Below are 70167 nucleotides of genomic sequence, written 5' to 3'. Positions count from 1 at the left end.
TCCTGTATATTTGAGTAGTTAAGTTTCAGGCAGCAAAGAGCATTTCAGCTGGTCTTTCTGTGTGTACAAGGGGGAGAGCATGTACTCTTTCTGTCCAAGGTTGGAATCTGCTAACTGGAATGAAATTAGGAAGCCTGAAAGATTTCAGCTTTTATGAGGGTGGGGATCTTAGCCCTCCTGGTGATGGGGAAAGGTATTATAAAATTCTGGTTTTATCCATAGAACAAAGCTTGCGGTAGCTGGAATGCCCTGCATTGCTCTCCATCCCAACAACCTATTTTGCAACTTGTATCTAATCTTCATATACTTCTGTCTCTGCATTTCACCCTTTGCAATTCCAGTCCATGCCAACACACTCATTGTTCAAAAACTTCCAAGATGAAATTGAAAGATAAAATAACTTATTCATTGTAAACTAATATTTCAAATAATTAACAGAAGTAAATTAGCTGGTAATAGTTATTGGTCTTTTTTACTAGCCTATATGGCCACAAATACTGATAACTGTGAACCGTAAGGAGTGCCTTGCCAGATGAGACCAAATGTCTATCTAATCCAGCATTCTCTTCCCAAGAGCAATCTGGAAGCTTACAAACAAGGCTTGAAGGTGATGGTCTCCCCCTGTGTTAAGTGCCTGGCACCTGGGGCTCAGGACCGTATTGATTTGGGATGGACATTTTGTGGCTAAATCATAGCCCTGACAACCATCTATTATCCTGAATATATGGAACATCAGTTGCATGAAAGAAAAAAGTGAGTTGACCACTTCCACTTTACACAAGCTTTTCTTCTTGGCTACCTGGAAGTAGCTTATCACAGGTGACCAAACAAAAAGTTGTTCACAAGTGTGTAATAGACATCTACTTATTATGTAGATAAGCCATTTATCTACATACATAAATGGCTGGACAGCCATTTGTCAGGGATGCTCTGACTTGGGTTCCTGTATTGAGCAGGGGGTTGGACTCGATGGCCTTGTAGGCCCCTTCCAACCCTACTGTTCTATGATTCTATGTGTAACTTAATTGTTTTTCAGAATTTGGGGTACCTTTGTGAGGGTGTGAGAGAGCAAGCACGATCAAGGCTAAGTACATACAATTTGGGGGGGCAGGGCTTTTTGAAAACAGAAGTGCACCACAAATAACTATGTTTAACTGTAAGTTGCCTTGGGCTGAAAGGCGACTCATCAATTTACAAATAAAATAAATATATGTTCTTCCTTCCTAATATTATTGAGAAGTGACCTGTTGTAACTGTTCCCTTCATGTCTCACGTGTTTTTCTCTTTCAGGTGTGTTGGGCGTAGATCTTGGGAAACGCACATGATGATTTGAAGCACCATGCTGATCACTGCCTATGTCGCTTTTGCTTTCCTTCTGGTGATATGTATTGGCCTGGAGTTCTCTGCCTGCCGCTCCAAGCTCACTGGCAGGTCTTGCTCCAACCCAGCCTTCCTGCGTTTCCAGCTAGACTATTACCAGGTCTACTTCTTGGCTCTCGCAGCTGATTGGTTGCAAGGACCTTACCTTTACAAACTGTACCAGCACTATCACTTCTTGGAGGCCCAGATCACCATAATTTATGTCTGTGGCTTTGCGTCAAGTGTGCTGTTTGGGCTGGTCTCCACTTCCTTGGTTGACCTCTTGGGCCGTAAGAAATCCTGCATCCTCTTCTCCTTGACTTATTCTATCTGCTGCCTTACAAAGCTCTCTTGGGATTATTTTGTGCTAATTGTTGGAAGGATATTAGGGGGGCTGTCCACTGCCCTGCTGTTCTCCGCCTTTGAGGCATGGTACATCCATGAGCATGTGGAGCGCCATGACTTCCCAGCAGAGTGGATTCCTGCCACCTTCTCCAAGGCAGCCTTCTGGAACAGCATCATTGCTATTGGAGCTGGGGTGGTAGCCAATGTCTTTGCGGAATGGCTGGGCTTGGGCCCAGTGGCTCCCTTCATGGTCTCCATTCCCTTCCTCATGCTGGCTGGTGTCTTGGCTATGAAGAATTGGGACGAGAATTATGGCAAGAAGAGGGCGCTGTCCAGGACTTGCACCGATGGCTTGAAGTGTCTCCTCTCCGACCGCCGGGTTCTGCTTTTGGGTACCATCCAGGCCTTGTTTGAAAGTGTCATCTACATCTTCATCTTCCTCTGGACTCCTGTCCTGGATCCCTACAACCCACCCTTGGGCATTGTCTTCTCCAGTTTCATGGCTGCCAGCATGGTGGGTTCGTCGCTCTACCGCATTGCAACCTCCAAGAAATATCACCTCCAGCCCATGCACATCCTTTCCCTCTCAGTCCTGATGGTGTTCTTCTCCCTCTTCATGCTGACTTTCTCTACCAATCCTGGGCAGGAGAACCCTTCAGAATCCTTCTTGGCCTTCCTGCTCATTGAGCTCTCCTGTGGGCTTTACTTCCCTTCGATGGGCTTCCTCCGGCAGAAGGTGATCCCCGAGAAAGAACAGGCAGGTGTGATGCACTGGTTCCGCGTTCCGCTGAACCTGCTGGCCTGCCTCGGACTGCTCATCCTCCATGACAGTGACTATAAGACGGGCACCAGGAATATGTTCACCATCTGCTCCGTCATGATGGTGTTGGCCCTCCTGGCTGTTGTAAGCCTCTTCACTGTGGTCCGTAACAATGCAGAGCTTAGGTTGCCCAGTCCGCTGGGTCAGACTGAGGCCTCATCTCCTGAGCTCTGATCCCAGTGTGTTATGAATCCTTTCTGGGGGAAGATGCTCCAGGGCTATCCAGTTGTCCATAAAACATCATAGTGCTGGTACGGTATATAGGCAGGGACTTTCCAAACAGAACACTGAGCCTCTGGCTAGGCGTGTGTGTCTCCTTTCCACATAGGAGTGGGGGGAAACCTTCCTTTGCCCTTTCAAGCAAAGAGGGCCCACATCAGACAGCTTGATTGAAGCTAGCTTTCTTTTCTGCACCTTGGAGTTCTTGGTTGCTGAAGCATCTTGACTTCTGCTAGCGAACCATGGGGTGGGGTGGAGGGCTGCTTTCTACCACTTCATCCTGGATAGATGGTGGCAGGTAATGGGTTAAAAGGACATGGCTCTCTTTTTAGAAAGTGAGCAGTGAGGCTGATCAGCTGAATCATCCATTGTCAGTATTGAACGTGATCACAATGTCAACCAAATTCTATCTTGTTGACCCTCCTGCTTCTTTAAATAAAATAAAAAAGCTGCTCTCATGACTCAGTTTATTTTAGGGGTAATAGTGCCAGGTCTAGACAACTGTTTCATAGATTAGGATTTGGAGTATTTTGAATTTCTTGATGCAGGCGTATGTCTTGTACACTTTGCAATTATACTGGGCATCTGTTTTACTACATAGCAAGGAATAAGAACTTTTCTTATTTCTGGGTTCCGGCTTTCAGTTCTTTCTTTTTTTTCTTTTAAGATTCTGTTCCCATTTACTGAGACATGTAAAAATATTATGTGTTCAATTTTGGGTCATAAACCACATTAACACCTGGGAAAGGCAGGATAAAAATCTTCCAAGCGAAGGCTCTGAGACTAAAAAAAAGTTGGGGGTGGAAGAAGTTTTTAGTAAAGGAGCATGAGACGCTTTACTCCAGCCTTCTGCAACCGAGTGCCCTCTGGATATTTGGACTACAACTCCCAGCATTCCTCACCATAGGCTGTGCTGGCTTGTGCTGATGGAAGTGGAAGTCCAAATCATATGGAAGGGGAAAGGTACTTTATTCTGTTATAGCACATCTGTATTTGTATGATTGTCTATCCACTTGCAGAAGTCAGAAGGGTTGGAAAGGGACCACAAAGCACATCCAGTTAAATCCCCTGCTGATGCAGGAAATCCACTACTACAACATCCTTATAGAATCAGGCAAGGTTTTTTATGCACAATGTTTCTGGATAAGAGCAAAGGCTCATCTAGCCCAGTTTTCTGTTTCCATCAGTGGTCAAACAGATATTGCTGCAAAACTCACATGCAGACCATTTATCTCTTCCTGTTTTGCCCCAGCATTGGGTACTCAGAGGTAATATCTTAAAAGAGGCATTCCCCCTTTTTTCACACATGGGAGGGAATGCCTTTTCCAAAATGACATCTGCTATGATACGGTCATGCTTCTAAAAGCCAACTAAGCATGCTTGCTTTTATCAGGACTATTTTTATTCAAACATGAGTGTGTGCAGATGTGCATAATTAATTGACTAAGATTTCTTTAATTTCCTGACAGCCTTTAATCTAGTTAATGCTGAGCCTGTTCTTTTACTAACTTGCTGTTACAGGATGCTTCCGTTCTGAAGTTATAAGCCTTGATTTTTCCCCCTTCCTGTGCATGTGCACAATTAACAGCACATACCACTGGAGAAGAGCAGAAGCAGTTGAGATAAAAAGGGATGTTCTAACCATGAACTCGTCTGTCCTTCTAGACCCTAGTTCCTCACGTACTGCCTGCCAGTATCTTGTATATCTTTCATCTCTTGCTGTCCTGCCTGTATCTTTTCTTTCCAACCCCTGTGAAGTTGTTAAAACATACAATATCATTGCTACAGGAGACTGACTTCAAACTTACCTTTTTTCCTGGCTAGGAGGCAACTTAAATCAGTCTCCTGTTAGTAAAAAGGAATAGTGTTTTGTTTTTTCCATGAAGTCTTGCACGGTCACTAGGTGGATGTTAATCATTAAGACTCCATATTTTATTTGTTGTGGCATGAAAAGTTCTGCCACATTTAATGTGGATGTGGTGTTGCCACATGCTAACTTTTTCAGTAGCCCAGTGTCACCTGGAGTTATGAGCATATCCTAGACTACAAGGGACCTGTTGGAAGGCTTCATTTCTCCTGCCAGGACCTGTTTGCAGGGCTCCAGGAAGTCTTGATGAGCAGGCTGCATCCTAAACTCATTCTATCTTCTTTGGGCCATTCACTTATGTTCAATCTGCTGCTTGGTGTGACGATTTGTGGACAAGGTAGCCTTATAAATAAACCTCCAAAAGTTACTAGCCCACAAAATAATTTTATGAGCTCATCTTATACCTTTTACTCATTTGTGGCACATTGGTGGCCTGTAAAGGGAAATGCCAACAATGACAACCCAGCTCCTTTCAGATTCCTGAAGGCTTCCTACCTGGTTGCCTGGAGCTGATGCGTATCGTAGGCACACAGACAAGTAGCAGTTCGTAAGCCTGAGACAGGGTTATTATGCTGATAGTGACATGAGAAAAGTAACGGAACAGTTACAGTTGCTACCCAATACCTTCCTAAACCAACATATAAGCAAGCAGCATCTTCTGTGGAGATGATTAAGTGAACTCCAGCTACCACAGAACACTTTGTCTTCCTGGAAATTGCTGTCCCATCCCAGTCATAGCTTGAGAAACTAGAACGTACAGGGTTATGTCTCTATGGAAGCTGGCTGCTGCCCGTTTTTGTAGCATGCTTATCTAATTAGCATCATTGTCGTATGGAGAAGATTGTAAGAGCAGTGATGCATGACAAACCAGCTGGCTGGCCTTTACCATGAAGCAATGGGAAGCAATTGTTGCAGGCAGCAGATTCTAAAAGGCCTGTCCTTTTCCTGCTACAATCTCCAGTTGCGTGCAATTTTTTGTTGATGCTAAAGGGAAGGTGTCAGTTTGACCTTTTTGCTTCAGCTGAAAAAATGCCTAAAGGCATTCATCATTCCCCACCCCAACCTTCTTGCCAAGATGCTCACCCCTATGCTCTTCTTTACATGCTACAAGTTTTGCAGAAGCCTTGGTTTTCTACCTGTCTATACTGAAAGCTGGGAAGCTGACTTGTACTACTAAAACTTCAGTACAGACAGTAACTTAATGCAACATGACGAAGCTGCTTTGGTCCCAAACAAACCATTGATCCATCTCATTCAGTATTGTCCACACTGACTGGCAATGCCTCCCCAGGGTTTCAGACAAGGGACGTTCCCAGCCCTACTTGGAGATGCCAAGGGCTAAAGCTTGGATTGAACTTTTTTGTATGCAAAGCATGGGCTTGACCACTGAGGTATGGCCCTTCCCATAGGGCAGTTCTACATATTAGGATTGCTAAAAGAAATGCTGTTTTTAGTAACTGGGTAATATGTGGATATCATACAAACCTGAATGGGTGGCTTAAAACCATGGCACAAATTAATTTCCAAAATGTGTGTACATGGGTGTCCATCTGTGACACTACTCTCCCCTGTAATAATCATATTTGTGTAGCCCTGCTCTTATGCAATAGACAGTCAAGATTAAAAAGGGGATGTTCTAGTCAAGAATGTCTGTCCTGGCTGGGTTAGCAGCTTGTTCCCTTACTGTCTCCACTTCAAAATATTTGTCTAATCTTTCTTTACAATTGAAAACCAGCCCATGCCAACAGAAGTGCCAGTATAAAGATCCCTGGATGGAATATAGATCTCTGTATATAACCGGCACCACAACAGTACCCAAATCTAAAACAACCTTAGAACATTTCATAAAAAAACCCATCCACACCCACAAAGAACCTTAGGACATATGTATATATGCATACATGCTAGGATAAACAAAAACAATATGGTGATGTTTGATTACTTGTTATCTATTTATATTTAATAAAACCTTCATATAAAAAACTAACCTTTTCTTTAAGAGTGGAGTTAAGGTGCTGAAACATTTACCTATGCACTAAAAGCATAACACTTGTAAATTAAGGCTCCTGTCTAAATTGTGTGCTACATAAGCAGTAAGCATATTGCCTAGTCTTGCATATTGCCTAGTCTTGCATATTGTGCTGGCTTTCAGCTTAGAGACTATGCATTCACATTTTCCCTTAGCCTTTCAGCCCTAATATTCTGCAGATTGGAGATGAGCCTGAAGTTCAAGATGCTATGGGGGTAGTGACCACCTGGCTCCACATTGATCCCTGTTTGCTTTAATTTGGGTTAGAGAGTATGGCATACATATCGTATACTGGAGTGGGCAGGAAGTAAACAACAAGATTTATAAATGCAGGATGTAGGGAGGGATACAGGGCTGGGGCAGACAGGCACTGGAGTGAGTGTGTGTGCGTGTCACATGGTGGCACACAAGTCGGCAACAGGAGGAGGAAAGTCCTGTATTTATGAGTAAACATGCATAGTATTGGCCTTGTCTGGCTCTGTTTAAAATTGTTTTAATTTATAAGTTGAGCAGAGTATGTCGTTTTTACTTTTGGTTAAACATGCACAAGATTGTACGTTGTAGCTTAATATACACTTTTCAGAAGACTAAATGTCAGAATTAGAATGTAAACGTCTGTGTCTTATTTTAGTTTAACTTCTTGCTGACCACAACTTCAGTGTTTCCTTCAACCTGCAGAGGAAGAGGATGAGGAATAAAAGATGGAAAGGAAAGCAATGATGCTGAAGTTGGTTGCTAGTTCCAATTCCTTATTTGCATGAGCTCAATCATAACTCAATTAGGAGACTTAAATTTAATGTCGAATACATTTATATGTCTCTTTACCATGCAAATAAGCTTTGGCTTAGCCCATATCATATCTCCATGACTAGAAGACTGTCCCTTTGGAAATCCACAATAATTATCTCCAATCAAAATGGTTAGTTTTGCGCAATGCTCATTAATACATGATGACCCCAGAAGGCAAATAAGGAACCTAAGTTGTAATGGAGCACACTATATGAGAGTTAATGACGTGCCTTGCTTCCATGGTGCAGACACCACGCCTTCAATTCTCAATTGCCATGCTTTTTGGTGCATGAGTGAATTTTTAAGAGCCTCTTCTTTTAAACGTGAGGTTTCCAATGTGGTGCTCAGGGGGGCCTGCGAGGTCCCCTATCCCACCTGACCTTTCTTAAGATGTTATCAACATAACTAATTTTTAACTGGGAAGCTGACATGCTGCAAAGTGAAGTACTGGCCTCCAGCACCATCTTGATTTCCAGGAATGGCTCTGAGCACTAGAGGCATTCTTGGAAAAGAAAAAATGGTGAGTGGCTCTAGCCCAGCATGCTCGTCTACCCAGAAAAAAAGGAAAAGGTAAGCTGGGGGAGTGATAGGGAGCATCCTGAGGGGCTAGTGGGGTGAGGAGCAAGGGGGTGTTTTGCCTGTGCATGCACGTGTGTGTGTGAGAGAGGGAGTGCATGAGCGAGAGAGCTGGATTTTGTCTGGTGTGTGTGTTGTGCCTGTTTTTTTGGGGGGGGCAATTGCCTTTGTGTGTTTCTCTGAGCACAGTCTGTCTTCTGTGAAATGGGTATTTTGTTGTGCTTTGTGGAGGCAAATTTGGCACTTGTGGCTCAGACCCCACCTCTGCCTTGCACTCCGTTTCTTGGCCAAGTTACTTCTCTCTGAGCCTCGGCAGTTTGCCTTCTGAAAAATGAGCATTGGAGCAGAAACCCATGGGTTCAAAAGAATGGTTTTGTGTTCTGGAGGTCAGACCCACTTCTGCCTTGTACTTAGGTTGCTGGGCAAATTACTTTTCCTTTAGCTTCACCAGCTTGCTTTCTGAGGAATGGGTGTTTTGTGACTGGCCATGTCCACATGACAGCCATTTTGTGAATAGACAAGCCCTCCCACTCCATGGCAGCCATGTTATGAGAGCACCATGGCACTCTCCAAATTCCAATGTGCCCACCAATTCAAAAAGACTGGGAACCCCTGTTTTAAACCAAAGCTTTTTTCACCCTAGACTTTCCGGGTTTTTTTTAAAGGAAATTTACTAAATTACTTGAGTTATCTGTGTGTGGGGGGAATGTAATGTTCTTGTGACTTTACAATAAGTAACATTTATACTGCATTTAATAGTTTGAAAGCACTTCACATATATTAGTAATCTTTACATGAACTCTGCAACTTAGGGCATTTTGATTATCCCTGTTTTTACCTTTGAAGTTTGCCCAATTCTCAAGAACTGTATGAGGCCCAATCCAACTCTATGCTTCTATGAAACCCTGGAAAGCCTCTGCCAGTCAGACAATACTGAGCTAGGACTAATGTTCTTACTCAAGACAGTTTCTCTTTCCACTGGACTGCTGCTTTTGAAATACTTCTTTCCACACAGGGCTATCCCAAGACATTTTACTGCCTGAGGTGAAGCAGCAAAAGACACACCACCCCCACAAGTCAAGTTCCATAGTACCTAAGGCCAGTCACATTATTTTGGCATCCGAGGCAGAAAACTCCTCAAGTATCTCTCCTTTTCCCTGGCAGTAAAACCCCCCATTATAATCATAATGTAGATAACCTTTAACCATTTGCTGCCCTTTAATGACAACCAAAATCAGCTGCCTGAGGTAGCCTCCTTAATGTACCTAAAAGAACTCACTGCTCCCAGTTCCCCATGAGGAAAGAAACTCTGCAGATGTTCAGAGGCACACTGCCCTAAGTGCCTATATTTCTGTAAAAAGAAAAAAAAAGGTAACCTGCCCCTTAGCCTAGCTACACAGTGTGCAGTAAGGTGTCATCTGAAGATGAGTTTGCATCTTGTCTGTCTTTGGGGGTGGGGGCAGCAAAACAAAAAACCCCATCATTATAATTGGCAGGCACAATTTATGTACTAATAAAATGCTCATGACTGTGATGGGTGCAGTGTGTATGTGGAGAGAGAAAGACTTGTATATTACCTGAGGCTGCAGTGTATGTTTCAGTACCCACAAGGAGCCATTTTACCTCCCTGCAGGATTACCTTTTCCAACTCGGTGCCTTCCAGATATTTTGGACTTCAACTCCCAGCAGCCCTAGCTAGAATGACCAAGGTCGAGAATGCTGGGAGTCATAGTCCAAAATATTTAGAGGGTGCCAGGTTGGATAAGGCTGCGGTAGCAGGTGCAGTCCAGGCAGAGCATCTTTCCATCTAGCTCCCATATGGGTTTGAATAAAAGGGCGTTGGTTATCCAGTAAACTTTAAGTACGCAATTGAAAGAAGTAATTACCAGAGGGGTTATGAGCCCTTTGAATAAAAAAACAACTCTACTCTTTCATCCAGTGCGGAAGACTAAATTAAGTTGGTGAATATGAAACCGGTCTCAACCAAATTTGGGTAAGCCAAACATTTCTGGCTTGAAGTCATTCATCGACTGGAGCGTCAGGGTTGCTTCTGCAGTAAATTCCTTCTTCAGGTTTTCGTCGGGCACCATGACCACTTGCATCCCCGCCCCTAGGGCCGCTGTGACGCCGTGGGGCGCATCTTCAAACACGAGGCACTTCCCTGGGGGCGTCGGAGGCTCGAACCTCTTCGCGCAGACGAGATAAATATCCGGGGCCGGCTTGCCGTGCTTCACTTCGGGGTCATCTCCCGTGACAATGTGATGAAACAGACCAAAGACGGGTTCGAGGTGTCCCGTCTTCATCTCGTACCACTCCCGCACCGAGCTGGTGGCGATCGCGATGGGGATCTTGCACTGATGGAGATGACGGACGAGTCTTTCGACGCCTGGCAGTAGCGAGGCGGTTGGAAACAATTCCCTTTTCTTCGCTGTAGTTTCACGCATGATTTCTGCGGGGGTTAGGGGGATGTCGAGGACCTTCCGGACGATCTCGACCGCCTCCGCCTCTCTCCTGCCCATAATTAAAGTCTTCTCTTCCCAAGTGAATTTCTTCCCATAGCGGCCGCACAGCTCTTGGAACACGATGGTATATAAGGTTTCGGTATTCAGGAGGGTGCCGTCCAGGTCAAAAATGACGTGAGTGACGGGCTGCAGCGGCTTGCCGCTGGCAGGGGTGGCCATCGCGCTGCTGCAGCAAGGAGCAGCAAAGCCACCGTCGAACAAAGTTGCTGAGCCTGGCAGGCAGGCAGGCAGGCTGGCTGGCTGGCGCGCTGCCGTTGCCCCGACGGCTTCTATGATTTCACCTCGCTCCTTTAATGCCACGTTCGCATTCTGCTTGCCTGCCTGCCTGCCTGCTCGACTTAAGGGTGCCACCAACCACCAGCCCAAAGGTGCCTCCTCCGGCTAGTAGTGGCGCTGGTTGCTGCCACGGACTAACGCGGCTCCCCCTCTGGATTTGAGGGGAAGCCGCGTTAGTTCCGTTGCAGCAGTAACAACCCAAGAGTCCGGTTGGTGGTAGTTTAAAAGACGACGCCATTCATCTCTTCAGGATCGTTGCCGCAACTTGCAAGGCTCTTTCGCTCAGCCTTCTCCAACCCTGGTGGGCTCCAGCTCCCATGGTCAATATACTGGCTGGAAATGATGGGAGTTGAAGTCCAACACATCTGGAGGACACTAGATTACGGAAGGCTGTGTTGGATCCTGTACATGTTTATCCTGAATGCAGGCCCCACTTTAAGCCGACGGACTTCCACTTTGATAGTACAATGCTATATATGTCTACTCAGAAGTAAGCCCCACTGAATTCACTGGGACTCACTCCTAGGCAAATGTATACAGGAGTGCAGCCTATGTGTGTGCACTGCAGGATTGCAGTTTTTGGATTTCCTCCTGCACTGTAGACCGGCTTTTTTGTTTTTACGGACACATTTGCTAGGGAGTAAGTAATACTGAAGTCAGTGGGGCTTACTCTTGAATAAATGTGTAAAGCCTCGGGCTGCAATGAGCACATCCGCGAGGAATGAAGCCGGTTTACCAAACAGCCTGTGCAGTCCTTTCCCCTATAAAAGGTCTCCCCCTGCTCCCGCATCAGTGCATTCAAACGAATGAAAATCTACAGGACCAACAAGGAAGTGTCTTGTGGTAACTGGAAGATTAGCAGATTTATCGTGGCTTTCGTGGACCAGAGACCACTTCAGCAGACGCGAGGAGGGTAGGTTGAGATGTTGACATTATTTTATACTTCAGAGGAAAATGGGTTGTTCCACGATAGCTCGGGCCACAATAACAGCGCGATCCTGTGGCGTGTCTGCTCAAAGGTAAATCCCAACGCATTCAGTGGGGCTTAAAAAAAAATGTGTTTTTAAAAAACAACCAGAAGTTAATGGACAAATATAAGAAAAACAGCAAGAGATAAAATATTTTAAATTTTTTTAACATTTGCACTGAATGTTTTTTTTTTTTTTTAACGTATTGTGCACCGCCCAGAAAACCAGTCATTGGGCGGTTGAAACGTACAGTAAATAGATATATAATTATATATAGGAGGGCTGCCCTCCCCACCCCCAAATCAATACAAAGCTTGGCAGAATTTTTTTTTAGAAAGTATTTTAGGACCACTTAATGGCCGCAACAGACGGAGGCCTGGCGGAGCTGCAGCCGAAATCTGCCAGGCTTCAGGCTGCCACGAGGCCCTCGTGCGTTCGGCAGGAAAAGGATGGACCCGGGCGGCTACTTTTGCCGTTCCCGGCAAGCAACAGGCAGAAAGAAAGGTGGAGCTACAAGGCGGCGCTGGTGATTGGCCGGGGGCGCTGATTTGAACGGAGCGCGGGGCTCGGTTCTGCCGGAGACATTGCTTCCGGGAGTGGCTGTGTTAGAGAGCGTGGAGCCGGTTGGTGCAAAAGACCCGCTGCCGGCGGGTAGGCTGAGTTGTGGGGTAGAAAATAGGGATGGCTTTCTGGGGTGGGCGCCAGGAGATTGTGGGTAAGATCCTAGGAGTTATGGTTGGTGATGCTGTTATACGTGCATCGACACGACAAGTCTGGATTTTGATATAAACCGGATTAAGGGTTCGTTACTCCCCTCCTTCCCTCCCCTCCCCTCTTCGAAACTTACACCAGTAATTCTGAACTTGCTCTTTTTTTTATAGGCATGAGGTTCCGGGGTTTCGTTATTGAGGGAGGATCCACAAACCGGTTTTAAATGATATGTAAAAGTGATGCATTTCTGAGCCCAGCCTGGTAGGGTGTGTTGAGGGGGTGGCAGTGGATGCTCTTAGTAGGAGGAAGCTTGGTGTCAGAAGAGTAGGGGTTGCGTTAAGAAGAAGCGTCTGAGTTTACATCCACACAAGCGGGTACCTTGAAGGCTGTGTATTTAACTTTTTTTTTAGTTGTTTACTTCAGTTCCAAGTGCAGTGTGAACAAAAGTGAGAGGTTAATTCATTTACTGCTTGCGTCACGCTGTCCATATATATGGTGCTTCTCAAAGAATGAGAGAGAAGCTCCCCTGCCCCGAGGGGCTTGCAGTCTAGAAAACAACCCAAGGGTGACAGTGGAGGAAGGCGTGAATGGTGAAAAGAAATGAGTTGTGTGCTTGCTTTCTGTGAGAGAGAGACAGAGAGAGGGAGGGAGGGAGGGAGGGAGGAGTAGAGGAATGAGGCTGTACTGAATGACCTGCATTTTACTGAATGCAGCTGCAGTATTATGTATGGTAGGGGGTTGTGGCTGAGTAGCATTAGGCTGAGTGGAAAGTGTGAGGAGTGTGGGCTTAGCTGAAGTGCTGTTAGGTTTGTAGATGTCTGGGATGGCATGGCAATTGGGGGGGGGGGAATTGGTTACCACTGCCCCATATTTTAAAGATTTGGCCCTGTGCTTGAGCCTTGTAGTTGCATAAAGCAGAGCAACTCTTATTTCTGGCTTGCGTTCTAAAACATCCCTCATGCTGGGCAACCTTTGGGAGCCTTGGGAGGCGGAACTGTTGCTATACGTGGTGAGGAAGTGGTGTGCAAGCAGTACAACAGACTTATGGGACAGCAGTCCAGATAGGGGAATCTATGTGATTTCATCCCTTCGTTTAGCATAAATTGATGTAGGGTGCAATCCTATGCATGTTTAGACAGAGGAAAAGGCCTACAACTCCCAGCATGCCCCAGCCAGACATGCTGGCTGGGGAATGCTGGGAGTTGTAGGCCTTTTCTCTGTCTAAACATGCATAGGATTGTGCTCCTAGTTGGCTTTTCTGCTTCATAGCTTCCCAGCTTTTGCTAGTGCGCTGTTGCCCCTTTTAGAACTGAGTCCATTGCTTGGGTGTAAATAAATATTTCTCCTGGAGGGCTAATAGGGGAGAGATGTGACCCAAAGAGATGGTAATGATTCTGTACTGTGATAAGGTAGGGGTGGGGTGGGGGTATAAGTTTGCATTTGGACCAAGTTCGGCTCAACTCTTTCATATGGGCTAATAATGCATGCATATATTCTCCCTTCCTGCAGGATACAAGATGAAGTTCCTCAAAGGCGTGGATTTTGTGGCTCAGACCAGCACTCCTGAAGAAACTCTGGCTTTGTTGTCGGAGTTGAAGGCAAGGCTGCAAGATGTCTTGATAGCCAATGGCTTGGATGGCTTTAAAACAAATTCATGGAGGATGGGCTTATGATGGCTGTTATTTAGTTTAGATAAATAGAATCCCCAGGTTGAGGAGCAGTACAAATATGGCAGTTTTTAGGGGACAAATGGCTTGACAGCTTCCTGGAAACATCTGGCTGAACTCTGCTGGCACTGGGATGCTTGAGTTAATCCAGTAGGGCATTTGAGTTTCTGACTCTGGGGGCTAGCATGGAGTGGTTTACAGTCTTCCTGTGGCCATTGTAGAGATGTGCTGGGAGAATAAACGTCACTGCTCCAGGGCCCAACCGGGAGGCTGGGCTTGCATATGATATTGCTTCTTCTCTTCTTTGATGTCATTTTTCCACACTTCTTCACCCAGCTGTAAAACAGGAAAGTTCAGCTGGTTCAGAATGCTGTGTCCAGACTGTTGACGCATGTGACTCCTTTGTTACATTTCATTTTATTCATGTTATTTATTACCTTTCTATACCACCCAATAGCCTAAGCTCTCTGGGTGGTTTACAAAGGTTGTTGTTGTTGTTGTTCAGTTGTTAAGTTGTGTCCGACTCTTTGTGACCCCGTGGTCCACAAAAAACATTAAAATACATTATACATAGTTTAAAACCCATTTACATATAAACAGACAATACACACACACACACACACACACACACACACAGAGGCACACAGATCTAAACCATTTTTGTTTACAAGAGCTTCACTGGCTATTGGTCTGTTTCTGGATGCAAGTCAAAAGTCCTGGTTATGACCTATAAAGCCCTTATACAACTTGTATAAGGGTTTAAAATTCCTGACTTTAAAACCTGCGCAGATTTTAAGATATTTGGGGGAGGTCCTTTCCGCCATCAGAGGCGTGTCTGCGGGGGGGACCCAAGCAAGGGCCTTCTCAAAATGGCTGCTCCCAGGTTCTAGAACTCCTTGCTGAGGGAGGTTAAGTTGGCCCTTTCTTTGTCTTGCTGCCAGGAGGCAAATATATTTTTATTCAGGCAGATCTTTGGTATATAACCTGGTTTGTTCCTGAATAAGTTTTTCATTGGTGCTGTTTATTTCTTTTATTGTGTTTTACTTGTGTGTTTAAGTTTGTTTTTATGCTATGTTTTAATTACATTTTGTTCATCTTGATTTTATTGTTAGTTGCCTTGACTGCAATTCGTTCGGTGGAAAGGTGGGATAGAAATTAATTAAGGGGTTTTGTAAAGCTTAAAATATGGAACTGTTGTGGAGTGCTCTTGACAGTCTTTTTTTTTTTTTTATGAAGCCCACACACTGACACTTAAGGCCTCCTCTTAATTTCAGGAATGTCTCATTTGTGGAGCAAAAAATGCAGACTGTACAAGCCAAGCCTCCAAACAGATGACAGCATGCGACAGAATCCTACGGGCTTGCATCCACAGGTTTGGAGAAGGCTTGGACTGCCGTGCTCACTTCAAAAACCTCCAGGCCTTGGCTGAGATGGCCTATCGTGGCTACGTTGCAGCTAGGCTCCAGTATGTTCCCCTCTATTTAGAAAGATTGCTGTACCACTTGCTGAGGGGTGTTGCTGCTCGGGGCCCATCTGATACCTGCCTGAGATTTGCTCAGCTTCTTTATGCCGATCTATTGAAGTACCAGCCTCCCCAGGTGCCTCCTTATGACTATGCCTCTATTACCAAAAGCACCTTTAGCATGCTGTGGAAGAGTACAGATGCCATGGGTAAAACAGGCAAGGCTCCTGCAGAGTTCAGGGCTGTGCTCTCCACCCAGCTGCAGGCAGTACGCTTCTTGGTGCTTCTGGAGCACGATGCCCCTACTGCCTTGCTTCAGGAGCCCCCGTTCTTTACCTCCACTGTGGCCTGGCACGCATCTGCTGCGGCTGTTACGTTTGAGGCCCAGCGGAGCCCACTGAGCAGGGAAGAGGCCCGTTTTCTCAGTGAGCAGGTCTCCTGCCACTTGGTTGCTGCCCTTTTGGAAAGGAAGGGGGCGAAGCAGCCTTTGGCCTTCCAGGACTGCCTCTGTGTCTTTGAGCTCATGGTCATCAGGTCCCGTTACCTCTGCAAAAGTGGTTGCTTCAGCGAGAGCAAGGAAATTCTCCAGCAGTCCGCTGACTACTTGAGAAGGTCCAACGGCAAGAGGCATTGCTTTAATGCCACATTAGGCGTTCTCTCTGCTGGAGTTGAACTGAACCGAGTACTGGCTCTTCCTGAGGGCTCAGCAGGACCTTTCTTCACCCAAGCAGCTGAAGCTCTGAACTCAGTGGATGCTCAAGAACCTCTGCTTAGACTGCTGGCTGAAAGTTGCCAGTTGCTCATCACCCCTTTGTACGGACATGGAAGGAAGGGTAAATGGAGACTCTTTAATCTGCAAGACATTCTAGGGATCTCTGCCTTCACAGAAGGTTACTTCAGGCTGCTCAGCAAGCTGCTGGATGTGGTAAGAGAAGTGTTTTTCTACCCTTTTGTATTCAACCCTGGATGACATACCGAGGGCAGTGGTGAAAGGCTGGGACTTGAAGGTCATTCTTTCACAGCTCTCCAAATAAATACAAACTGCTGAGGAAAGCAAATGTGGTTTAGTGAAGAACACTTGTGGCCTTCTAAACTAGTTTGGCTCATGGAAGGAGGGTTGATATGGAAAACAAGTAGGCTATGTGGATAAGTGGGTGGCGAAGGTACTTCAGTATCCTTGCTGTGCTATCATGAGGTCAAGAAAGTTGGTTTTAAATGCAGCCTTTGCAGTTAGTGCATGTGCGTGTGTGCGCGCGCATGTGTGATTTGAGCTACATCCTAGGAATGCTCATTTTTCATCTGTTTTCCCAGTTCTCTTCTTTTGTATTTCACACTGGAGATGATCTGAAACGGCCTTTTCCAATATGGTGCCCTCTGGATATTTTGGATTTCAACTCCCACCAGTTCCAGCCAGCATGGCCAATGGCCAAGAATGCTGGGAATTGTAGTCCAAAACATCTAGAGGGCACCAGGTTGAGGAAGTCTGGTGGAAAAGCTTTGTAAAGGCAACCAAGAGTGGTAGGTCAATCAAGTTGTACAAATAATCAAAATTGGTCAGGAAGCACAGTTCCTCTGCCAACACTAATATTTCAGTGTAACATTTTCAGTAGGGTTTTCAACCAATTAAACACTGAATAACCTTGTGAAGGCTTGTAATGGGATTGTTCAAGACTTTCGTGTCTCATTTTTCTTCCACAGGTCCCACCAGACAATGTGAAACAGAAGCAAGCTCTGAAGAAGCTGCTGTATCATTACTTCCAGTTGTACACGAATGTGGTCTATGACTCTCTTCAGACTCTGCAGGTATGGGAAACTGAAGGGCTGCATTGGCCCTGTGGAATCTTGGGTAGATAAGAGGAGGCTCCAGTGTGTGTGGAAGTAAGAATGAGGTTTTCATCTTTGGACTGAATGAGGGCCTGGGTCCCTTAAGTCTCTGCTGGCTCAGTGGCTGAGTATGTGCTTTGCATCCGTAAAGTCCAAGGCTCAGTCTCTAGCATCTGCTGTCAAAGGATCTGGTGGTAAGGCTGTGAAAGATCCTTGCCTGGAGAGGTATTAGATTGCTGCTGCCAGTCAGAGTAGACAATTCTAAGCTAAATGGAACCTTGATCTGACAGGGGATGGCAGCATGTTTATCCTCTACCTGGTTCCTCTAGACCAGCCTTCCCAATGTAGGTCCTGCCAGACATTTTGACTGTCATCTCCCATCAGCCCCAGCCAGAATGGCCAATGGTTGGGCATGATGGAGCTGTAGCCCAGAACATTTGGAGGGAGCCAGATGTTGGAGCTTTTGTGTAGATGCCATGTGAAGCCCTGTCTTGGTAGAAGGCTTGATAATACAGATCTGGCTCTACCTACTTGCCAGGGTTTGGGTAGCCATCCCTCTTTCATCAACAGAATGCGCATGGTTCAGTAAATGAGAGGAAGTGGTGATTTGGGTTTGAACGTGGAATCTGACATCTGAAGACACACTGGGTTCCTTCACATATGGTTTTGTACACATGGTGTTTATATTATAAAAACAAGTGTGTGCTCTACTGTCCATTTTTAAAAAAAAAAGTTAGTTGTTTTTTTTTAAATAAGTTTTAATTGTAAGTCACCTTGGGGACTCTGCATCAAAAAGTAACCCATCAATTTATATATTTAAAGTGTGGCAAGAGCCATTTTTTCCTACCAAGAACGTACACAAAATGAACACATCTTAATAAAAGAAATACAGTGGGATGTGGTGCCCAGCCTTGCGCCTTGAATGAGTAACTTTTGATTCTGTAAAGACCTCTAGATCAAAGTAGAATTGATAAACAAATTGATAGATGACAGAAAATTCCTAGTATGTCATAATCATAGCAACAAGTGTGTGTGTGTGTGTGTGTGTGTGTGTGTGTCTGGCTGCGACAATTCTATGCTAGTTGTATGCATGCTGTGGATTAGAGCTGATGTACCTTAATATTTCTAAATTTGGCACATAGGATAACACTGATCGCATGTTGGAACAAATGAGAGTTGTAGGTACTGCTACCATTGGTCCGTTTCTTTAGCAATGTGGCTTTCTTCTGTCCATCTGTTTTCCAATGCTTAGCATTATACTCCCTGTTGGAATAGGGTACAAAATAGGATACCATTCGAGTGTGCCCTCCCCAACTCTTTGTAAACAGCAAAAATCACATCAAGATTCTGAAAAAAGCAGTTTATACACCTTCTTAGTTCTCTATCAAAAGTAGATTCTGCTTGACAAGAAGTTAGCACTTCTAGTCATCGACAGCCAAAGTTACGTCTAACTCATAACCTTGTTGAGGCAGACTTGAGAACATCTGGTGTGAGAATGAATGGGCTACAAATAGGGCCAGCCTAGTCATTGAGGTAGAGTAGCAACTGATCTCTCTCTCTCTCTCTCTCTCTCTCTCTCTCTCTCTCTCTCTCACACACACACACACACACACACACACACACACACCCCACACACCCACACACACCCCTGCTCCTCAATAGAAGGGATTATTAAGAATCTTCTGATCTCTTATCAGCTGCCTGAGACATCATCACAGTTGTAAAGGGGAAGAGTAAAGAAGTGGCAGGCATTAAAGGATCAAGAGCAGATGAGAATATTTCCTCTTGTAATGTGCTGTTGTTGTGCTGTTTAGTCTAATATAAGATAGGGGTCAGGGGAGGATGTCTGTCCACCTAAGGCAACAAAAAAATCCATGGGCCATCCTGGACTTTGTGATGTAGTAGAAGACATTCGCAATAGATGTACCTGAAGTTACCTGGAATACAATTAAAGCAGCATTTTTACAAATTACAGTATAATGAAGGAGTGTCAATGGGGCAAAAGCAGAGGGTTGGATCCAGGATCTGACAAGAGGAAGAGCTCCACTTGGAGAAGGTCCCTCCACCTGAATTTTGGGATCCCCCTCCCAAATCACAGCTCACCTCATTCATCAGGGCCTCCTGACTCTGTAGCATTTTTAGGGGGCTGAAGGGGCTGCCTCGGGAAGGAGGGGTGAGGAAGTCCACTTCTGCTAGTGCAGTTGATCCAGAATAAATCTGCATCTAACACAGTGTCCCCGTTACTTGCCGAAAGATGGCGGTCTGTATTCCAGGCCTACATCTTTAAGTGTATTTGAGAGACTTCATAAAAATATATATATATTCTAGCCAAATGTGTTTGCTGGTAGCCTTTCACTTTTATTCCTTAGTTATTGAAGAAGTCCTGCATACTTCATTTGGCTTTGCACCCCTTCCTTCCTCGGGATTCCTCTCCCTTTCATTTTTCAGAGCTAACTTCATTTTAGCGTGCAGTGGTGCAGATATAATGCTGCACCAGGGGTCTAGAAAAGCACTTGCCATGTTGTGAATGGTGACTGTAATCTTGACTCTGGCCAACACGCCACCAAAGAAGGTCGCAAGGGCTTGTTGCCAGAGTCATGCTGGGCAGAGGCTCTCAGAAAGTAGTGAGACTTCTTGCTCCTTCTGAAGCAACATTGGGGCCAAGAGGCACATTCCCCCAATGACCTGGTGACCACAAGGCAGGCAAAAATTATGGGCCTCTGTGCAGTGCAATGATTTATTTTTGAGAAGGAAGGGTTGGAATCTGCCTAAGGAGAACGCTCAGGATTCCCTAATCCAGGGGTGGGAACCTCTTTCAGCCTGAGGGCCAAATTCCATTTCAGAGAAGCTTGTGGTGGTGGTGGGGTCACACATTTCAGTGGTGGGCTGGGCCAAAGGCAAGTGGGCCAAGGCCAAAAAACGCAACTAAGCCTTAGAAGAGGCATGTCAACTTTTTAGAAAGGGGGGAAAAACTGCAAAATCTTGGAAACCACCAAGCCAGGGGAAGGGGGCTAGAGGTGGGCTGAACTTGGTCCGTAGGTCTGAGGTTCCCCACTCCTGCCCTAATCAAAGGATATGAAGTGGAAAGGTGCAGTGCAGCTTTCTTGACATGTGCAGGAAGGCATATTTGAGTGTGAGTATTCAAACATGCAACTTTTCCTTCTCCCCATCCCCAGCCTAAGATGGTGCAGTCTAGTAAAATCTCACTTAGATTCTGCATAATCTGACCCTGGATGCTCTTGAGCATTGAGGTCAAAGATAGACCAAGGTGGTGGTCTGCTGTCTGTTGCAGATGCTCTGTGCTGAAATGTTAGTTGACTCTTGACTTTCTCACTCCTATTTCAATTCCTAAAACTTGTGTTTTTCCTCACAGGGGCCTGAGTCTGCTGGTCTGCTACAGTTGGTGGTGTCCCTTCAGAGGGCTGTTACTTGGATGCTGGATATGCTAGAAGATCTTCCTGACAGAGAGCAGGCCGAATGCCTGGATCTCTCAGGTTGGTATCCAAGGCAGACAGCTGTCCGAGTTGGTAGGAGGGCCCGCAGAGTGGTGTCTTGATCAGTCAGAGGCCATTGTTCTTCCTAAAGAGGAAGAACTAAGAATGCATTCTTCATCATTAGATCTCTCTATCTGAGATCTTGAGCGTTCCCTCTTCAATCAGGGGATTGCATTGATCAGTTGAATTGTTGTGGAACTTGGAGACAACACATGCTGCTGCTGGTATTCTGATAGCCAGGATCAGGCATGAATAACTGGAGGCCCTGAGTATACCAAGGCCCCCTTTCCTTAGGAATCTCAGTGACTGTATCTTGAGATTAGGGATGTCAGAGAAATCCTCAACAGAACCCAAATGAGTTCAGATTTTCATGAATCCGACGGGCAGATTCTGCTGACTTGCAGACCGATCTTCTAACTTCCCTGAATTTGTGCAAATTTAATCATAGAAAAATATGTACTTCACCCATAGGCAAAATCACGGAAACGTGCATTTTGGGGGAATTTGCGCATTTTTGCATGTTCGAAATTGTGCAAATGTGACCCCCCCTCCCGATTCCGGTGATGGATGGACAACGGAATGAAAGGCACCTGACAATCCACAAATCACAGATGTAACAGATTTTACACAATCCATACATCCCTACTTGAGACTAGTATTTTAGTGGAACCAGGGCTCACAGGGTGGAAGCACTGCAATGTTTCGATTAGCAGGGATGCCGATATCATCTCCCCACCCCCCAGCTTCCCTGTTCCCTCTGAGTTTAGCTGCAGTCCTGCCAGTAGCTGGAGGGGAATGGTGGCTTGGTCTTGAATGGGCAATTGAGACCTGTTAGTTCTACAAAAGCCCTGCTCCTGGTGGAGATGAAAAATGGTTAGAACTGGCTTGTTGACATGGATCAACAGAGCTTGTGCCTTTTGGAGACTCCTTGGGGATGTGTCTGTCGGCATTGTCATGATAAGTGCCTGCACTTCAAGCTTTAGCACTACTCCACTGCCTGAGATGCAAGCAATGGTGTCCTGAACCCCTCCCAGTGTTGTGAACAACAACTAAGGTTCTGCTGGGCTTCTCACTTGGCACCTCGGCTATTTAGACATGTGTGCAAACTTGATCCAGGCAAATAGGAATGAGCAGTGAAGTGCATGAGGGGAGAACTCTGCACAAGTCACTGTTGCTGTTAACTCTGAAAAAGGTTTAAAAGGAGACCTCTGCTGGTGTCTTTGATTTTTGTGTGGATTTTTGTCACTTGATAAAAGCAAATGTTGCTGCCCTTTCTGCCCTTGATTAATTCAAAAGATCTCTCTGGTTCAGACTTCGTTAGCAACCAGAGGTATTGATGGCCTACAATTACGGCTGATTGAGGCTTGCCTTCCTTCCTAGTACAAAGGTGGAATGGGCAGATCTTGTGCAAAGAAACTTTCTGGTGGAAGCTTACTAGACTATTTGAAGATCAATCAGCTCTCTTCTTCAAGAGTAATCAATTCCGTAGTTCTCTGAATAACCGTGATAGGTTTCTTAAGCCTAATTTTGTTCTCCTAACAGCATACTGTGTGTCCCGGCTGGCCTATAGCTTCTACTCTCATAAGATGTATGTGGAGTCAAACTCTATAGTGGAGCTTTTCTGCAGATGGCTGGGCAAGAAGGAGCTCTTCAAATATCCAAGCTTGCTGACAGAAAAGGTAATGAAAAGTTTTCCTTACGGCATGAATAGCTGGCATGAAGGCAGCACAGGTGAAGCTTCATAGACTACAGGAGTTGTGTCAGCTAGCAAGAGTGCCATATTACCTGAGCTTCAGACAGGCTCTCGCTTTGTGTGAAGAAGGTCCCAAATCCAATTTAGTGTAGTGTAATGACTGAACAACAACAATGGGTAGAACATTGAGCTTGGACCTGGGTTCAGTTCCCTGTGATTAGGGGCTCTGGCAAATCGCTCTTACTTTCTGAGTAATAGAATCAGACTATAAGGCCCTCCACATTCAAATGGGAATAGGATTGCTGCCTTACCCTAAGCTATCTCATGGGTGTTAAGATAAAAACAATCACTAGGAGGCCTGTAAATAAATATTTGGCTAGCTGATGGAAACTAAGATGTTAATTGCAGTTCTTTTTGCCTACCCTCTTTCAAGCTGTTTCCTGTGGTAATCTCTTCTTGACCTCATTCCTCTGGACCATGCAGTGTTACACCCTGTCTTCCATGGGGCTATTCCTGCCTGCCTGCTCCTTCCGTAGGCTCTTTTTTGCTCTTCTCCCCATCCCCCACCCTCCAGTCCCAGTGACATCTAGTGATGGCATCTAGAAGCCCATTGTCAGGACAGGCAGTCTATGATAATAGGGCAGGATGGCCAATTGCTGGAAGCTTAATCACTACAGATAACCTCCATAGGTGCTGCCTAGAGCTCTGTGATAAGAAAAAAACGTAGAATGAGAGTGTAGTAACCTTTATCTGGAGTAGCCAGAGACTCTTGGGAACTGGGCTAGGAAACAAGGCCTCTGCCTGGCATCTGGAGAGTTACTGTCAGTCAGAAGTCATTGAGGTAGTAGGCCTAGTGATTTGGCAGTTTAAGGCAAGGTGGGCAACTTGTGGCCCTCTAGATGTTTTGGCCTACAATTCCCATCCGCCCTAGCTAGCATAGCTAATGGTGAGGAATGACAGAAGTTGCAGGCTAAAACATCTGGAGTGCCACAAGTTCTCCATCCGTGGTTTAAGGCATAGTTGTTGAGAGTAGTTTTGACAGTTCTTGCTTTAGTTTGAGAATTGGGAGGACTTTACTTATCATTCAGGCTGTCCATTGCTGGAGGTGGACGAGTCTCTACTCTGCCTCTTGAATGCATTTCTTTCTCTTCATAGCTACACAATTGCTTTAAGTTGCAAGTGGAAAACTACAAGAAGCTTGGCCTGTTAGACGAGGCTCTCCAGGCTGTGGTACTCTGGCTGGCTTCTTATCGCAGCACGATCACAGAACAGATGGCAGAGCCAATCTCCTCCTGGGTGAAAGTCAAAATGGATGCCAACAAAAATGGGGCCGATGATCTGAGATTGAAGTAAGAAGGGTATCAAGAGATGGGCGTAGAACTCTTAAAACGGGTGGGGGTGGTTGCTGTTCGCCAGTTTCAAGCTGTAACGGACAATTTGGGAGTAACTCCTGGATTTGTCCTTGACCATTTGTTATGTATGTCTTTTAGAAAAATTATATCCTGCCCTTTCACTGTAAAAACAGTGCTCAAGGTGGCTTGTATCACTTTAAAAAACAAAATATGCAAGCTCTGTTTTACTAATGTTTAGTGTTAAGATAAATCACAGCAGATAAAATCACTAAAAGCAAAATAAAGTACAACTTGTGCTAGCTGTGGCACACCTCTTCCTCCCTTAGATGTTCCAACTAAATGCTCTGTCCTTATTGGGATAAATGAAACATAGTTCTGAAGAAACTGGAGCACTTTACCTCAGCTCACATACTAGTAGTAAGGAAAACAGGAAATAAGGCTGGTGTATCCTTTCTTGCCATTTAAAGTTCTCTGCCTACAGATTCTATTGCTTTACTTCAGTGATAAAACTCATTTGTGTTTATGTAACCCCTACAATTGAAACTCTCTGCTACAGAACAAAATGAGCCTTTCTTAATTACCATCTGTAATAAAGTGGGAACACTTGTCTGCTGTTTTTATTCTTAGTGGGATTTCGAACTAACTTATTCCACTAAGTATTTAATGGAATCCACTAAACCTGTTATCCTGTTTGCACAAATCTCCAACTGTGACGTGTCCTATTGGTGGCAGGATTATCACTTGCGCTTCCGCACTTTCAGGCATTGCTTCTTGTGGATGGCAATGATAAAGTCCAACGTATGGACATTACCTCTCAAAATCAGTGTGTAATAATTACTAGTTCTGTATATGGGACACATTTGAACATTGGGTTCTTAAGCGTTCCAATATGAGGTGGAGCAGATACAGCCAGGGGACTAGGCACAACCCACTTTACACTGCCTACAGGCTACCTCCTAGAGGCTTGTGTGAACAAGGCCTTGGCGCCATCCAGCACCCTCCAGGTGAACTGAATCAGCGTTAGGGGCTTTGGCACACAGTGCCTGGATTGTTTAACCATCCAGAGAATGCATTAGCAATGGGGAGAAATGCCAGCCTGTGGGCATATATTCTGGAAATCTTATGATGTGGCCCCATTGGGAATCACAAGGGCATGCATGTGTGTGTAGTTCTGGTTCCCTGTCTCAAAAAGGCTATTGTGGAGAAGGCGGGGGGGAGCGAACAGAAGCTGCAATGATAAAGGGGTTGGAGTACCTTGTGAAGAAAAAGGCTCAGGTGTTTAGGGCAGGGGTGTACAACTCGTGGCGTACAACTCGTGGCCCTATGGATGTTTAGGCCTACAACTCCCAGCATGCCTCACCTTTGGCTATGCTGCCTGGGGCTGATGGGCATTGTGGCCCTCCAAAAGGTTTGCCCTATAGGTTGTCCACCCCTGGCTTAGTGTACTTCAGCTTAGAAATGCAGATGGGGGCACATCAAATAAGGCCTTTAAAAAAAAATGATGAATGGTGTAGGGAGGAAGGAGGATCCTTTAGCCATACTTGAACTTGGCAGATCACATGATGAGCTTGAGGCAGGAGGGTTAGTCAGGCACATGTCATGCAATTAATTTAAGGAAATGGCGCTGTCACTGGCTATGGGAACGGCCACTAACTTTAAAACAAAACTGGGGGAACCCCTCTAGGGTAGGGCTAACAACTACTACTCACAGAATTTCTGTGAACAGAGGCTGTTTACCTATGGATACTAGAATTGGGGCCAAGAATGAGGATGGCCAATGCTTTTATATCTGCTTGCGAACTTCAGGAGGTATCTGGCAAGGCCCTTTGAAAACAGAATGCTGTTCTGTTCCAGCTCTTTTTTTAACATTTATATGCCACCTTATCTACTAGGGAAAAAAAGCCATCATGGTGGTGAACAGCCAAGCGTGTCTCATTAACAGTGCATTCTCCTTCAGTGGTAGAGGTTATCTAGGAGAAGGTTACTCCAGAGGCAGGGCTAAGAGCGAGTTTGTGCTTGGTCCCATTCAGAGGGAGGATATTCCCCGCCACCCTCTGCCCTAGTTCCTGGCTTGTCCACTTGGTAGTCTTTCCACGTTGGCTCTGTTCTAACCGTTGCTTCTAACTGGCGTGTATGTTCATCACAGGACTCTGAAAGAGGGCCTGGAAGGCTACAGCTTAGATGCCGAGGTCCTCATGAAAGTGCTGTGGGAGGAACTGAAGGCCTATAAGGCTGTGCGGGTAGACACTGGCCAAGAGCGCTTCAACGTGATCTGTGACCTGCTGGACATCTGTTCAGAAGGCAGCTGTTGGGTTCATGAGCGGGCTGCGATCCTGGTGGAACTTGCACAGGTGCTGTGTTATCATGACTACAGTGAGCAGACAGAATGGTGAGTGACTGGGTTTGACCCCTTTTTCCCTTGCTACAGAGCACTTGAAAATTGCTGGGGATCTCGGCAGGCCAATTACATTTTTTTCTTCTGTAAATCAAAGCGCATGCATAACTTATATTTTAATAAGCTCATTTTCTTCAAACCCAGCTCCATATTATGAAAGTCACAGCCCTAGTCCAGAGTCTTATTAGCCTATTCATTAATCTGGCTGTGATCAAAATGGTCTCGGCCTCTGTCAGAAACCCCGCCAAGTGCAGGGCCAAATACAGGTATTTTCAGCTATTAACCTTTTCAGGACTACTTGTGCTCTGTGGAACACAACTTGAGAACTTCTGTTCTAGGTTATGTTTATGAGATGCTAATCTTGGAAATTTTACTCAAAAAACCATAAGCCACTAGGTTAATTTTTTTTTTTTAAAGGTGTTATTAAAAGGCTGGAGAACAGCAAGGGCATGATTCACCAATACTGTTCTGCAAAAACTCAAATTGTGTACTGTTCATGAGTATATTTAGTATAAGCTTTCTTCATTTGTGTATCTTGATTTCGAAGCTCATTCTTGAACTGTGGCAGAAGCCTGACGCTTTTTAGCAAGGAGTGGTGATGTGGCTAGAGTCAAAGATTTTAGTACAGGGAGAGCAGTGTGGAGTGAGTGAACAGAAATATTTGGCTGGGGTAATTAAAGAGCACCGTTCTGTTTTCTGAACATGGAAGCTTCTGCAGACAGCACATGCATATGTTCAAACATATCTTTATAACCATATGGCCTAGAAACTCTTTCATTCAACCCTCCCCCACCACCACCCCCGAACACCCAGTGGTTCTTGGGAATCTCCCCCAGGCATCTAGTTTAGTGCTGGGTACTATCAGCTATATGGATCCCTGTCTGTTAAACTAGTCTTTAAAATTCAAGAACTCTTTCTTGAGCTGGAAATCCAAGAAACAAAAGGTGCTAGCCCAGTTTATCCCAAGTCTTCCAACTGTTGAGTCAATATGGTGGGGTAAGACCTGAACAGACACAGATTAACAGGGCATGAGTTTCTTCTGTTACAGACAAGCTTTTTAATATGCTCCCTTTGAATCTGTTTTTTAAAAAGCCTGCTCCATTTGCAACTTTGTTCCGAGAGGCCTTTGTAGCATTTAAAACCTCTGCATTATGGCATGTTAACCAAATTATGAGTCTGTTCCAATTTTATCCTTAGGACTGAAAAAGAAAAGGCATGTGGATCTGGGATAAGCTGTGTAAACATCGTGCATGGTACACATTTGTCTTGTTCTTAAGCATTTCAAGCCCTGTGCAAATCAATAAGTTTGCATCCTGCATTACAGTCTTGCAAGACTCCAGAAAGTCTGCATAGTATGCAGTTCCCTTGCCTTGATTCCAGATTCATCGTAGCTCACTAAGAGGATTGTGTGGTTCTTTAAAGATGCTACACTAATAGGTGAGGTGCTAAAGGCCTTGTTCCATCTCTGCTGTCTCCGTGCTTTCGCTGGCCAAGTTGCTTGTTTCTCATCTGCAAAAGAAGACCCTCAATTTGCCCAGAAGGGCCTTGTGGTTGGTGTATGCAAGGCACTGTTAGCTAACCTTCGGCCTCCTCTTCTGTAGCTCTGCCCTGGACTCCATACATGAAGCCCTGCGGCTGTTAGACTCTGTGCCACAGACCCCCCAGAACGAGGTGCAGCTCCAGGATGACAAGGCCCAGGCCTTACTCTGGCTCTATATCTGCACAATTGAGGCCAAAATGCATGAGGTATGTGGTGATGAGCTAAGCAGCACAGAACTCTCCTGGCCAATAATCAGGGCCATGTACACTCTGTGCTCAAGAGAAGTTAAGTGCTGCAAGCTGTGTAAACTTATGCAGAGGCTCTCTACTGGCATAATTCTTCAACTGTGTATTGCAGGAAGTTTATTCTGTTTCCTGCTGGTCATGGGGAGGCACTGAAGCCTCACCCCTGACCACTATAAATCTTATCCAGCCACCCTTCTAGGTGCTGAAACCTCATCAGGCATTGCCCACTTGTTTTTACACAGGCCTTTGTAAACATAAGGTCTAGAAACTTTTCTCCATCTTTAAAAAATCTTAGGTGAGATTATTAGAAAGCTGAATAGTGTTTGCTTCCAGATTTGCACTGTTACTGCTTTTGCTCCATCATAGTTTATAGCCTTTTCTAAAGTGCATGTGACCATGCAAACATCCAGCATATACTAATGCCTTCTAGGAGCCATAGGGTAGACCACTGATGGTGATAAAATGGTGGCTCCATGTTGAGGGGGATTTGAGTTGGAAGGACCTGTTGCTATGCTGCCAAACATGACTGCTGCTATTCTGTGGGATTCTGGCCCATGAGCAGGTAGCGTCTCATATTCAAAACTGGGATGTATACCAAAGCAAGGTTGCAAATAACCATGGGCACATGCAGCTGAAGAATATGTTGTCTTTGTCAGTGTTTGCTGCACTTTGTTTACTTGAATGGACAAACCATATTCCTGCTTCTGCAGGCTCTGCCTTCAGTACTGTTTATACAGGCCCGGTCTCACAACCCAACATAGTGGGGCATTTGTCAGGGACCACCGAAGCTGACACCTTGCCTGACCTCCCCCCAACCCACCCCAAGCACCTGCAGCCACTTGGGCCCTCTGACAGCACTGCTGCAGATGCCACCCTTGCCTAACGGGCTTACCTGATGGCGGTGGTGGCTGGCCATGACAGACTATGACTAAGCCTGGAGGAGGAGGCTGGTGGCTCCCCAACACCTTGTGCTTGTTTTCTGCTTGTGCAGTAGTTAGCACAGCTTGTATTGCGTGGGCTGGGCTCAGTGGAATCTCCTCTGTGGTGGCTGGAGGATCTCTTGTCCTAGGTTGCTCTGTGAGGGTTGAAGAGCGTATACCAGCAGGGCAGAGATGGCCCGAGTGCACTCTTCCTTCCTCACTGAGCGCCCCACGCAGGTTTTACGGAAGCTCTGCTTTTTCCAACACAGAGCATCAAGCAAGACCAGAGGACCAGAAATGCCCGGGGGCAAAAGGATATGCAAGTTCACGAGGGCTTTGAGACCAATGATCTTGGCTACGAGGATAAGTCCCATGATGACAACTTCCTGTATCTCGGCATCACATTTAACCTGTCTGCAGATTCTGGTGAGAAACTTTGTTGCTGGACTTTGGTAGCTGTGGTTTTAAAGGACTAATAATACAATGCAAACAGAAAGTTTGGTAGGGACCTTCTAATCCTGCTCCCTGTAATGAATCCGTATATCCTTTCATGCTTAGGCAGATCAAAGGTGGTCATCCTCTAAGAAGTATCTTGCCTAATCTTGCTTGGCAGCTTTCAGCTCTTAACAATCAGGTAGAAGACAGCAAGAATAAAACTTGGATGCTTTATAGCCAAGCTCTGTCCACCCGATGCTGCAGATATTTATTTTAATCTCTGCTCTGTGTAAGTATACTTAGGGCTGCTCCAAATTTCAGAAGTATTACTTACAATTGTAAGTATTGTATTACATAAAATTTCTTTTGAAATTTGGAAGAGCCCTTACTTGCTTATGCAAGGCAGAAATTAAAGTAATTAATTTTACTTACGGGGATGGGAAGGGAAGAGGAAACAATTATGTAGTTTTTCAGCAGGGCTGGTAGAATGGACTTACTTCCCTTTTCATCTCCTGTACCGCTGGCTGGAATGGCTGCTGGTGGTGACCACTGAGGGAGGAGGAAGCTTCCTGGGGGCTTGATATGCTGGCTTTCCACATGTAGGACTGTGTGTGTGTTGTGGGGGAGCATCCATTACGTAAGTCCTTGCCTGCGGTCTGACATACCATTCAGACATAGGCTTATCATCTCATCCATTTCCTGTTCTTTGAAAACTAGGCCTGGCCTAGCACGGCCTAAGTTTGCTGCTGCAGTCCTTGCTCAGTCTGTAGATTTCTAAACAAATTACAAAAAGGCACCATAAATCTGCCTTTGAAGAGTCAGAACTTTTTCACTGCTCAAAAGGGAGACATGAAACAGTACTGTTGCTTATTAACCCTAGCTGTGTAGCAGCAGCTCCTGGTGGCAAGCTAGGCCCTGGATATGTGAGACGCTGCACCTACTGCGTAAAGAATTAGGTTTTGACTGCCTCAGGCTGAAGAGGAGATGAACAGATCCATGCACTTGCTTGTCCAACACTGTGTTTCCCTTTCAGTACAATCAAAGTGTTTGGATGATGCTCTTGCCTTGTGGAAGCAGCTCCTCTCCAAGTGTAGGATCCCAGCCCTGCGTAGCGTTGAGCAGACAACAGCATCCCTGCACATCATGGCAGCTTTGTACAGAATGATGGGAAAGGTAGTAAGAGCTAGGCACTCTGCTGGGGTAGCCAAGTCTATGTAACTTGTTTTGGTTTGCCTTCCTGGAAGTTCATTCTTTTTTTCTCCTCCACCTCTATTCTCTCATCTATGGAATATCTCTTGTTTCCCCTCCTTGGAGGATAGTTGCTGTCTTTATGAAAAGCCTTGGGGGAAGCAGAATGAAGGCTCCATATGGGAACTGCAATCCCCCTATAGAATCATAGAATAGTAGGGTTGGAAGGGGCCTATAAGACCATCGAGTCCAACCCCCTGCTCAGTGCAGGAATCCAATTCAGAGCTTCCCTGACAGATGGCTGCCCAGCCTCGTCTTGAACACCTCCAGTGTGGGAGAGCACCCCCCCCCGGTAATTGGTTCCATTGTCGTATTGCTCTAACAGGAAGTTTCTCCTGATGTTCAGCTGGAATCTGGCTTCCTGTAACTTGAGCCCATTATTCCGTGTCCTGCACTCTGGGATGATGGAGAAGAGATCCTGGCCTTCCTCTCTGTGACAACCTTTCAAGTACTTGAAGAGTGCTATCCTATCTCCCCTCAGTCTTCTCTTCTCAAGGCTAAACACGCCCAGTTCTTTCAGTCTGTCCTCATAGGGCTTTGTTTCCACTCCCCTGATCATTCTTGTTGCCCTCCTCTCCCGTTTGTCTGCATCCTTCTTAAAGTGTGGTGCCCAGAACTGGACACAGTACTCCAGATGAGGCCTAACCAGTGCTGAGTAGAGGGAAACTAGTATTTCATGTAATTTGGAAACTATACTTATATTAATGCAGCTCAAAATAGCATTTGCCTTTTTCGCAGCCACATCACATTGTTGGCCCTCCCCCTTCTAGGGGTCCCATACATCGCTCCTTCTCCCCCTCAACCTCCAATCTGAGATTTTTCTCTTCCCAATTTGAGAACTGGGGGAGATAAGAGTTCAGGATTAACAGCGGTCCACAATTTTTATGATGAACTTGTTTCTGCTTGTAGTTTTTAGTTCTCAGTGATGGTATTATACCCCCACAGGCATGCAATCTAATTCTAGCATTGCAGAGCGGTAGCAAAGCCGAGGTCTTTTCTGTATGTATGTTTGAGGGGTGGGGGAGGGTGGGAAATGGACTGTGAGATGCAAGTTGCAGCAGCTCCTCCAAAATGTATACAGGGGTATAGGTTGGCCAGAGAGCAAGCTGGGGTAGTTGCATTTCTGTGGCACCAACCCATTCTTTCTTCCCGCTGGCCTATGTAGTAGGAGGAAGGCCAAAAAAATCTGGAGCTAGGGAAGTACAGGCTGTGGAGGTGCATGCTCAGAACTTCCTCTCTACAGCTCAGTGGTGGCAAAGGTAGCTTGGGAAACGAGTCTCCCCACATATTGCATGAGCTTGACTGCGTTATGCCCTCATGCCACATCCTGGAAAGGCCAACTAGCAATTGGGGGAAGCAGAATGAAGGCTCCATATGGGACCTGCAACCCCCCTATAGAATCATAGAATAGTAGGGTTGGAAGGGGCCTATAAGACCATCGAGTCCAACCCCCTACTCAGTGCAGGAATCCAAGTCAAAGAGGAGAGGGTAGATGGCTCAGAAGCAGACCAGTTCCTTGGCCCCTCAATTGATGACTGTGTAACATATGCGCATATAAGCTCTGGATCCAGGAAGGCCTTCCTGTCGGGTGACGGCAACTTTATTATAGAGCCTGAGATCTCCACGAGCAGGTCTGGGGCACCTAGCTCTCCAGAACGCCATTATCGTCTTCCCCCACCCCTAGCTATGTCTTTAAATACTTTACTCCCCTTCTGTTCTGCAGCCACTGCAAGCCATGGAGAGCTACTTCCTGATCACAGCTCTCTCCAGTGCGCTTCGAGACTCCGTCGGGAAGACCAGTGCCTTGTGCCAAATTGCCAAGCTGCTTCTCCAGCTGGAGTGTCCCAGCTATGCCGAGGTGAGCATGAAGAGTAGCTCGCTAATAGCAGAAGAATCCCATTTATACACATACTTTTCTACTCATAGCCAACTTACCATTTTTTTATTTATAGCATTTTTATCCTGCCCTTTAGCCAAGAAGGCTCCCAAAGTGGCTTACAAAGATAAGAAATAAGAAAAGACACAACATCTAAAAGACACAACACAAAAGGAAAGGGGATTGGGAGGGTGGAGGAATAAAAGCCAATTCGGGCACTAGATTCTCAGTTGCAAACTTCAGCAGGTCATGGGCACAGTGGAAGGGCTGCTGCTTCCTCTCCCTCTGGCGGCCTCAGCAGTGACACTTGGTACCAGGACAGGGGGACTCTTGGCAGGAGCTGTGTCCAGGCATGATGGAGGTTATTGGTCCTTCTGGCCCAGCACAGTTCGACAAGCAGCAGCTGTCAGAGGGCTGTTTTTCTTTCCTGCAGCTGTGATACCTGAAACCTTCTAACTCAGGAGTGGGCAACTTGTAGCCCTCCAGATATTTTGGCCTGCAACTCCCATTATCCCTCACCATTGGCTATACTGGCTTGGCCTGATGGGAGCTGTAGGCCAAAGCATCTGGAAGGCCACAAGTTACCTACCCCTGCTCTAGCTGGATATGTCTGAGATTGGATTTGGGGCATTATGTGCTCCACCCCTGAGAAGGGGCCTCATAGGTTCCAGGTCCAAGGCTGGCTCCCAACCTGGGAAAAGTGGGATTTGAACAGACTTCCCCCAAGAATGATTGATATAGGCACATTCTGCCTTTCCATCTTAGATTCCTAAGGGGGCGAACTGTCCACTTGATAAACAATGAAAACACCAGCATATAAATAAGGGAAAACGAAGCACAACAGATCACCCGAAATCAGAGCTATTGGAATTGTGGGCAAGCAGGTCTTTTCTCCAACACTCTGCTAAAGAGCCATGAGCTACGTTCGTGCGTAACAGTAAGCCAGATTGCCTGGCTTATCCTGGTTTAGTGTGGATGAGAAGGATAATGGGGCACCCAGCCTCTTCACTTCCACCTTGCTCCTCCCTTCATGCAAGCAGACAAAACAAACAAGGAATTATTAGCTTAACGTGACATCAGAACCTGGGCCCCTGGTTTGTTGATCCCAAAGAAACCAGAATTCATAACCACTCTGGTTTGTTGCTAGCTTAATGAATCTGGCTTGTTAGGGAATAACAAACCAGGAGCCTGGGTCTGGTTGTCACAATAAGCAAATGCTGAGCTGTAAAGGCAAGAATCTGAAGATTGTAGGGCAAGCTACTTCATATCGAACTGATTTCTTGACAACTGTCTCATGGTTTATGAACTTGCAGCTGCTGAGGCCAGCTGCTGGTGAATAGGACAAATGCTGGCTGAACTCTGTTACAACCCTGATGGATTACCTGTTCCTCTGGTAACTTTGCTCTGTGTGTTTTTTCCCCTTTTAGACCACCTTAAAGGGGGCTGAATCCTGCCTGCAACATGTGGACCGAAATAATGACTGCTACCTGCTGACCAATCAAACCCTAGCTGTTCTCCATAGCAAGCTGTGCTTAGCAAACCGCAAGGTATCTTGTGTGGCATGCTCCCGTGTGCACACTGAATAGCACAGAGACTGACAAACCAGGGTATTGAAGTACTTGCTTCAGTAAAAGAGCTGTCTTCCGTGCTGGGAAGGGGAGGCTACAAAGTGACATGTGCATGGTGTTCTGGACTCTGTAGGGCAGCCTTCTCCAATCTGGCACCCTCCAGATGTGCTGGACCACAGCCTCCATTGGCCTTGCTTGCTTGGGCTGATGGAAATCTACTCCCAAACATTTGGAGGTTGGCACAGAAATGAGCTGAGGAGTGCCTCCACCCCTAAGTAAACCTAGAGAATTGCTATTTTGGAGGACCTAAAGGAAACCTAACATTTTGTAGTGTAGCAGAGTTTTTGGAATTAGACTGAAGAGACCAGAGTTAAGATTCCCATGGTGCCATGAAGTCCATAGGGTGATCTTAGGCCAGTCACTATCTGTCAGCCTAATCTATTCCTTAGGCCATGGGTGGGCAACTTGTGGCCCTACAGGTGTTTTGGACTACAACTCCCATTGGCCCTTGCCAGCATAGCCAGTGATGAGGGCTCATGAGAGTTGTAGGCCAAAACATCTGGGAGGCCACAAATTGCCCACCCCTGTCTTAGGAAATTGGCAGGTTAAATGGAAAAATAAAACCCATATATGCTACCATTGGATGAAGGGTGGAGTGCAAAGGTTGAGGTGGGCAGGGGGAATAGTGAACTTTTGACAATTGGGTCCTTGCATAGACCCTGAAAAGAGTATAATCTCTGGAATCACAAGGTAATTATCATATTAGCAAGTACTAGTGAACTTTACCCATTGCACCTCCTGGTAACTTTGTTAGGAGTTCCCCTGCCCCCTCCATTTTTATTTGACTCTTGTGTAAAGCTGTTATTAAGAACATAAGAGCCAGGCTGGATCAACCAAGGGTCCATCTAATCCAGCATTCTGTTCACACAGTGGCCAACAGGTGTTGACCGGGAACCCACAAGCAGGACATGAGTGCATCAGCTCCCTCCCGCCCATGTTTCCCAGCAACTGGTGCACATAGGCATACTGCCCCTGATTCTGGAAGTAGCGTATAACCATCAGGACTAGTAGCATTGATAGCCTTTTCCTCCACGAATTTGTCTAACTTCCTCTCCTCCATGAATTTCTTGTTGGTATGCAGTTTTGAGAAACCTATTTCAGGTGCTTTCAAAATGATCGCATCAAGTGTACATGGTTAGGAAATAAATGATGCTTAAAACCTTCCATAAGAGTAACCAAGACCAACTGAGGTGAACTGGCTGGTAGAGCTAGCTAATTGGGGTTTCAGGTGGATCAGTAGAAAAGGAAATTGTCTTACTGGCCCTATCCTAACTCTTATCAACCAACTCACGCAAAGAATTGGGCTAGCGGTAGGCTGCCTCCCAGCTCAGTCAAGGTTAGGATTTTTATGTGAGGAAGACCTCAGCTTTTCCCCTAGCAACTGTTTAAGGACTCCATGCAGTAGTTCATTTTGCATTCTGTCTTGACTGTAACAAGATGTCTATACCAGATGATCTGACACACTGGCTGCAAGTAAGCAGGGTTTTTTAAAAATCCCATTGTCTGCAGTATTGCTGGGCCCAGCATGCAGGGGCTTTGAACTGCAGCCACTTCCCGACTTTTCAGGAAACTTCACTTAGGTTGGGAAAAATCTGCAGTCCAGTCCAGGAGTTGTTGCAGCATAAGCCAAACATTGGCTGAGTAACGGAGTAATGAAGAGTGGCCTTCTTGCCAAGTGATGTTTCTCCCCTCATGGACAGATTGAAGATGGCCTCGTCCTACTAGTAGAAACCCTACAAAATCCAGCATTGCAAAGGTCCTCGAAGGTCTGGTACCTGCTCCGAGCCAGCGCTCTCCAGTTAACAGCCACTTACCTTGGTCTACCTCCTTCCACTCTCCCACTGGTGCTCAGGCAAAAACTCCATGCTCAAGGTGAGCGAGGAAAACATCCATCCCTCTCCTCCTTGATATTAGTCTCTAACCCTCTTGATAGCATCTGCAAGTAAAAATGTATGTATTTATTTATTTAAAACATGTATATCCCCCTGTATATCATTAGGATCTCAGGGCGGTGTACAGATAAAATTAATGTAGACAGCATAAATCAATAATAATTTAAACAGCTAAAACATATTTAACCATTAAGCAAGCTAATACCAATTTAAAATCTAAAACAATAAAACAGTTAAAACAATGTGCTACTTTAGGGAATTCATATAGCCCTCAAAGGTTTTGATAAAAAGCCATGTTTTCACTTGGCGCTGAAATGAAACCAATATGTGTGCCAATCGGGCCTCCAAGGGGAGGGCATTCCACAACCGGGGTGCCACAGCAGAAAAAGACCATTGTGAATGAATGGAAAATTTGGATCCTTCTGTGAGCCAAAGAGGGTAGCCGGCATTTGTGTGCAATAGCAAGGCAATCCCCACCAGAGGCTTGATGGGATATGCAGCCTTAAAGGTACCCAACCGCTGATAATACAGGTCTTGGGGTTGGCGTCTACCTCCACGGTGGTGAACAGCCATTCCAAGCTGGAGGAGAAATGGCCAGTTTAAACTAGGGCAGGACTACTAGTGCTGGCTGGCAGTCTGCAGATTTCAGGTGTTGTGAATTCCACCCATCTAGCAGAGATGATGGGGCCTTTAAGCAGTTCCAGCGGCATGCCAAACATTGTGGAAACTTTTATGCATCGTCACCTTGGGTGTAGAAGGGGCCATGGTGCATTTGTGCAGTAAAGAGTATTGGCAGAAGTATACCTGCTCCCCTCTTTTCCATTGGGATGACGCGGTGATGTACAAACTGTGTCCTGTGGAGTCCTTGAATTCCTTGGTAGCTCATCAAGAGTTCCTTAACAAGGCAGTCGGTACTGGTGGGCTAGCTTCTCTGAAAACCGGCATGCCCCCAACATGTGCAGCCTTAGGAAAGCAGTGAGCGTTCCCTTGGGTGCACTCCAACGATAAGGCCCAGTGGGCTTGGCCAGTCCCTATGTTCCCACTGCAAGTGTGACCTACAACCCTGTAATGCTTCCCTCATATGTCTGCAACACATAGAGGCCCCTTTGCATGGGTTTTATTTATCAATTTGTATTTATAGCCTGTCCTTCCCCACAAAGAGCTCAGCGCGGGTAGGTTCCTTGTGGCAAGAGTTCCCCAAAGATTGAAAAATGCGCTGCTAATATACAGTGTTCTTTTTCTCCTGCTGTGCAGGATGGAAGACCCCTGAAATGGCTCTGAGTGACGCTCACAGACTCTACCGCAGCATCCTCTTGAACTTCTCGCTGATTAGCAGCGACGCGCCTGCGAAAGATGTTCCTGAGCATCAGTTTGTCGATCACGGTAAAAGAGGGCTGCTTTCCGCTGAAGTGTGCAATAACTCTTGCTGTGTCTAAAATCCTGTATTCTTGATGCTTTCCCTAAACCTGGGGCAAAGAGGTCCAGATGGAAATTTTGCTTTCATTTACTAGTTCTTATAAACCTCCTTTTCAACCAGGGCTCTGTAAAATAAAGCTATATACCACATCTACCCTGCTTTTAAACTGATAGTAGTAATGGTAGTGAGTGGTGGTTATTAGTATTCATACAGTGCCATTGCTGTGCATGGTGCTTTACAGACGTATACCAGGTCAGGCTTATTTGTCCATCTAGCCCAATACGGTGACCAACAGTAGCGCCCCTTAGTCTCAGGCAGAGAGGAATATTTCATCTGACCAGCTCTCTGATTCTCTCTTAACTGGGAATACCAGGGGTTGAGCCCAGTAGCTTCTGCATGCAACGCGTGTGCTCTATAGCTGAGCTACAGCTGCCTTTCCCTCAGCTACACTTGCGTCAGTGATGATGACGGGCAAGCTTGATAAATGGCTACCAAAGTAGTTGTGTGGCTTCTTGTTAGAGAGAGTTTTTAGTCACTTGCCTTGTCTGGAGAGCAGGCTAATTCTGTGCACTACCTGAAGCACGCACTCCTGTGTTTGATGAGTATAGCTGCTTCAAAAGTGAAGGCATCAGTCCCTGTAATTCAGGGATGGCCTGCTGGTGGTCCATAATATGGACTGGGAACCAAATCCATATTACTGGCTCCTGATTTTTAATCCTAGCACAGTCAAATGTATAAGACACATTCACTTGCAAGGAAAAGAGCTGGGTTATCTGTATAGCACATGAATGTGATGTCTCATGTATGTTCTGAAAAGGCAAAGGACACTGCTCTCGAGAGGCAGATCAGCGTCTCCTGGGAAGCACACTTATTTCTTGGCCACTCCCAGTAGATGAGCCCAGGGTCTGGTCTGAAGGCCCAGGATGCAGCCGCCTTGCTCAAGCTAAGCAGGTCAGGGGTCTGCTCAATGGTTAGAGGGCAATTGAGCCTCAGAGCTCCATCTGTGCCCCCTTGAGTTCCAGCATGGGAGAAAGGCAGAATATCAATGTAAAAAAAATCCCTCCCATCCAAGCACGCTAGCTCCATATTTGTGAAATCTTTATTGCTAGGGATTGCCAGTTGTATTATAGAGCCTAACCAGTGGGGCGGGGGAGGGGAGAATGGTTGTTCTGGTCCTCAGACTGGTATCTAAAGGACAGTGGGCTGCTAAGAATACCAGGGCAAGCTGGCTAGTCTTAATCCATGTGGAACTGTGTTCACACTTCAGCATGCTATATCTTCTACAGTATTAGGCAGGGTGACCCTGAATGTGTGCTTAAGCTGCCCCACATATACTGAATTGTTTTCTGGGTCTCTCCCCTTGCCCCCCCAAATTTGATCGTTTTCAGGTGATAACCTGGTGCAGAAGTGGCAGGTGCTGGCTGACATGTTTGTTTGTTCAGAGAGCTTTGTCTCCCTCCTTGGCAAGATCGAGATTGTAAGTGAAGCGAGAGCTTTCTGCCTGGAAATGCTCAAGATCTCCATGAAGTTGCAGTCAATTCGATGGTAAGGAATATATGCACGCACATTGTGTGTGTGTGTGTGTGTGTGTGGTTTTGTGTCTACCGGGGTGCAGAACCTATTTCAGCCTGAGGGCAGAATTGCATTTTGGAGAAACTCTTGGGGGCCGCGTTCCAGGGGTGGGCAGGCTCCAAACAAAGCGGCAGGGCCAAAACTACAAACAATGCCAGCATATTTTAGTTTCAGTCTCTTTCTGCCAGTCACTAAGCCTTAGGACAGGCATTTCAACCTTTTAGAATGGTGGGGGGACTTCACAAAAGCCGGGAAACCTCCAAACGATCAGTGGTTGGCAGAAAGGGAGTGGGGCCAGGGGAACGCCACCTGGGGACCCTGGGAGAGCTGGATTGGGACCCTTGGAGAGCTGGATTGGGACCCTGAGCTGGAGGCTCTGCACCCCTCATCTGTACTTTGCACAGACAGAACCGAAATTGGGGCTAACATCTGGAATAGAAATTAGCTCCTGTTGGCTCTGTCCCTTCTCGGAAATGTGGGCTCAGGAATTCTAGTTGCAGGCCCTGCTTGGTTTGGGGAGCTTATGTAGCCTGAGCAATGATAGCTGAACACAAAGAGACAAGGTGCAAGGAATCTAACAGAACTTCACAAGATCAATGAAATAAATGTATAGAAATTTATAAGCATATATGCGACATAAAGCAGAATTGATGGTAAACATCAAATTATAAAGGAAGTTAATATTTCCAGTGCATATATACCATTGATGACAATTATATCAATTCATAACAATCATATCAATCGTAATGATATCAGTCTCGTATCTGTTACAGAACCCCGGTGTATTTCCATCTTGACTATATATTAGTCTTAATCAGGAACTCCAATAGACAATTCTTCTAAATGCATAACGGACTCTGAAAACTAATAACGTTAAAAGATTGTTTCATTTCCTGAATTTATACATTTTCAGTGGTGTACTGGACAATAAGGCAAATTAGCCAAATATATTGATATGTTGTGAGTGAAATGGTTCTTTGAGGAGAAAACTTCAATGTTGTGTTAAATACAGGTTTTCTCCTGCTCACTTTTCCCCCAGATAGCATTAGCACTCCATAAGCCAGTCACCAGACAAGAGAGAAATGCTGCCTCAGCAGTTGCACCTTGTGCGTTTGTGCTGAGTTGTTGTTCGGGATCTTGTCTTCTTCGTTTTGCTCAAGCAATGATAGCCATATCAGTGAAGTGAATGAGGTCTGGCTTGAATGAATTCTGGAGTTCTGCATGTTGAAGTTGGAAGGTGTACTGCTTGGCTGATGACACTTGCATGCCAAAGGCTTCAAGGGCTGGCTGATGGGGAGGATAAAACCTGTCTTCAGACCAATGAAGACTGGCACCTTTTTGCTGAGGATAGTATCTGTTCTTTCTCTCCTCAGGTGTGCTCGCTTTCTGGTCTTGAAGAGCAGACTGGAACTTCAGCGCAACAATCTGGAGCTGTGTCGCTCAGACCTTGACCAGGTCCTCTTTCTTCTTGAGTCGGGCACAGGTGAGCCTTCACTGCCTTATAGTCTAAGCAGGGTTGAATGGCAGAACTTGGAGCCTTTTGTTGCTAGGAGAGAGGAGGCAAGTTCTAGTCTGTTGATGAGAGCCATTCTGGATGTAATTTGAGGAGGTGGTTAGTCTCCCTCTTGAAGCCAGGGTAGATCTCACCCTGGTAGAGCTTGAGGATGTTGACAAGGTGCTTGGACAGGTTTGTGCGACCACTTCCAGTTTGGATCCTTGCCCCTCATAGCTTATTAAATCTGGCAGGGAGGGAACAACTGGCTGGGCGAGGAGGTGATAAATGTCTCCTTGCGAGAGGGAGTGGTTGTGGGCCGCTTGAAAGAGGTGGTGGTGAGACCACTCCAGAAGAAACCTTCCTTGGACCTGGAAAATCTTAATAACTTTAGGTTGCTGGCAAATGTTCCTTTCCTGGGCAAGGTCCTTGACTGGGTGGTGGCCAACCAGCTCCAGAGATTGTTGGATGACACCGATTATTTAGATCCATTTCAGTTGGGGTTCAGGCTGGGTTTTGTCATGGAAACGGCCTTGGTTGCCCTGTATGATGACCTATGTCAGGATCGAGATGGGGAGGGTGATTGTGTTGATATTCCTGGCTTTCTTAGAGGCTTTCGATACCATTGACCCTGGTATCCTTCTGGGGCAACTGTGTAAGCAGAGAGTGGGGGGTACTGCATTGCAATGGTTCCACTCCTACTTGGCTGGCTCCAGAAGGTGGTGCTTGGGGGATATTGCTTGGCCCTGTGAATTCTCCAGAATGGGGTTCCGTGCAGGTCGGTTTTGTCCCCCATGCTATTCAGCATCCACATAAGATTGTTGAGTGGGGTCATCTGGAATTTTCGAGTGCACTGCCATCAGTATGCTGATGACATGCAGCTCTGCTTCTCATCTTCATCAGATGAGGCTGTGGATGTGCTAAATCAGTGCTTGGCTGTGACAATGGACCGGATGAAGGGTAATATACTGAAACTCAGTGCAGACAAGACTGAGATGCTGTTGGTGGGTGGGTCTTCTGAGTGGATGGAGGGTGTTCATTCTGTTCTGGGTGGGACTACACTCCCCTTGAAGGAGCAGATTCATAGTATAGGGGTTCTCCTGGAGCCGTCATTGTCACTTAAGGCTCAGGTGGCTTCACTGGCACAGAATGCTTTCTACCAGGTTCGGCTGGTGGCCCAGTTACACCCCTATCTGGACAGGGATAAGCTGACTTTAGTAGTCTATGTTTTGGTAACCTCCAGGTTAGATCACTGCAATGTGCTCTACATGGGGCTGCCTTTGAAGACTGTTCAGAAGTTGCAGCTTATGCAAACTTTAGCAGCCAGATTGATAGCAGGGACTTCACGGTTTGAGCATCCAATTCTGGCCCACTTGCACTGGCTGCCTGTACATATCTGAGCCAAATTCAAGGTGTGGTTTTAACCTATAAAGCCTTACAGGGCTTGGGACTATAATACCTAATGGAGCACCTCTCCTGATCTGAACCTGCCTGGCCACTACAATCAATATCAGAGACCCTCCTCCAAGCGAGGCTTGGCGGATGGCAACAAGGGAGAGGGCCTGTTTAGTGGTAGCCCCCCAATTCCGGAACGCTCTCCCTACTGAGATCTGCCAACATCGTCATCTTTTCAGCACTGGGTTAAGACTTTCTTCAACTTATAGGTACTTGACAACAATGATGGGGCTTTTAATGTCAGTTGTTTTTTATCATGTCTTAGTGTTTTATTGTAACTGGTTTTTTTTTACTTGTTTTAAATTGTTTTTACATTTTCTGTGTTAAAGATTTTATATTGTGTTTTTAGTATGTTCTCTTTTGGGGGGTCGTAATTTCTGGGGTTGTAATTTTTGTGAACCGCGCAGAGAGCTTTGGCTATTGGGTGGTATAGAAATGAAATTGATGAAATGAATCTGAGTTGGGGTGGCAAGAATTCTGGGGTGACTGGAGCTCTGCTCTGCTCCCAAACTTTTAAGGCTGCAATTTATCCTGACAATTCTGGAGTGGTACAGGGCAAGGACGGTCTGAGAATGGGAACGGATAAAATGATTGCTTTGGGGGAAAGGGCAGATCTACAGAATCGTTGAGTCTCTGCTTCAACCACTAGAAGCCCCTTCTGCCTTCTAAAACACGGCTATGGGTGGGGAGCTTTTTCCAGCCTGCATTCTCTCAAGGGAATCCTTCTGGGGCCGCATGCCAGCAGAGGGTGGGGCTGAAGCAAAAATTGGTGAGGACACACGCATGCCCCCGTCACTTGCTCTACCCTGCGTGCAGCAATTTTGTTTGAAGAAAGCTTCCCATTGGAGTCAGTGGGATGCTTTTTTCACATTTAATGGCTGGCCTGCAGGGTTATATGGGAGATGTGGGGATGGTGGCACGTGAGGAGGGTTACCCCTTCCCTCCCCAGCTGCCATTGCCATGGGAATCATGATGGGGTACCTGGGGAGAAACAGAATGTTCTCCAGGCAGCTTACTTGGAGAGGGGGAAGACGAGGGTGGGGCATGGTTAGGGAGGAGAGGCTGAGGACCAGACAGAGGAGCCCTGCAGGCTGGATCCAGCTTGCAGGCTGTTGGTCCCTACCTATACACTATATGTAATCCTATCACTCTCAAATGAAATCACAATCCTCAGGATGCCAAATTCTATGCTGGAGCCGAGAATGGACCTACATGCTTATACTATGGAAAGCACACACAACCTAGGTCACAATTAGGTAGTTTTCACGGTGCACATAAAAGCCTGCCAAGCCAGGCACTTGAGGGTGTAGGATCTTAACACACACTGACATTGACACGGGCTTGGGGACTTCCTCCAAAAGGGATCCAGGGAGGTCCTCACGCTTAATACTGGGAGTGGCCCATGTGAGCAACATGGGTATTGATGCCCTGTCTTGAAGGAGGAGAGCCTTCCCACCCCTCAGTCAAGATTAGCTTCCCGTGATGGGAGGGGCTGCATCAGATTTATGTTAAACTCCTGCGAGGGCTTCAAATGTTTTTCATTCTGCTGCTAACTTGGTGCTCAGTTTCCATGAGTGAAAGGCTATACTAGCTCACCTCTTCTGCCTCCAGTGTTCGAAACAAAAGAGGAAAAAGGCGAAGTGAAAATCAAGCCAAAGAAAGGAGGGCCTAAGGACAGGAAGCCCCGAGGCCTACCCTTGGAGCCTTCGGAAGAAGAGCCACCATTCTTGAATGAGTTCTCCCTTGAGTTTGTTGACACGGTCTCCGTGCAGAAGGAGACCTCTCTAACCACCTCGCCAGTGCTGAGGCCAAAGCTGAAGAAGCGACCCAGCTTCCTCAGCCACTTAGACACATGCTGCTGCTCGCTGTGCTCCGACGTGGTCCTCTCGGCTGTCTGCCTTCGATGGCTGGTCACCTCTGCCGAGGGGGAGCTGGCCTTCGGGGACAGGGGAGCAGGGCTGCATCTCCTGGAATCCAGCCTGCGCCGATGTGCTGCTGCAGCTCTACGTATCTCCAACATGGTGGCCTGCATTTCTCAAGGGAAAGTTAAGGAGGCTGTTGTCCAACGTCAGTCCACAGTCGGGCTTCTTGACGATCTGGTAGCCCATATCTACGTGACGCTGACCAAACAAAGCCTATGTTCTGGTAAACCAGAGAAGAAGCTCTGGAAACTTCTGGAGACAGGCTTGAGCTTTCTGTCTTCCAAAGGGCCCTCACTGCCTGGACTCGAATACCAAAGGGCCAGGCTGCTGCTTGCCAAAGCTGTGGCCACCATCTCTGTCCTGGCCTCCAGTCAAGATGGCTGTGTGGAAAACATATTTTCTAGTGCCTGGTCCTGGAAGTCCTCATTGTCTCTGCAGGGGAGCCAAGAAAGCAAGGCGACTGTAGCGGAGGAGACGGTTGATGCACCTTGTACACTTCCCCTGAAGAGCAAGACACGGAGGCAGCCAGGTGGTGCCCCCAAAGCAAAGTCTAAGGGAATCCAGAGAACCAAACCCCTGCCCGTGTTCAGACCTAACGATCCATTTGCCATGGCTGACTCTGACTCAGAAGCTCCTCCAGTTGTTCTTCGACCACTTGTCAAGCCCCAGACCCCAGCACAGGAATCCCTTCTGGCCTCCAAGACGTGCCTGTCCTCAGCAGCCAAGACGAGCCTTGCCCTCAAGGCTCCGTTTGTGGTCTTTGAGGAATCTTCTCCAAATGTGAAGACTGAACTTCCAAAGGCTCCCAAAGTGACCAGAAGAATGAAATCTCGAATTAAGGTAACTGAAAAAACTTTAATGATTGATGCGTGCGTGCGTCTCTCTCTCTCTGTCTCCCTCTGTGTGTGTGTCTCTGCGTGTGTGTCTCCAGAGGGATGGATGGATAGATAGATCTCTTATGTAATAATATTTTATTTATTAAATTTATTAATCGCCCATCTGGCTTGTCACCCAGCCACTCTGGGCGATATACAATTTTATTGTTTTTATTATTGTTTATTAAAAACATATTTCTAAAAATACCCCAACCCACCCCAAATGCCTGCCTGAACAACCACATTTTAAATGCGTGGCGGAAACTCATTAAAGAGGAGACATGATGGAGTTCCCTAGGGAGGGAGTTCCACAGAGTAGGGGCCACCACAGAGAAGGCCCTCTCCCTCGTCCCCACCAGTCTAGCTGTCCTGGCTGATGGGACAGAGAGAAGGCCATCCGAGGCTGATCTTGTTAAGCGGCCTGTCTGGTGTTGCTGGAGGCACTCCTTAAGATAGGCTGGGCCGGAACCATATAGGGTTTTAAAGGTCAAAACCAACACCTTGAATTTGGCCCAGAAAACAACTGGTAGCCAGTGCAACTCCTTCAGCACTGGAGTGATGTGATCTCACAATGTGGAAGGATCAAGTAAGTAGGTGGTCGGCCTTACAGATGAAAGCACCTTGTCCACTTCATCAGAAGGAAGAAGTTGGAACCAATCCCACAAAACCAGTTTGCCACAGACTGCCTCTTGCTCACTAACTGTACCCACAGCGCATGGAATAACACTCCTAATCGGATCAATTTTATCCGCAAAGTGCCTTGCCAAGGCCTCACAGGAGGCCTTAGAATGCTCCAGCGGTTCCAGAGCCACTGGACTGACCAGGCTCTGGACCACTTGGAACAGCCTCTTGGGACAGCACTCTGTGGACGCAAAAGAGGCAGCATAATATTCCTTTTTTGCTGCCTTCATCACCACGTGATAGGCTGAAGATACAGCTCTAGCATGTGTCTGATCATCTTTGGAGCGAGACTTCTGCCACTGGCACTCTAGCCATCTCACCTCCTGTTTCAGAGCTCGTAATGGCAGATTGAACCATGGTGCAGTCCGAGCCCTGTTCAGGGGGAGAGGGCGTTTCGGGGCCACCCAATCTAATGCCCCAGTGATTGCAGCATTCCAGCAATCCGCCAGGGTCACGACTTGAGTGGTGGTTGGTGTGCGTCAGAGAATCCCCAAGCGTGTTCAGGAATCCATTCAGATCCATAAGATGCCTGGGGCAGACCATTTCAATGGGTCCTCCACCCCTGTGGAGGGGTTGTGGAACCAAGAAGTCCAATGTCACCAGATAGTGATCTGACCATGACAAGGGGGTGGTGGATATACCCCTGACTTCAAGATCACTTCCCTGCTTCTCCAGAAACAAACACAAGGTCTAGTGCATGACTGGCTACATGGGTGGGCCCAGTTAGAATATGGTGCAGCTCCCAGGAAGCCATGGTCTCCATGAAGTCCCAAGGTGCCCCCATGAGGATGGCCTCTGAATGTACATTGAAGTCTCCCAACACTAATAAGTTAGGGGACTGCACACGCATATCAGAGACCACCTCAAGCACTTCGGCCAGGGAGTCAGTCGTGCAGCGGGGTGGGCGGTACACGAGCAGAATCCCCAGACTGCCCTTTGGGCCCAACCTCCAATACATGCATTCAGCAACCTTGGTCTCCCGGAGAGGGGTTCTGGTGAAGACCAAGGGCTCCCGGTAGATAACAGCCATTTCCACTCCCCCAGCTGCTGTGCATACAAAAATCCAGCCGGACACATGGCCGCCACAGTTGGAGCAGCAGCCTCAGCCAGCCAGGTCTCTGTAATACATGCCAGGTCTGCACCCTCGTCCAGGATCATGTCATGGATGAGAGATGTTTTCTGGGTAACAGACTTGGCATTGCAGAGCAGCAAACGAAGGCCAGAAGATGGAGTCGCACCTCCCCCAGCCATCCTTTGGCTCTGGACAGGCCTGGAGCAGGGGAAAGATATTACACATCTCCCCCATGTTCCCCTTACCTGGCATGGCCTGCCCCTAGCACTCCGCCAGTGCCTGCGGCCCAGCCTCGATATGTTCTGGCCCCCAACACTCCCCCCACTGCCTCCATCAGGTGGACACATGGACACATGCCCCCTCGCTCCTGCCTATCAGGCAGGCTACCCACCCCTAAAGCATAACAGAATCCCCCCAAAACCCACCCCCCACTAACAATTAAAAAATAATAATAAAAAAATACATCCCCTTTAAAAATACTGCCAGGCAGGAGTCCACGGTGGGGGGGGGGGTAGCGGTGGAGGTGGGAGCTGCAGCAGCAGGCCCTTTTCCCAGGGTAGTGGTAGCTTCTCCTGCAGATCCTGGCTCTCCCAGGCCACCTCAGCCAGTCAGCTTATATAGCCCCTCCAGGAAAGGTGGAAGCAGTCAGCACAGCTGGCTCAGTACCTCGGGGCCTGGTCCTGCAGGGACTGGTGGTCTGCCGGGCAGAAGTCCACGGGGAAGCACTGGTGTTGGTGGCGGCAGTGGGCACAGCGGCAGTGGGCACGCCCTCTTCCCTGGGTGGTGGTGGCTTCTCCTACAGATCCTGGCTCGTAGCAATATCGTAGTGTAAGACTTGTTACTAGAGATCTACCAAACCAATTTTGCTCATTTTTGTTTTAAACAAGCTTGAGCAGTGTAGATGTGCAGAAAATTTTGAAACTTCAAAAAAGTTCAAAGCTTGAGCTTTGGGCAGCTCAGGAAGGGAGAGGGATGAGCCAAGGGAGAGGTTAATGCATATGCCCCACACTGCATATAATGTAACATGTGATACAGCCTGTGTATGCACGTGTAATAATGCTTACTCCTGTGAGGTCTTAGGGTGCTGGGTCAATGGAAGGAATGGCTCAGAATGTTGGGAAAGGGGCTGAAGAAAAGTCAGCTGGTGATAAAGGAGGAGGAAAAGAAGCGGAGGAGAAATTGCTGCAAGGACACCAGAGGGAGAAGAGAGAGAAATCTTACATCATGTGGTTTTGATCTCAAACATCAATAAATGGTAAATTATATACATACATACATACATACATAAAAATAAAAAGAATGTATTTCTTTTGGTTTTCACCTTTACCGGTTTATATGTAGTATGTTAGTTTAGAAGTGTAAAGTTGTTGCAAGGGAAACAGGCAAATATTTTTATCCAGTCATTCTCAGACTACTTGCCCCCTTGGCGACACGTGTGTCTGTGTGTGTGTAGAGAGATGGGGAGAGAGGTATGGGCGTATGCATATGCATGACTGTCATCTGGTTAAAAAGATCTTGGCCAATTAACCAAACGGGGTTTAATTGATTTTTATTTAAAATCTCCATAATCTTGCAAATGAGTAAAACTATCATTCTAAGGAAACAAAACATAGACTTCGTCAATGGGGCATGTGTATGACTCTGCAGTCGCCATTTTAAGAAGCATTTTCTCCTGTCTGAAGGTGAAGAAGGAATGCCTCCTTGAAGATGGTACCTTCATGCATCTGCAATTTGTATAAATGCTTACACTTAAAAATACATATTATAATGCCACCTATTATGGAGTAGTGTGATAAAACACGGGAACTTTTAGTATGGACAAGATTTCAGCCCATATTAAAGGGGCATGTAACCCATTCTTTGTGGACTTGGGCAAATCCCATGTCACCACGGAGGCTAGTATAAGAATGATTGGAAAAAATATGTTTGCCCATTTCCCTTGCCCCTGGAACAACTTACACTTTTAAAATAAACATACTACAAATAAACTGGTAAAGGTGAAAACCAAAAAAAATACATTCTTTTTATAAATATAATTTACCATTTCTTGAAGTTTGAGGTCAAAAACACATGATGTAAGATTTCTCTCTCTCTTCTCCCTCTGGTGTTCTTTCAGCTCTTTCTCCTCAGCTTTTCTTCCTCCTAGTCTATCACCAACTGGCTTTTCTTCAGCCCTTTCAGCTTTCTCCTCCGTTTCTCATCCTCTTCCTGTAACTATCACCAACTGACTTCAGCCCCTTTCCCAGCTTTCTGTGCCTGTCCTTTTATTGGCCCAGCACTCTAAGAGCATACAGGAGTAAGCATTATTACACATGCATACACACACTGTGCCACATGTTACATTGCATGCACAGTGTGGGACATATGTATTAACCTCCCCTTAGCCTCATCCTTCTCCCTTGCCAAGCTGCCCAAAGCTCGAGCTTTGAACTTTTCCGAAGTTTCAAATTGTTTTGCACGTCTACACTGCTCAGGCTTCAGTTTAAAACAAAAATGATCAAAATTGGTCTGGTAGATCTATGGTAAAAAGCCTCACATTCTTATGTAAGATATATAAGATGACGTAAAGGGGTGGGGAATCACTGGGCCTCTGGATGTTGGAGCCCAACTCCAATCAGTGCCAGCCAGCATGACCAATGGTCAGGGATGATGGGAGTTGTAATCCAACATATGAAAGGCCAGTTTCCCCATCCTGTTTTAGAAAAATAGTTTCCATTTATTACATAGGTAGACTGAGCAAAAAACAATGCATAGAAAACATTTGCATCAGAGTTCAATATTTATTTTGTAATGTTGGAGAGAAGTGGAAAAACAAATCACTCTGCAGGTTGTAATCTTTGTTGATTTTTTAAATTTAACTTGAAATGTGCAAGAAACGCTGATTAATTGTCTATTTTGTATTTTCTTTTTCATCAAATTAAAAAGCCCTTTAAAAAATCCTGCCTGATAAGGGTTGCCTTTTAGTTCGATTTAAAATGTAATCTGATCGATTGCAGCACTGCTGCCCTAGCAGAGAGCAAATGTAAATACTGCCTTTCTTCATCAGACCATAGTCCATTTCTAGTCTGGCTTTTTGTTTTCAGCAACAACTAGTTGGCTGCTCCTGGAAGTTAGCAAGCAGGGGCTCCAGCTGCTGGTATTGAGGCTATTGCCCCTGTCTATGGAGGCTTCACTTGGCCAGCAGGGTTAAAAGCTTAAAAAAGAAGAGAAAGGATTAAACACATCCATGGAGAAAAAGTCTATGAACAGCTGTCTACTAGTGGCCAGTAACATAATTTCCATAAAATAATTATTCATTGCGTAAAGTAGTAACTTCTTTGTCTTGAACCTGCTGTGCATCAGCTTTCTTAGGTGACCCTAGGTGCCAGCCTTATGAAAGAGAGACAGTTCTCTATTTTTTCAGCACTTTAATAAGCTGCTACTGTGTCATTGGTTCTGCCCTTAATTGTCTGTTCTCTAAACTGAAAAGTCCACAAGGCTTCATTGAAAAGGTGCTCCAACCTCTTGATCTTGTTAGCTTCCATCCCTTCTGTGCTGTTTTCCCAGTTCTGTGACCTCTCCATGGAGCTTTTCCCATGCAAAAATGACTGCTTTGGAGCTTGGTAGAGACGTATTTGCTGTTTCAGTAACACAAGAGCCCTGCTGGATTAGACCAAAGGTCCATCTAGTCCAGCATTCTGTTCCCACAGTGGCCAACCAGGTACCCGCGGGAAGCCCACAAGCAGGACATGAGTGCAGCAGTGCCGTCCTCCTGCTCATGTTCCCAGCAACAGGCATTGAGGGGCCTACAGACTCAGATACTGGAGGTAGCACAGAGCCTTCATGACGTAGTAGCCTTATCCTCCATGAATTTGTCCAACCCCCTTTTATTACTTCATGTTATTGCCTACATTTCCATAGCACCCAATAGCCCAATCTCTGGGCGGTTCTCAAAAGCTAAACCCTACAAATACAACATGATAAAATATTGACCTGTTTATTTATTTATTTATTTATTTATTAAATTTATTAATCGCCCATCTGGCTGGTCACCCAGCCACTCTGTTAAAAGTTTAAAGTACAATAAAACCAAAGTAAAGCCAGCAGCAGTGTAAAGATCTAAAAACACAATAAGACATTTAAAAACAAAGCTGAAGGGCCCAAACGCCTGGGAAAATAGATAGGTCTTTACCTGGCGCCGGAAAGACCATAGGGTAGGCACCAGGTAAGCCTGTCTCGGGAGGGTGCTCTTCAGTGGTGGCACCCCAGTTGACCCTCTCCTGAGTAGCCATCCATCTCATCTCTCCTCATTTGGCAGAGGCACCTGGAGGGATGATCTCAAGTTCTTGGCAGATATGTATGGGAGGAGATGATCCTTTGAGTAATTCAGCCCCAAGCCATTTAGGGCTTTGAAAGTTAATACCAGCACTTTGAATTTTTAAAGCAATTTGAACTAGTGGCCATTGTGATATCGTGTGGCAGCGAATTCCATTGCTGCAAGAGCTGTGGGGAATGTGAGGAAAAGAGACATCTTTGTCTTTTCCAGGCCCCCTTCAGTGACGACAGTGACCCTGAAGGTCTTCCAGAAGCTACGCAGGAATCCCACTTCCATGCTGCCCAAGAGCTGGCAACTGCTCCCCGCCGGACAGGCCGTAGGCCAGCATCTAGCAGAAAGCCGTCGAAGTTGAGTCTGGCTAAAATGGAGGGGTGCAGTGCTAGCTCTTCAGATGACTGCTCCCAGGTGTTAAAGGCAAAGCCCCGGCAAGGAAGGCCATGTGTCAGGAAAGGTGCAAGGCGAGGAAAGCAGCAAGAAGACATCCAGAAAGTTCCCTGTGAGGAGAGAACTTGCAAAGCTCAAAACGAACAGGGAGAAGGAGAAGAAAAAGAGGTTCTGAGGACTATTGAGGAAGAGCTTGAGGCCAGCTTTGAAGTCTTGCGGATTTCTGATGAGGAGAAAGCCTTTAAAGGTAAGCTTGGCTGCCCGAGGAACCCAGTCGTGTAAGGTGGCAGGCAGAGATGTAGGAGTGAGCGAGCTGGTTGATTTCTCAGGCAAAGTAGTAGCGGGAGTGTAAGTGTGAGGCTTTAAGGCGGAAATGCAAAGAGCAGGTTCCAGTTTGGGGGATGGAGCTGAGCTGGGGGGAAAATGGCATAGGTTTTCATGGATTGTAGCCCACTTCCTAAGATGCAATCATGCATCTGATGAAGTGGGCTACGGTCAACAAAAGCCTATGCTAGAATAAATTTGTAAGACTTTGAGGTGCCACAAAGTTCTTTGTTGTTTTTGCTGCAACAGACACAGCAACCTATCTTGGAAACTGTGGAATAGTATCTCTTTTGCATGAATAATAGTGGCCATGATATCTCCACCTTCATCCACCAACAATATGAATTCAGCCATGCTTCTGAGATTTTGGCAGACATGTCTGCAAGCTTTCAAGCATATTGCTTCAAACCACATGGGCTAGAAATGTTGCTTTTTAACATTAATGCTGAGACTTCTCAGCAGCTAATTCCAGTGGGTAGCTGCATTTGTTGTGTGTGCTGCAACTGACTGAACAGGCATAAGTTGTCATGGATTTCATACATCTGAAGGAGGCTTTCGTCCATGTACAATAAATCCCTAAGTCTTTAAAGCCAGGATTTCTTGTTGAGATTTACCAGGAAGACCTGTTCTATGTCCAGTAGCACATTCTGTGCTTCTGTGGAATTGCAGTATAAACACAGCCCTGATCACAGACCCTATAAACAGGGGTAGACAACTTGTGGCCTTCCAGATGTTTGGCCTACAACTCCCATGATTCATCACCACTAGCTAGGGCTGCTGGGAGTTGCAGGCCAAAACATATGGAGGGCCACAAATTGCCCACCCCTGCCCTAAAGGCAATGGGGCTATTTGCACGACGTAACAGCCCACCGTGTGTTATTTAACCCATGGTAAGGCTGCGGAGTGCATGTGACTGCCGTTTGGAATATGCATCTCCACTCGGGTTGTGTTGTGGGAGCCCAGGAAGCATGGGTTATGTGAAGGTTGTTTAACCTTCATATAACCCACGCTTGCCGGGTTCACACAACATGACAATCCCCAAGTGAGGGTTGGATAAGCAACATGGAGCCCATAGGTGCCATGGCTTGTCATCTGTTAAATAACCCATGGCAAGCCATGGTGTGTTGTCTGAACCCGGTCAGTATTTGGCAGCTGGGATTGTCAAGTTGGCATGGTTCTTTTCTGCAGGAAGTAGAAGGCAACCTAATGCAGAAGATGACCAAGAAGTTCTCCGGCGAGATGTTAGTGGTGACTTGCAGGAAATGTTCCTGGCTGCAGAGAAGAGGGGCTCTGAGGACCCTTTCAACTTGAGCACACTTGCCTCCTCCCTGGAGACACCTGCCAGTAAGGACCACAAGAACCCCTGTTCTTCTCCCCAAGTCCCTTCTGTTAAAAGTTATGTCGTTGTTGAAAAGGCCTGCTTAAAGCCATGGCAGTAAGACAATATGAGGCAGAGCCTTAAAATCAACTGTTCATGGAGCAGACATTTTGATTCTGCACCTTTATACATCATGTAGACTTTAAGCAAATACAGCCTTCAACTTGTATTCTTTATTCTGCTAGCCTTCTGGAGGTGTAAAGAGCTATGCAGGGTATTGAACGCTCCTTTCCTGCCCTCTCTCCTTTCCTCCTCCACCCCTCCAGAAATCTACTGAGCTTTTTTCTGGCTTCAGAGGTTTCCCCAGGCATTGTCCCATAGGTTTAAGCCTACCTTTGCAGTGCTAACAGTTAGACACATGTGTTCTTTTCTTTTGATAAATAAAAGCCAAGGCATCTGGGTGCTGAATTCATCAGCTAATGACTAATTCTGTGGCTTCTCTGGGTGGGGATGTTAGGAGGGTCACATCATAATAAGCATGATGCATATAGCAGTAATCCTAACAATTATCCTGTAAAACCAATAGGTATAATTTATCCACTTAGTGCAGGTGGGAGGACTGAGACAAAGGAAAAGGTGGCTTGCCTATGGCCACCTAGTATGGGCATGTATTTAACAGCTTCCGGGTAGCCATAGGCAACCAGGGACTCCATGCAGGTGGGCTGGCTGAGGAGGAACAGATTGCTCCCCCAGTTCCCGTGGCTTCCGTGCTGGCTGTAGAGCAAGGAAGCCAAGCTAGCTTGGCGGAGGACGGGCAGATAGCTCCTTCCTTCCTCTGCCAGCCTGCTTGACAGAAGCCTTTTTTTTTTTTTTTTACTAGCATAGGCTAGTAGCCTGCATTTCCTTGCTGGCTGCAGAGGAGTGGACTTAACTTGCTTCACAGGGTGGTCAAGAGGATTAAATGGGGAGTGGAAGAATCGTATACCTCATCTGCACTTTTAGGAGGAAGTGTGGGGAACAAATATAACAAGTTGTATAAGTTTGAGACTTCTTTCTGAGTAAACATGTGTAGGATTGTACCGTAGATTCCAGATTTTAAGAAGTAACATTGTTCAATGTAGAAAATAAACCAGCTGACCTAAATGTAACGATGTTCAGGCTTTCAGTGAATTCTGCCCCAATTGCAACTCTTGCAGACTTCTTATCCATGGACTCTGTCTATGACTCCCTGCAAGCTGCCTTCCGTTCAATCGGCCATTACCCTCCGGGTGCCCTCTACAGCCATCTCTGCCGACTCACGGCAGTGTGCATTGGGAGCCGGGATCCCATTGCTACTGCTTACCTGGTTTCGGAGTCTGTGTCCATCACTCTTCGTCATCAGACAATGACCGTCCTTCACAAGAAACTCAAGTAAGAGTTCATACCGTGTGTGTGTGTGCGCGTGCGCATGCGCGCGCGTGTCCACCAGGAGGATATGGCGTTGGAAAGGTTTACTTGTGGTGTGCAAGAGCAAAAATTACCCACGAAAGATTGCCAGAGGAGTCCACCTGCCTGAGTTGCTGACCTGAGCAAGCCGCCTGACTGGAAGAAGGTGAGCTCAGAACAGTGCCTTGTGCTGATATTCAGCAGGCAGCCTCCTCTGAAGGCAAGGCATTCTGCTATGATGGAACGGCAACGGTTCCCACCCCTGGGGAGCGCATTGAAAGGATATAAGATCAGATCAGTGAATCATGCAGAGATGCAGTGGGTAGCCTCCTCCGTGGTGGTCACTTGGGACACCCAAGAGCCTTTCATACTTTTTGCATTGTTCAGTGGGCTGTGCCTGGCACACAGTTTCAGAGTTGCCTTTAAAAATCAGTGTATCGGACCTGCACAAGGGAGTGAAACGGAAAGCATCCCTATTAGGTTCCCCTAGTGCAGCCTTCCCCAACCTGTGCCTTCCAGATGTTTTGGACTACAATTCCTATCATCTCAGACCATTGGCCATGCTGACTGAGGACTGATGGGAGTTGTAGTCCAAAATATCTGGAAGCTGTGTGTGTGGTTGTAGTTGTAGTAGTCCCTGAAATGAAATGACTCCTTGCTTGCCTCATGCTCTCTGGTGTGCTGCCTTTGAAAGCTGATACCTTCATCACACATAACCTCTCGTTTCACCCTTAGCAAAATGAAGAAAGCATCGGTGGCCAGTGCATCTAGGCAGTTGGAGGCCCTTAGCCTGCAAGAAGGAAAAGCGGATTCTCAGCTCCGGCACCTCTTGGAGCTACAGCACCTCTTTGAGTTCAGCTGCCCCAGCCCGACAGAGTTGGAGACGGAGAACTTCAGAGGACAGCTGCAACAAATCCCCTGTGGTATATGACTGGCTCCGATGTGGGAGAGGGGGTGGCGCTTGCCATATGGTTAGCAAGCAGTGCTGTTCCCAATTGTGAGACAGACCTCTGGCTCTCCAAGAGCCCTTCTCAGGGCTGGGGTATCTATGCTACTATAGCAGAAATGGTTTCAAGTCTTGTTACTGTAGCACGGGTGGGGAACCTCAGGCCCAGGGCCAAATCTGGCCCTCTGGTGTTCCCTAGATGCCCCCATCCCCTTTCCTCCAACCACCAATTCTCTGGTGGTTTCCCAGCTTTTGTGCAATCCCCCCCCAAAAAAACACACACACATTGAAATGCCTCTCCTAAGGCTTAGTTAGCTTTACGCGAACATATGCTGGTATTTTATTTTTTGTATTCCGGTCCCATCTCTTTTGCCTTTGGCCCTGCCCACCACTGGAATGTGGCCTCCGAAATCAAGTTTGGCCTTGGGCTGAAAGAGGTTCCCCATCCCTATATCGAAATCCTTAACGAGCTGGTGGTTTGCAATCCCATGCTCTAGAATTCGGAATTTGCGTTGTGCAATCCAGCCTGGGATTGGAGAGTTGAATATTAAGCAGTTTAGTAAGTAGAAGTGGTGCATTCTAGAAACGCTGCATTTGCTCAACCTTCCCCAACCTTGGTGGCCTCTAGATGTGTTGGACTACAACTCCCATCATTCCCAGCCAGCATGGCTAACATTAATGGCTAGATTACGGAAGGCTGTGTTGGGGAATCAGTGGTTCCTGCTGTACATATTTACCCTGTATGCAGTTCCCACTGACTTTAAGCTGAAGGACTTCACCTTGACAGTATAATCCTATCCATGCCTACTCAGAAGTAAGCCCCACTGAATTCAGTGGGACTTACTCCCAGGTAAATGTGTACAGGAGTGCGGCCTATGTGTGCGTACTGCAGGATTGCAACTTGGGGATTTCAGTGCAAGGGAGCTTCTGCAGGTGCTAGAAAGGAGGATCGGGAGTTAAGTCCGTCTCTCCATGCAAGAAAGAGCTGCTACGCCAGCCCTCCCCATCCTGGTGCCCGCTGCAATTCCCAGCCAGCATGGCCCTTGGGAGTTGCAGTCCAACATATCTGGGGGCAACAGGTTTGGGAAGGCTGCATTAGGAACTAGATAGGGTGTGGGGAACAGGAATGGGGGAAAGGACTAGGTGATGGGACTTAAGTGGGCCACCTCAGTAGGGGCACCCACCCCTTCGAACACTCTCTCACGTGTGGTTCAGGAGGTGGAGACAGTTGCGAGTTTTAAGTGCCCCTTGAAAACACACCTGCCTATTCACACAGGCTTTCACTAACCTGAAAGGAATTCTGTTATCCTGCTTTGTGGTTAAGGTATTGAATGTTTTTAAGTATTTATTATTTTTATCTCATTTCTATATTACGTTGTATGTTAACGTGAACCACTTAGGGATTTTAATATATTTAGCAGGATGAAAGTATTATAAATAAATAAATAAATGAAAAATAATGGTGTAGTGTTAAGTTGCCCAGAGTTCAAGGCACGATGGCACAATTGTGCCCATGATATGCTCCAGCAGATAAAGGACTGCTTTAACCATCAGACAGTTCCTCAACACAGCTGAAGTGTTGCTCTTTTAAAAATAACAATTCAGTTGGGGTGGGTGCATTGCTGTCTCCTGCTATAGGGGTAACAGTGTGTATATTGACCTTGGTGAGCGTCCAGCCAGAAGCCGTTGGGGATATCATCTTGTTGACGCGGCTGGAGAAAGATGCCACCCCCATGACCGTGCAGATACAGACCGCGCACAGTAAGGTAGGAGCAGAAGGAAGCAGAACATCTTTTTTTAAAAAATGTCTGGCTTCCTGAATGTGGTGTTAGCTTTTCATAATGCCCCTTTTTGTTTCTCAGGTGCCCTTAAGCTCAGCGCTCAGTGAGTTTGATGCCATCCTACAGAAACAGAAAGAGATCTCTAATTTTACTGAGAAGAAGGACTGGTGGACTGGCCGGATTGCACTGGACAAGAGAATGAAGGTGAGGTCGACTACAGGGGCGGGTGGGCTTTGGGCTTGCAGGATCAACATAGTTTTTAATAAAATCTGGAGACCCACCAACCGGAGCCTGGTGCAAAAGGCATATACTTTGAATGAAAGAATTCTGAACTGAATGGAGCTCTTAGTCCTTCCACACAACAGTCCATTCCTGGTGACCCAAATCTTTCTCCTTTTCAGGAGTATAGTTTAGAGTGGGATGGGGGAAGTCATTTTGTTGCTGTTGTTAAACAACTGGGACTCAGAAATCCTTGCCCATCTATTGGAAATCACTCAGAGATCTACCAGTAGATCTAGACCTAGACCAGTAGATCTCCTGCCCACCCCTGGTCCACTATATACAGTCTTCAGGGGTGAGGAGGTGCTGGCACTTCACATTGGCTCCATGCTAGAAGACTGAGCTCCCTCTGGCTTCCTGGATGAAAAGAGATGCTAAAGACTAGCAAAGGGATAAGAGGGCTGATGCTATTCACACACCTGGGCCTTTTTGAGCTGGCAGCAATTATTATAAGAACAGGAGCTCTTGATATCCAGGGTCAGAACCTCTTGCTGTCTCTACCAGTCACTCCTGATTCCTTCATGCTGTGCTGTTCTCCCCTGAAACACTGTGGCCTTGCTGCCTGTGGCTGCCACCCTGACTGGAAGAAGGCTGAAGGGGGTGAGGGCAAGAGTTTGAGCTGGCTAGGAGAGCAGCATCTGCTCCCAAACTCCATTGCTTCTGTGCTTCTCGCCCTCCTTTGTCAGCTGGGCAGTGGGCTATGCCTTTTGAGGAACTCCTGTTCTCCTTCCCAGGCTTTGACAGAGTCTTTGGAGACGCACGTGCTGAGCTGCTGGAGGGGTGCCCTGCTACCAGCCTGTGAGGACCCAAGCTTGGCCGAGGAGGCCTCCCGCCTTCGGACCCATCTCGGGGAGTGTGGCTGTGAGGAGGTGGACCTGGCGCTGCTTAAGGTGAGGGGCCTGTGGGAGACTTTAGCACAGGGGGTGGGGGAAACCGGTCGCCCTCCAGGTGTTGCTGGACTCCAGCTCCCATAATCCCTGACCATTGGCCATGTTGGCTGGGGCTGATGGGAGTTGGAGTCAACAACATTTGGAGGGCCACAGGTCGTCCACACCCCCGCCTCCCACGCGCACGCTTTAGCAGCTGGAAAGAGTTACGGGTGACCTGCTGAATCCAGAGCAAAAATCCATCCTTTTGTTTCAAACAGTAGCTAGATAGATCTTTTCCGGGTAGTAGGGCATGAAAGGTGATGACTTTCTTTTTGCCCCCAGCTTCTGGTATTCAGAGGTACACCGCTGCTGACCATGGAGGTTCCATATAGCCACCATAGCTGTTGATAAACCTACCTTCCATGTGTATTTCCAATCCCTTTTTGAGAACTATCTAAATTAGTGACCGTTGCCACATCCTGCAGCATTGAATTCTCTAAGTTATGCATTGTGTGAATTGCTTATGGCTTTGCTTTTGTTTTTCCATCTGTCCTTCTGATTCTGCTACAAATCTGCCGCACTGGGTGACACCTAGTTCTAATATCCAAGGAGAATTCCCCTATCCACACTCTCTCTCATGCAGTTGCTAATTTTTTAAAAAATAAGCCTCTATCATCCACCCCACTCCCACCAAGTAAAAAAAATCCTAGTTCTTTTCTTCTCTTTTTCAGGACACGTTCTCCAACCCTTTAATATTCTAATTGCCACCTTCTTTTTCCTGCTGCCCTATGCTTTTTGCCCTTGCACAAGCTATTATTGTATCAGACAGCCCTGCTAGAGATTGTGGGGCAGAGATGGTACACATTTAATGTCTGTTCTCCCCTCCAAATAGGCCATGCTGACTGGGTCACATCTTTTGACCCCACAAGATGTGCGGTGCTTGGCGCAGGGGCTCAACCCAGCTCAACAAGAGAGAGCTCAGAACCTTCTGCAGGAGGCAGTGGACAAACTGGGATCCTGTACTGGTCAGGCATCGAGTGGTCACTTGGTCCTTGTGCTGGATAAAGTGGGTGAAGGAGCTTTCTGCGCAGTCTTATACCAGGGATGGGGAGATGGCAGACCCAGGGCTGCATCCTTTGCTCCCGGAAGGTGCTGCTGCTTGGGTTCCCTTTCCAGTGGGGGACAAAAAGCATCATCTTGTGGGAAGGGTGTGTCTATTGCAGAGATGGGCAGCCTGTGGCCCTCCAGATATTATGGACTACAATTCCCACAATCCCTCATCATTGGCCATGCTGGCTAGGTCTGATGGCAGTTGTAGGCCAAAACATCTGGAGGGCCACAAGTTGCCCACCCCAGTCTGTCAGGTGCTGTCCAGCTTTTGGCTTGTCCAACACCACTCCCCAAATTTTATTTATTATATTTTTAATTGCCCAATAACAGATGTTTTCTGGGTGCATTGCAGAAAGTTGAAAGAATAAAATACAGTATGAATGGTTAAAAGAATCCGATGCAAAATGTATTGGCTCTACAAAAGCAGCATTTGAAAGTGCAGCTTTCTCTCTTCCTGACGGTCAGGCGGGCAGCAGCCTGCCAGGTTCTTTGAGGATTGGGAGGGGCATGTCTCTGCTTCTTTTTCAATGGTTGGAGCTCTGAGCCTCCCCCACCCCCACGAGACTGAATATACTTAGGTTGCTTCCAGACAGACTCCTAGCACTACCGATCAAAAGGCATTGTGAAGTTATTTCCCTCCTTAACATCTTTTTTGTGGTAAGGAAAAAGACAGAAGGAGCAGTGGGGAAAAATGCGGGAGGGCTGCAAATGGAAGATTTGGAACCCCTGTAAAATTTTGTGAATGAGGCAGGGCGATGGCACAACAAAAGCCTCATCCGAAAGCCCTCCTAGTCTTCAAGAGCTGAAGGAGGATCAGTAGTCAACCAGATATTGGTGCAACTTTTTTGTCTCTCTTCTGCTGGAAAGATTAGTAAAGTCTTCTCCATGTCCTACATAACAGCGATTAATTTAAATATGCATCGCCCACGTGGCAATATGCTGACAGGCGTGCAGTGACGCGTGGCTGATTCTGCCAAAATACAGAGCTGTCACCCACCTCAGTTTGCTATAATTTGCCGTCTTTTTGAGAATTTGTCATGTGCTTGCTGAACATCATATGACAATATTGGTGACTTGTACCATCGAATGAGGCTAGCATAGTCTCCCCCAGTCTGGCGCTCTCCAGATGCGTTGGAGTGCAACTCCCATCATGCTGGTCATGCTGGCTGGGAGTGATGGGAGTTGCAGTCCACCACATCCAGAGGGCACCAGGTTGGAGAAGGCTGGCCTAGCAGTTGTCTTGTACACGGAGAAAGAAGGACTTAACTCCCGATCCTCCTTTCCAGCACCTGCAGAAGCTCCCCTGGGAAAACATACCGTGCTTGGGAGACCAGTCAGTGACCCGGTTACCATCTCTGCGTTTCCTGCTTAGCTACTCACTTACAAAAAAGGTAAAAGAACCCCTGCCCTGCCCTGCCCTGTTAGAGGACAGAAGAGCCTGATACCACCACCATTTCAAGATGGATTTCATAGCAAAATGCACTGACATGGTCAAGGCCAAGTAGCAGGTTTATTGCATGCCTGAGACCTCTCTTGTGAAAGGGATTGTTCGGTAAGTGCTGGGAAAGACCTTGTGGAGGGTCTACATGGAGGAAAAGGCTATCAGTGGCTACTATATATAGTCATGATGGCTGAATATCATCTCCCAGTATTGGGGGCAATGTGGTTCTGCGTGCCAGATGCTGGAAACATGAGCGGGAGGGTGCTGCTGCACTCCTGTCCTGTTTGAGGGCTTCCCATTGGGGCATCTGGTTGGCTGCTGTGTGAACAGAATGCTGGAGAAGATAGGCCTTTGGTTTGGTCCAGCATGGCTCTTATGGGCTAGAAATGGTCCTGAGCTACCCATGCTTCTTCTGTGGCCAGAAGCTTGGCTCATTCACTTGAGTCAGCTGGAGCTGTTTGCATAGGAACGCTTCTGTAGTGCACCTACTACCTTTCTTTGATTTGCATAGGTTTGGGGGTTTGGAGGAAGTGGAAAGACTGAGGCCGGTGGATGAATGAGCTTTGACCTAGAAGGTCCCTTTCTAATTCTGATTCTAAATGAGACATTGGGCTGACTATATATAAGCAAGGTTATGTACTCTTGGGTTTTTTTGTTTGTTTAATCAATTCTGCAGCTTTTATAAAGCTCAGTTCTGTAATTTGTGTAATTACAGTTTGCAGATTTAAATGGGTTAATTTAGGCTGCTGCTAGTCATGGAAAGGGGGAATGAATCTTACATGGTACTGAAACATTACTCACAGGGAAGCCCCTTGTCAGCTTACACACTCTTTTTCTGCTCTGGCCTTGGAGATCGACCTTGTCTTATCAAGGCTACAGCTAGTGAAAACCTTCACAGGCTGAAATCTGTGCCCAGTACCAAGTTCCGTTTTATCTCCCACTGAATAAAGTAACTTTTCTTATCTCCTTTGAGCAGTACCGGGAAGAGACTATCCTCAACCGTGGTGTCAATAGCAGAAGCGCCTTCTATGTCCTAAACCCTCACACAAACCTTCCCGGGACAGAGAAGATGTTCAAAGACTGGTTTCAGAGGTAGGTATCCACAAGCAAGCGGGTTTGCACACATGTGCACGCTTGGATCCTGCATGCAAGCCAGATTTCTACACAGCCTGCCAGTATGCTTCCTTTTTGGCCTATGGGAGCTTGCAAAGTTGACTCAGCTAAACAACGCACAGTTGGTACTAACCGTGTTAACTTTTTTCCCCCACTTGTCACTTGGTAGTGAGCCTGGGTGGACAGGTGTGGTGGGAGAGACCCCCAGTACAGATCAAGTACCACTGGCCCTTGAAGAACGTGATCTCTACATGTGAGTACATCATGGACCTCTAGCTAAACCAGTGATGAGGAAGAAGGCCGGTGTCCTGGGGTGGGGAAGCATGCTGTTGGCAGCAAAAGGCAAACTCTTTCCAGTAGCTATGGAGAGCTGTGTCTAGCTTACCAAGTTGCCCTGGGCAAATGTGTTTGTTGATTGCACATGTTGTTGGGTTTTTCTGAGGTTTTTTATAGATCTCAAAGTGTGATGTGGGCTTTCCCAGTCAGGCCCTGACAGTTGCTAAGAAAGATGTGAGCAAAAAGCACTTGGAGAAGCAAAAAGAGGGAATGGGAATCTGAGTAAACACACAGGAATAGAGCAAAGGTTTTTCCGGAGGCTTTTAGTGTTGTTGTTTGACCTTTCGCTGTTGTAGTTGAGCCTAAAATCCCAGAAAGTGGTTTTGTGAAAACTAGATTTCACAAATGAGTGGCAACTTTGGTTCATGGGAAATCTTTTATGATTGAGCTCCTCTTCGCTCCCCAACTCTCAAACTTTTCTGGGTAATTAAAACAGCAATGTTACAATGTAGTGACACTCTAATGTGCCCCCTTGGCCTTTTAAGGAGGCTCCATTCTAGAAAGCTCTGCATGCTTATTAGTGTTGTTTCTTATGCACCTATATTAAACGGGCGGTGTAGAAAAATCAAAATAAGGCATAGGCCCTGTCCTCAGGTTTACAATAAAAAATTAGGCTTGCAAGGGGAGTGGAGGGAAAAGGTGGGGGTGGGGCAGTTTTTCACTGCTAGAATGGACAGGTTTAACAAGTGTTTTCAGTCCACTTGGGATTGAAGGACTAAGGGAGCTGATCTAGCAGCCTCTGTTCTTTTGGTCAGTGACAGGGCCAGAATGTCTTTCCCTGCTGCCCTTTTGCAGCCACAGGGCAAATGTCTGTGTGTTTCCTGGATGGCATGGGGTGAAGCAGTCTCCCTACAATTGCTGATCTGAGGGCTGCAGTCAAGTTGTTTTGTTCCTCGCTATAGTGCTCATCTTGAGAGGGAGTGGGGTGCAATCTCCCAGCAACCCATGTTCCCCTAGTGATGGCAGATGTGTGTCCAAGTTGGTAACAAAGGCCCAGTGGTACCCTAAACTTCCCCTGGAGATGGAAGCTTCCTATAATCAGAAGTCGTGGAGGAGAAGGCTATCAGTGGCTACTAGTCCTGATGACTATATGCTACCTCCAGTATCGGAGGCAGTATGCCTATGTACACACCAGTTGCTGGGGAACATGAGCAGGAAGGTGCTATTGCACTCACGTCCTGCTTGTGGGTTTCCCGCATCCATCTGGTTGGCCACTGTGTGAATAGAATGCTGGAAAATGGACCTTGCTGTGATCCAGCATGTGTCTCACACTCTTAGGAGTGTAAATGCGGTCGGTGCTTGCATCAGCTATTGGATCCCTTGTTTGCAGTAACGGCTGATGCACTTGTTTGTCAGTCAAATGTGCTTCTGTATACAACAGGCAGCTGAGGCTGTAGCAAAAAGGATGTCCAGACTTTTGATCCAACCAGTCATAGCCTTATTTCTTGTGGTGCTGTTTTTCTTCCTGTAGCTACGCTGGGCATGGTGCAGGTGCCCGTTTCGTGGACTCCATCCTGAAGAGGGACTGCAGGGCTGTGGCTCTTCTTTTCGGCTGCAGCAGCGCTGCCCTAGCAGTGCAGGGCAACTTGGAGGGAACTGGTGCTATCCTCAAGTTCATCATGGCAGGATGGTAAGTTGCCGCAACCTCTGCTGGCTCAGCCTCTCTTTAAAACCTGAGGTGAGCCTGAGTTGTAGACCCTGGAATCTTGGGGGGTGCGATTCCCATACTGTATGTGAAGGGCGAAGTTTGCCTTGGGAAAGCTAAGCCACCTCGCTGGATGCCTTCACCTTTGCTAAGTCTGTTGTTGTATGGGGCATCCTTTCTCCATCATCCACCAGGATATGCGTAGTGGCATCTTGTGGCTGCGGGGGAGTAAAGACACACTACAGTTCTCCAGCTGAGTCTGCACTGCAGTTGACAAGGGCAGGGCATGCCCCGAAGCATCCCCATTCCCTAGAAAGCCAGTTCCTGTCTCTGAACCTTGTGATGCATCAAAGAAAGGTGGAATACCCAGCTAGGCCAAGGGTGGACAGAAGGTAGATCTCCAGTTATTTGGACTTCATCTCCAATGGTTAGGAATGCTGGGAGTTGGAGGTCTACTTTCTGTCCACCACTGAACTAGGCTGTCCCTGCAGTTCCAAGGAGAATGCCTGCCCAGATGATGTGGGGGGAATGTGTCCTTTCCAGTCTGAGTGTAACTCCAGCTTAATCCAAAAAATTTCCTCTACCGCCAGTGGAAGGTGACAAAGTGGTATTTTGGTTGTTAGGCGTGTTTGTGCTTGGGGGTGTGGGGGGCGTGAATGAGGTGGGGTTTTTTTTCTCCTTTTCCATAGCTGGAAAGGAATTCCCTCTAGGACAGATTGGCCAGTGACCTCACAGGGAGGATTGCGTTCCCTGAAAAGTGTGTCTAGTGTTGTGCACCACAATTAATCTAGCTATTTGCCCAGCCAGCATCTCTGCATTGTACCTGCACACAGCATAGGTTCGGGCTGTGTAGGGTTGGGCTCTTGTGTGGATGGTGCTACCTTTGTAGCAAAAGGTTGAGCCTGATGGCCCTTTGTGCCCTTCTGGTCCTCTCGAGAACTCTCTTCCCGTGATCCTTGTAACTCTGAAAACATGGGGGATGCTTATACCTGGTTCTGGAAAGCAAAGTGGTAGACAGGAATGAGGACAAATGTGTAGCTCTTAAAAAAAAAATCTAGCTATAGGAAGTTCTGATAGTCTGATGAGAGTGGGCAAGAATTCTGTTCTGGCTGCAACTAGCAAGCAGAAATGGTCTTCTCAAATATGCCATTACTGAAGGTGGCTGCCTAGAGCAGGAGTCAGGAACACTTTTGGGGTGGGGCCATATGGCCCCTCACCCAGCTCTTCATGGGCTGGATGATATCTGGTGATGTAGCCACACCTGCCCCTGCCATGAGGGGTGTAGCCACACCCATGATGTCATCTGGTCCCCGGCCGGAGCACCAGATGGCGTTTCAGCCAGGGGCCAGCTTTACTGGTTGTGGGCTTTCCCTGGTGTGCAGCAAGGCCCCTCCACCCCTCACCTGAGGCGGCAGCTGGAGATTCTTTTTGGGAGTAGGAGCCGCGTGCAGGGGGATCCCAACTGTTATCTCCAGTCAGAGTTAGGGTCTTAGGAGCCAAGCATCACCCCGTAGAGGAATCTGAGGAGGTTCCCTATCCCTGCCCTACAGTCATTACTCAGTGCTCTCTAGAGAAGCTAGATAGTGGAACCTTCATGCTCTCTTTGGGTAGCAACTGCTACATCCAGGATTAGATTTTACAAGTGATGTGTGTGATGTGGTGTGTTTCTTATTTTCCAGTCCCCTAGTGCTGGGTAACCTCTGGGATGTGACTGACCGAGACATCGATCGCTACGCAGAGGCACTTCTGAAGAGCTGGCTCAAGGCAGGGTCTGGAGCCCCACTGCTCCAGTATGTCATACAGTCCCGCCAGGCCCCCAGACTCAAATACATGATTGGTGCTGCCCCCATAGCCTATGGCTTACCAGTGTCTCTGCAGTAGACAACATGACAAGAGCATGATATCTTGTTTAGGGTGGGAGGGATTTGACTTGGATGAATTTTTTGTAGACTCTGAAGTGCCTTTACTGCAAACTACTCTTGTGGGGAGAGAGGATAAATATTTGGCCTATGCGAGCTGGTTTGATCACCAATTGCCTTACCTCGTCTTCAGGAGCCCGTATTGCCTTAAGGGGGAACGTTCCCGCCTAAGCTCCTGTTCTTTGGAATATATGTAGCATTTGCACAGTGTACAAATCAAATTCCCAGAGATTATTGTAAATTATTCTTAAATATATTTGTATTTTAATGTTTAAAAGCCTGAATAAAAGTTAAAGCAAATAATTCTGCCCTCTGGTAGTGCCTATAGCATTCTAGCCCTGAGACTGATCTTCCATTCTGGCTTGGCGAAGCAGTTAGGGCACACATGTCTTCCCTTGTGGATTTATTTATATTTATGTCCCACATTTTCCTCTCCTAGCTCTTCCCAAGGCTAGCAGAACGTCATGAATTATGTAAAAGAGGGCTAAAAGGTGTATATAATGGATTTGATAAATAAAAATGCAGAAGAATGCTGCACAGCTGCATAATATGTATAGGTCCCCACATTCAATGTTTTGTTGGTACAGAATCTGGGTTACCTTGATGAAGAACTTCATTTTTAAATTTCAAGTAGGGGGGCATAGAGTTGACTATACAAATAGCAGCACAGGGAAGCCTGCTTCCACCAGCACAATTGATCCTGTTTAAATGTGGATCCAACTCACTGGTTACAGGATGACGAATGGGTGATACAGAACTGCAAAACGTAAGCTTAACAGAGCAGATACTTAAAATGGCAAACACCCTCCCCTTAAATCACGATGGCTTACTCTGTAGATATTTTCACAGGCACTAAGGTGCGTATACTACAGCTAAAAGACAGTGCTGCTCGACCCACTGCTGCTTCCAGCAAAGATGAATCTTGCCATTGGAGAAACTACTTACCAGTGTGCCCCCCACCACACTCACAAGTGTGCATGAAATTGTGGGAAACTGTTTCTGATTCTATCGCTGCTGAATGTTTCTAAACTAAAGCAAAATCATGTGCTGCCGCCATTCACTTATCGTGGGCTGGGCTTAATCTGAGCCTTGGTCTAGCCCCAGAACCCAGCTAGAGTGCCAGAGACATGTAAAGTGTGTGCACCAGCTTCTACAGCTTACCTTAACCCATAGGAGATTAAGGGCCACAGTTTCTGGGTCAAAGAGGCAATGCTTGTGGCCAGGCTTCAGGCTCAGCCCCTGTTATGGCACTTTGTCTGTGACATCCCATTGTGTACCCACAGCTCTGTCCCAGTGGCAATTGATGTGCGTAGTGAAATTCAGTGTGGTGGTGAGGCATGTTTTGGGCATCATTTTTCTGTATATGGCCTTTGTGCTGCAGTGGAGAAGCTCAGGCCCAGGGGCCAAATCCAGCCCCCTGGATTTCCCCAGAGGGCTGTACCCCCCCCCCTTTTCCCCAACCACTGATGGTTTGGTGGTTTCCTTGCTTTTGCACATCACTCCCCCATCTCGTCTAAAAGGTTGAAATGCTGTTTCTAAGGCTTACTTATGGCAATAAGAGCTTTAAGCTAAAATATGCTGACATTTTTGTTATTTTGGGACCACCCCTTTTGCCTTTGGTCTTGCCCACCACTGGAATGTGGCCCCTGAGAGCTTCTTCGAAATAGAATTTGGCCCTTGGGCTGAAAGAGGTTCAACCGCCCTGCCTTTGTGCTTTGCCTATAAGCATCAGTCCCTAATCTGCAAATTGGGGAATAACAAAGACCTGCCTTCCAGGCTTGTTTGCAAGGATGACAGAGATTGTATGTGAAATTCTTTGAATATTCCATGTGCAACATAAATGAATATTCCATGTATATGAATATTCCATGTGCAATATAAATGCTAACGGTTACATCCAGCATTGCATGATCAGCCTTTTGATCCCATAACTGAATTTTCCTGACTTCTCCTTGGGGTGGGGGGTGGGATGTGGATCTGCAGCAAGGAGAGGGAATCCGCTCTGCTGGCAGATGCTGTTTCAGCAGACACCCACATAGGGTGGCCAGCTACACATTGCCCAAAGAGGGCTTGGCATTGCACAAAAATTGCACATGCTAATTTATCTGTATAGATGCACATTTAGTAATAACGAGTATAGGAAAGGAAAGGTTTCTCCTGTGCAAGCACCGGGTCATTACTGACCCTTAGAGGGATGCCGCTTGCGCTGGTGTTTTCATGGCAGCCTATAGTGGGGTGGTTTGCCATTGCCTTCCCCAGTAATGACTACCTTTCCCCCAGCAAGCTGGGTACTCATTTTACCGACCTTGGAAGGGTGGAAGGCTGAGTCGACCTGAGCCGGCTACCTGGGACCCAGCTTCCTCTGGGATCGAATTCAGGTTGTGGGGAGAGTTTCCATTGCAATACTGCCGCCTACCACTCTGCGCCACACAAGGCTCAATAACGAGTATAACTGAAATACAAATACAGTATATCTCCCTGTAGAAGACCAGCTGGGTGACCTGGGTGGCTGCTCAGTCAGCTGTCCAGGTTCTAAGTGTTGATGGGCTTCAAGGCCCCTCCCTGTTCTCCCTTCTGGTGGTGCTTTTCCTTTAAACCTGACTTGGACTGGACAGCCCTTCAAAGAGGACTGTCATCTATAAGTCAGGACATCCAGCTACCCTAGGACACAATTGGATGTCATCCCAAGTATTGTGTATTACAATGAGAAAATCTTAATCCATGCAAATTAGGTTTTGTATTATAAAGAAGCTCGAAAGCTGAGCTTCTGCCAATAAATGCAACGCCTGAGCTACCTACCATACATCTCTATTAGGAAAAACAGAAGTGGATAAGCTAATGTACTAGACTTCTCTGTGACTGGCTGAGAGCAGTGGTGAGAGAGGACACTGACATAAGAACTGAAAGTAGGTAGACTTAAAATCTCCCTTTTGTAGCAGTGCTTCAGAATAAACACGCCCGCTACACAACACACCACAAGCAAGGCGCCTGTGCTTTTTAAATGCTTCCATGACAGTTTCAACAAATGTAGTGATATAAAGGCTTCACCTTGTGAATTTATACCTGTCATTTAGGTTTTAAAATATGGGAGTGTCTCACAAGCTCCCTTTTGTTGCAGTGTTTTGAAACCACTGTGTCCCCTACACCAAAAAACGAAACAAAATACAATGGTCAAAAGGGGGTGGGGGGAACCACTGCTAATTTGCCATTAAAGTTTGTGCAACAGGCGGAAATTCAATAAGTACAGCCCTTCCCTCCATCATGAAGAAACAGTGGTGTGGAATTTCTGCCTGTTTTGCAACCTTTCACGCAGTACAGGGTTGCACTGGAAGCCTCTAATTTAAATACAGACATCGCTTCCTTTCTGTGCACCTCTCTAGGAAGAGTCTAATCCGCAGCCGGAAGTGAGGGCGGTGTGGCATCCTCGTCTCTCTGTAGCAGGGGCGGGGGTCACAATAGGCGCATTGACCATAGACTCCGTGGCTAGAGAGGACGCCCGTGCTCGCCCAGTGCGGCGCGCGGAAAACCGGCTCTTCTCTCTCCCGGCCAAGATGGCGCAGCAGGTGAACATCACGGAGCTCTCCCTGCCGCAGCTGGAGGTGCTGAAGAACCAGCTAGACCAGGTGAGGAGGCGGGAGGGCACGGCCCGCGCCTCCCGCGAGGGCACGGCTGTTCCTACGAATAGGCCGCCCGGCTCCGACTGCCCGCAAGGGAGGGGGCGTCTGGCTACCCCCGCCTCGTGCCAGGGGCTGAAGGGAAGGTTTCGGGCTGACCATGGCTACTCGGAGTAAGCTCCCCCGGACTCAGTGGGGCTTTCCCCCGAGTAAGCGTGGGCAGGATTGCAGGCTGAGCCACCTTTTCGGGATCTCCAGTGGAAGGGGTAACATCTCAGCGAGAGGGGCCAGAATGGCAGGGTGGGGGAAGCCCCATTTGGTGATGCTGCGGGAAGACCAGGTCGCTTCAGGTGACAGCAATTCCTTGTCTGTCGCCTGCCCCCTAACTGGGCTTGGCTTGATGAGAGGCTTTGCTGTGTGGCCTTCAGATCCAGCCAGGCTCTTCCCCCGGTCCACACCAAGTGCTGTCCTGTGCTGCCTCTGGGCACCGCTAGTTTCTACCCCATCCCACCAAGCTTCTCCTTCTGATCTGCCAGGTGCCGCCCCTTACCTCCCAGGCTCTGTTATATGGTCCACCAATGTCTGAGCCTCAGAAGATCTGGCAGCCCTTGCCCTCCTCTCAAATCCATGTTGCTTTTGAATGGGAGGCAGAGAAGGTGACTAATATAGGGCCTCCCCCCAACTTTGGGGTTTTCCAGTGCCTATCTGCA

The 70167-nt window shown here is 46.8% G+C and overlaps 3 protein-coding genes and 1 pseudogene across 7 annotated transcripts in view; 3 read left to right on the top strand and 1 right to left on the bottom strand.

Moving 5' to 3' along the window:
• The window catches only part of SLC61A1 (solute carrier family 61 member 1), an 8324-nt gene extending 1737 nt beyond the window's left edge, over positions 1-6587 (top strand). Inside the window, exon 2 of one of the 2 annotated variants that reach the window (XM_084836671.1) lies at positions 1291-6587. In XM_084836671.1, the coding sequence (XP_084692797.1) occupies positions 1340-2698 (1359 nt within the window). In that variant the 5' untranslated portion in view covers positions 1291-1339 and the 3' untranslated portion in view covers positions 2699-6587. The remainder of the gene's footprint in view (positions 1-1290) is intronic. The other variant, XM_084836672.1, reaches the window with a different exon arrangement.
• A 3353-nt stretch (positions 6588-9940) lies between these two features.
• On the bottom strand, positions 9941-10937 carry LOC146353526 (pseudouridine-5'-phosphatase pseudogene; annotated as a pseudogene). Its single transcript, XR_014788091.1, has one exon. The product of XR_014788091.1 is annotated as a pseudouridine-5'-phosphatase pseudogene (transcript).
• A 1416-nt stretch (positions 10938-12353) lies between these two features.
• Positions 12354-66149, top strand: ESPL1 (extra spindle pole bodies like 1, separase). 3 transcript variants are annotated; one of them, XM_084836669.1, is made up of 31 exons: positions 12354-12421; positions 13991-14079; positions 15423-16535; positions 17309-17413; positions 20808-20928; positions 22471-22607; positions 23777-23970; positions 26120-26362; positions 27970-28114; positions 29343-29499; positions 30542-30681; positions 32480-32614; positions 34060-34179; positions 35961-36132; positions 37407-37535; positions 38958-39114; positions 40515-40624; positions 43700-44850; positions 51164-51584; positions 52850-53005; positions 54176-54389; positions 55140-55327; positions 56989-57116; positions 57213-57335; positions 58145-58300; positions 59172-59345; positions 60676-60780; positions 61807-61922; positions 62113-62196; positions 63751-63909; positions 65604-66149. In XM_084836669.1, exons 2-31 carry the CDS (start codon positions 13999-14001, stop codon positions 65803-65805), a joined length of 6636 nt encoding a protein of 2211 aa, XP_084692795.1. In that variant the 5' UTR covers positions 12354-12421; positions 13991-13998; the 3' UTR covers positions 65806-66149. The 3 variants fall into 3 exon arrangements, with proteins under 3 accessions (XP_084692795.1, XP_084692796.1, XP_084692794.1); XM_084836670.1 differs by having other exon boundaries at positions 12369-12571; XM_084836668.1 differs by lacking the exon at positions 12354-12421 and having other exon boundaries at positions 13955-14079.
• A 3179-nt stretch (positions 66150-69328) lies between these two features.
• The window catches only part of PFDN5 (prefoldin subunit 5), a 12688-nt gene continuing 11849 nt past the window's right edge, over positions 69329-70167 (top strand). The window contains exon 1 of the mRNA XM_084836667.1: positions 69329-69466. Within this exon, the coding sequence (XP_084692793.1) occupies positions 69395-69466 (72 nt within the window). The 5' untranslated portion in view covers positions 69329-69394. The remainder of the gene's footprint in view (positions 69467-70167) is intronic.

Source organism: Heloderma suspectum, chromosome 2, assembly GCF_057233095.1.
Source record: "Heloderma suspectum isolate Gila_16-S chromosome 2, 16-S_ref, whole genome shotgun sequence".
Taxonomy (NCBI): domain Eukaryota; kingdom Metazoa; phylum Chordata; class Lepidosauria; order Squamata; family Helodermatidae; genus Heloderma; species Heloderma suspectum.
Note: the sequence above shows the minus strand (reverse complement) of the source record. Positions and strands in the feature narration are given on the sequence as shown.

Coding starts and splice junctions, on each gene's coding strand:
- ESPL1 (XM_084836668.1), top strand. CDS start 13,966: ATGCATATATTCTCCCTTCCTGCAGGATACAAGATGAAGTTCCTCAAA. Junction 26,363..27,969: donor TACAGTGAGCAGACAGAATG/GTGAGTGACTGG, acceptor CCTCTTCTGTAG/CTCTGCCCTGGACTCCATAC. Junction 55,328..56,988: donor GCTGCAACAAATCCCCTGTG/GTATATGACTGG, acceptor CTCCTGCTATAG/GGGTAACAGTGTGTATATTG.